Below are 72,089 nucleotides of genomic sequence, written 5' to 3'. Positions count from 1 at the left end.
ATAACACGAGTTCCGTTTTCGAGGGATTTAGTCCCAATCCGCGCGATTCTGTCCATTCGGACAATCGAGCAAGCTTTGCGGTCATTAGGTCGCATAGTTAGGTTAGGTTAGGATAACCCGGACGGCCCTCAGCGGGGCCGCGCATAGGCCAATATGGCCCTTAGTTATCCGGATGGGGGGGTGTATGAACCGCCGCGGGAGTGTTAATGTGGTTTTAAAAAGTCCCCGAGAATCGAGGTGTTTTTAGCATAGGCCAGCAGTTCCTGAGGCGTCCTTTTGGAGGCATCTTCCAGTGATGCCAACACTGGGGCGCCCAGGTATCTCCTCCTTGCCCTTGAGAGAGCCGGACAGTTGCAGATGAGATGTTCCAGGGTTTCGATAGCCCCAGGTTCCTCACATTTCCTGCAACTGTCTCTGTTGGTGATGCCTAGCTTTGCTGCATGTGCAGCAGCCAGACAGTGACCTGTTAGTATTCCCACCATCAGTCTGCAGTCCTTTCGTGGTAGGTGCAGTAGGTAGTGGATAAGTTTCTCGTTGCGCTCCTTGCACATTATCTTCGAGGTTCTGCAGGTGGTGGTACTCCTCCACCTGCTATCAGTCTGTGCTCTAGCCTGCTTCTCTAGATCGCCTTGCAGCGTTCTGAGGGAGACAGGCACGTTCTCGGTTCTCCTATTCTCCAGCCCGACGCCTTCCTTAGCTAGTACGTCCGCCGCTTCGTTTCCTTCGATGCCCTGGTGGCTGGGAACCCAATAGATCCGCACTGTCTTTGTCGTGCTTAGGATGTCTAATGCCTCCCTGCTCGCCAAGACACTTCTGGAACTGACCACGGACGACTGCATGGATCTTATCGCCGCTTGGCTGTCGACGAATAGGTTGACCGCATCGTGTGCTCGTTCTGTGAGGAGAGCGACCTCCGCTGCTTTCCCGATGGCAAAAACTTCTGCCTGGAATATGCTGCATGGGTCGGGTAGCTTATACGACAGCCTTATCTCGGGGTCTGTGCAGTATAGGCCCGCTCCTACTCCTCCGTCCATCTTGGAGCCGTCTGTGTATATATTGAGGTGCTCAGTTTGGTCCCTTCCAATCTTCCAGTCTTCAGGTCCCAGAGATGTGGTTGTTTTGACGTCAAGGCAAGTTTGGGGGGTCATGTAGTCAGTTGATCTGGTCATTTCCCTGCCGATTGAACTATGCCCGTATCCTTGTGGCGATAGATTTCCTGATGCTATGAGGCGTTGTGCTGCCTTTCCCGCAATCAGGCGAGCGTGAATGTCCAGGGGGTCGATTCCGAGTATGGTTTCGAGTGCTTTTGTTGGGGTTGACCTCAGCGCCCCTGTAATACAGAGCAGAGCCTGTCGCTGAGTCTTCTCCAAAAGCTTATGGTATGTCTTCTTTTCAGTAGCCTGCCACCACACTAAGGCTCCATACAGCAGAGTTGGTCGCACCACCGAGATGTAGATCCAGTGCATTAGAGCATCTTCTTGGATGCATAAAGCGCAATGGTAGCCTTCTTCACCCTTTCCACTACATTGGGCCTCCATGCCAGCTTGCTGTCCAGTACTGTGCCTAGGTATTTCACCTGTGATTTTGGGGTCAGCCTAGTTTGGTCAATTTTCGGGGGGGTCCATATCGGTACCTTGTACCTCTTGGTAAAGAGGATGAGGTCCGTCTTGTCCGCGTTGATACTGAGTCCTACCTCTTCCGCCCACTCACGTATCTCCCTGAGTGTACGTTCCATTAAGGAGCTGAGGGTCGATGGACATACACCCGTAATAAGTATGCTTATGTCATCTGCATAAGCTGTTATCTTTGGGGCCTTCCTTTCAAATCTCTTGATGAGGTCGTCGACCACCAGATTCCACAGTAGTGGCGACAGGACTCCACCCTGAGGTGTGCCTCTGTGTGCCCCCTTTACCATGGAAGCAGTGCCCCACTCCGATTGCACCCGTCTGCAACTTAGGAGGTTTTTGATCCAGACGTTGATTGCAGGGTGTATGTTATTCGCTTCTAGGCGACTTGTTATTGCGGTTGTGGCCACGTTGTTGAATGCCCCTGAGATGTCCACAAATGCTCCCAAAGCATACTTTTTGTTGTGAAGGGCGCTCTCGATGGTGGCTACTAGCGAGTGTAGTGCCGTCTCCACTGATTTCCCTTTAGTGTAGGCGTGTTGGTTTGTTGACATCAGTCCCTCTACCTCATTCCTGATGTGCAAATCCAACAGCTTTTCTAGTGTTTTTAGTATAAAGGAGGTAAGGCTTATCGGTCTGTAGTCCTTGGGACTCACGTGGCTGCACTTTCCTGCCTTAGGGAGGAAGACAACTCTCGATGTTCTCCATTGGATGGGGATATAGCCCGTACTTAGGCATGCTGAGTATATTGCGAGGAGCCATGGGGTGATAACCTCTTTGGTCAACTGCATCATGGCTGGGAATATCCCGTCCAGTCCTGGTGCTTTTATGCCCGCGAAGGAGTCTATGGCCCAGTGTATTCTCTTAGTGGTTAACAGACCTATTGGAGGGTGCTGTTCCTCGGTTGCTAGGTCCTGATGCTCCTTGGCGTCAGTGACCTCGGTGCATCCAGGGAAGTGCGCCTCCATTAGTGCTGTTAGGGCTTCTTTGCTGCCCTCTGTCCACTGTCCGTTGTCTAGTTTTAGTTGGCTCTGTACTGTGGGCTGCTTTGAAAGCAGCTTCCGAAGCCTGGCGGTTTCGGGCACTTTCTCGATGTTGGAGCAGAAGTTTCTCCACGAGTTCCTTTGTGCCTTACGTATTTCCTTCTTGTAGCTCCTAAGTAGGATTTTATATTCCTCATTGACAATCTCCTCGTTCGCTTGTTTGGCGATCTTGAAGAATTCCTTGAGGTTGTTCCTTTGGAGAGAGAGATCTCGGTTGCACCAGAGTGGCTTGGACCTCCTCTTCGTTCTCGAGGGTTTGCACGATGCATGGTAGGCGTTCAGTAGCTCGTTGGATAGGGTCTTTAGGGACTTCTCTATATCCTCCGCGGATTTCACTGAGCCCGGATTCGCGAGCTTCGAAGTAACTGTCTTTTTAAACTTTGCCCAGTTTGTGTTCCGGGGGTTTCTATAGACTGTTGTCTTCGAAGGGTATTTGAATTCGCACTTGAACTGAATGTACTTATGGTCTGAGAAGGATGGTCTATCGAGGACCCTCCAGCTAGATAGTTGCTAGTATAAAGTCTAGGAGTGACTCACCTCTGTCATTGATGTCGGTGCTTCCCCACACATTATGGTGGGCGTTGGCGTCCGTTCCGATGACGAGTTGATAGTTTTTGGTGCCGGCTTCTGTCACCAGGCTCCTGAGTTCGGCGGGTGGTGCGGGTCTGTAGCAGCTCACTGTAGCAGGAAGCCACCAGAAGGCGCTTTTCCTCACTTTCCAGCATCACAACCGTCAGGTCATCCGTGCTGTAATGAGACATAAGGTAAGCATGGATTCCCTTTCGTACGAGTACGACGGTTCTGCTCCTGCTTACCGATGTTGAGTAGAACAGGTTATGATTTGAGGACTTTAGTCCGGCCACTGAATTGCCTGTCGCAATCCAGGGCTCCTGGACTAGAGCTATGTCGGCGAGCCCTTGCTCCATGGCGATGAGGAGCTCCGCCGACGCTACCTTGCTTTTATGCAAGTTGAGCTGCAGCACACTCAGCATGGGTGGCTGGCTCGCTTGTACCTGACGGGTTGACTACCAGCGTCAGGTCACCGTCTTCCTCTTCTTCGTCTTCAAGCGCAAGACCCTGGGCGGCCTCCACGATGGACTCGAGACCTAGGTCCTTTTCCACCTCGCCTGCCTGCAGGGTATGCGCGTCCTTGTCCTCAGGGTGGCGCTTTTTGAGGCGCAGGTAGACGCTACCCATGCCCCACGACATTTCCCGAACTTGGGGTATAGCAGATCCTCTGCTTCCTTGTTTATTTGGAGGATCACACACTGGCCCCCCTCGTTGGGTAGTGGGCTACCAATGTGTAGGATCCTCCAATCGGCCGTTGGCACGTCCGCGTTTTGCCGCTGAAGGAGCTTCAGCGCTCGGTCCCCCTGGATTGTGATGGGGAAGAGTACCTTCGCCTTAGGCTTGGACGGGATAAGCTCCCGGTCCACAACCTCCAGCTTGGCCCCCTCCCACATCGCCTCCAGTTGGCAGACCGTACGCGTCAGCCACCTTAGGGTTGGGTCATCATTGCACTTCAGGATCTTAACCCCATTTAGCCACCCAGCACCATCGAACATGGGCATTGGGGCCGCGGGGTCTTCCTCCATCTGTGCAAAGAGTGCGTCGACAAGACGCGCGTGCACCAGCTTCCACTGTGCCGCTGACATCTTGCCGTTTTCTTCGCTGCGGTCAATGAGTGCCACGATCAGGTGTCGTTTGGTCACCTCGCTGACCTTCGCTTTCGGCTTCGTTGGCTTCTTGGCCGCTTTCGGTGGAGGGGCTGCACTCCTGGGCCCGCGTTGCCGCTTGCTCGCTGGAGTGTCCTTAATGGCACTCTCAGTCGAGCGTTGCCTCTTGGTGGCCATCATCTCCTCCACCTTATTGGCATATTCGCCATTCGACGCCCTCATCTGTGGCATCTGGGCATAGTGTAGCCGACCCTCCTCTACTCTCTGCTCGGCCCAGGCTAACTTGACCTTCTCCTCCTGGGAGATGTCTGCTTTGCCTTGCAGCCGGCTTTTTATGTTGAGGGCCGCTTTGTATTGCGCTTTGGCCTTCATCCCCTCCTTGGAACGCTTCGGCCCTTCCCTACGCAGGGAGCTGGTGCCTGGTTCCGGCGAGCGGAGAAGGCTCTCTTCGTCCGTCCTGCTTAGAGAGAGCACGCTCTCCAGATCCGTGTCTGTATCGACTACGGCATCTGTGCGGCTCAACTTGCAGGCCACGGAGTGAGTTGTTTTTGTTGTTGTTATTGTGGCAGTAGCTTTACAACTGACCTGGCCTGCTCCCGCCAAGTCTGAGGTGTGACCGCTGGCGACACGCAGAGAGGACTGCTCCTCCCCGTGCCCGCCGGTGGTAGCAGTCACGCTTTCCACCGACGTTTGGGTTGACATCCCAACCCGTGCTTGCTCCTTCTTCGACTCCATAGTTGGCCCGAGGGTCCATACTGGTTAATATTTTTCGGGGGGACCACCCCCTAGCGTTTTAGGCCTGACCGCCAGGCACCTCTAGCCATGGCCCTGGTTCGGTTCCCCCGACTTTGAATCGGGAAGACGCCGGACCATAGCCTTAGCTAGCACTGCATTACCCCGGACAGAGCAAGCGACAGTGCATTACCCTTGTCCGGGGTAATGCAGTGTCCATTGCCCAGCCGGCACCCTCGTGGAGGGTTCAGCTAGAGGATTTTCGCCAGCCAGGTCGCATAGTGTTTGGGGGTATTTCCCCGCAAAGATAATTGCAACGTCATCCGCTTATGCCACTACTTTACAGCCCCCCTCTTCCAGGTCGCAAAGAATCTTATTGACTGCAATGTTCCATAGAATAGGAGACGGAACTCCCCCTTGCGGGGTTCCTCTGTTGACATACCTTGACTGGGTGGACGATCCCATCGATGATGTCACCGTCCTGCGTATGAGCAATTGATCAATGAGCATCACCAAGTGACGGTCCACCCCCAGGTCAGTCAGGGCTTCTGTAATGGCGCCCGATATCGAGAAAAGCTATTAGTGAGTATTCTTTGAGATGCAGGGATTTTTCTACACTCGAGATCACTTCGTGAAGTGCCGTTTCCGTGGATTTTCCTTTCCGGTAGGCATGCTGCGCACTTGAGTACAGCTGGGGACTTATGGTAACCCGATAAGTCTCTCAAAGGTTTTGAGTAGGAAAGACGATAAACTGATTGGTCTAAAGTATTTCGGGGTTGAGTGTGAGGTTTTGCCCGCTTTAGGGATGAAAACTATCCTAGCCTTAAGCCACGCTTGCGGTATTGTACATACCGCCAGTATATTCCTGAAGATACTATGTAGCCAGTTGATGGCCGTCTCCCCGGCCTTCTGAAGTTGGGTCGGGATTACCTGGTCCGGGCCTGGCGATTTAAACGGGTTGAAGCTGTTTACTGCCCAACTTATGTTCCGTTTTGTAAGGATATGGTCCATCGATTCTACCGATCCCTCTCCTGGGAGGTGTGACGGCTCGGTGGATGTGCATGGACTCCTCACTAGAGTTGGTCCACGTGCCATCATTCTTTTTGAGGTAACCTACCGAGGGGGTAGTTTTTGAGAGAACTTTCCGGAGTCTTGCGGCCTCCGAAGTTTCCTCGATTTCGGAGCAAAATTTTTGCCAGGAGGCTCTTTTAGCCTTCCTCGTTTCCTTTTTGTATCGTGCTAGACTGGTTTTATAGTCTGCCCAGTGAGTATCCTCCTTAGTTCTTGTGGCTCTATTGAATAGAGTCCTACAAGTTCTACGAAGGGTGTCTAGTTGCTTAGACCACCAGGGGGGTTTCTTTTTCCCCCTTGGTCTGGTAGAAGGGCATGCTGCCTTGAAGGCTTTGTTGCACGCATCCGTAAACCTGTTCACAAGACGGTTTAGGTTGTCTTCAGTGTTCGGGCAATTAGGGGCGTTAGGAGGTACTAGCTCCTCCAGGGTTGTGTTATATTTTTCCCAGTTGGCTTTTCTGGGGTTGATATAGTCGGTTGGTTTGGGAATATCGAAGGATAATATCGTCTCGATATACCTGTGGTCCGAGAAGGAGTGGTCTCCTAGGACTCTCCAGCTCTTGATTGTGTCCAGCAGTTTGCTTGACACTTGCGTGAGGTCAATGACCTCCTGCCGATTTTTAATTATAAATGTGGGGTCGTTACCCCGATACAATGGGATACAATGATCTTGTATTCCCTCGTCCCCAATCCACAGACCTTGCCTCCTACCACCCAAGGCTCCTGGATCAGGACTACGTCGGCTCCGCTTGCGTCTAGGCGGAGTATGAGAGCAGCCGATACTCCTTTACAGTGGTGGAGATTTATTTGAAGGATCCTTAGGACCATCTTCAAGATTCTCCACCACCGTGATGTCCGCGTCCGAGTCATCTAAGACTCTCTCTCGGCACATTGACTCAAAGTCGAGCATCAGCTCTGTCTCTGAGGAGAAGCCTTCCTGGTCTGGCTCCAGCTCGTCGTCAGACGCTTCGATCTCCGCAACGACATCCTGCACGTCTGGGTTGACGACAGGAAGCGCCGCGGCCGCCGCGTCCGATTTGTACACCTTGATGGTGACCGAGCTGAAGCCGAAGTTTAGCTCTCCTTTTGCTGCCTCTATCGGGGCCAGCGACTCTTTATTGAGAACGAGCACTGCCTGGTTAGTCGGCCCTTGTGTCGTCTCAACCTTGGCTACCTTCCAATCTGAGGTTGGTAGTCCTGGGTTGCATCTCTGCAGCATCTTGAGGATGCGTTCTGGCTCCTTAAAGGTAGCCGGCACCCAAATTCTGGCCCTCGGTCTGCTGGGCACCTCGCTCCAGTCGACTGCGACGAGTTTCGCCCCAGCATAGACCTCGCCGACCTGCGCTACCGCCGCTTTATAAAGCTTTACAGAGCGCTCGTCTTCGCAGGCAATTATCTCAACATTGCCCTGGAACCACCCCATGTCCTTGCAGACTGGCGGAGGTCCAGGGTCTTTGTCGAGGAGTTCGAAGCAGCGGTCGGCCAGTGCCGCTTCCACCCACTTCCACTGACTCCTTGGGATTCTACCCTCTGCGCTGCCTTTGTCGAGGACACCAATTAGCGTCCTCTCCTTGGCAATCTGCGCAAAGGAGACATTTGGCAGCACTCTGGAGCGCTTTGCTACCGATCCCGGTGTCTCCTGCGAGCGCTGCCTCTTGGCTTGGGGAGCCACCTTTTTCTGTTCTAAGGTGAACTCCGGGAGCACGGCCGAAGCCCATTCCACCTTCTTCAGCCAGTCGGCTGATGGGCTGGCTTCACTGCTGGCGTGTTGTCGACGGAGTATGTGCCCTGCACTCCTCTTTTCGGCATACGTGTAGCGTCTGGCTTGGGCGCTTGTCGACGGCAAGTCAACCCCTCCGCTTTACCAGAAGGTCGGGCAGCCGCAATATTTCTTAGCTTTCCTTCCAAGGTGTCAGCTTCGGGAGTTACCTTGCCACCCACACCGGATTCGGGATGGGACCCCCTCGGGTTCGCACAGGCACCTTCCACCTTGCAGATATTCCCTACTATAGAGCCGGTTGGGCCAGGCCTTTGGGCCGCTGCCTTTCCGAGCTTGGGATTGCTCCCAGTTGGCATTTGAGGAGCGCCGCACTCATTTGTTTTTTTGTTAGTTTTTTGGTTTTTGTTCTTGTTATTATACATCCTGTTCCCACGAGATGCAGAGAAAGGGAAAGGTCAGCCCGTGCAGAGATCCACGTTGCCCGGGTAAGGCATCATTAGAACAGGGGGCTGCCAAGTCCCTGAGCCCTCCGTTAGCGACTGGGCTAGTTTTTATACCGGGCCCCCAGCCAGGCTGACTCTCGGCACGGGTCGAGTAACACACTTACTCCGGCCAGGTGTGAGGTGGATGTGGGTAGGTATTGTGTATGGATGGGAGTGTGTGAGCTACTTATTGAGGCAGCACCACAATCGCATCGTCAGTGCTGCTACCTAGCTAACACCCGCTGGCTGTCCGGGACTGCTTATTTCGGTACTCTCCCGTGAGGGATGCCCGCTTATTCGCAGCTGACCTACCGAGGTAGGCAGTTCGCTATCCGCAACCCGCGACCCGTCCGGTGGCCTCAGCTAGGCCCCCTTTGAGCTACCTCACGAAAAGTACAACCATAATATGTTCTAAGTTCAGGAGTCCGTCCTCAGAAAGGCATGATCAAGGTGGTGGGATGATAACTGTTTAACGTTATTCAAGGGTCTCTACGGTCAGGTTACCTGTATAGCATAGTTTGGAAGGGTGGAGAAGATAGGGATTCTCACTAACACTGGAGTTTCTCATCATTTGAGTAGAGTAATTGATAAGTATGTCCACACTTTCCACAACCAACTTGTTAGTCCCATAACCAATTCCTTGCTCCGGTTAAACTTGGATTCTGTTGTTAGTTTTATGTTAGGTTCTTCTTTTTTTTTTTAATGTTTAAATGTGCACCTAAAACATTATGCGAGTGTGTGTCAGTATGTGATAGGAGAGAGTAGAACGAACGCCGACAATCCGGCGAGCTTAGTCAGAGCATAGCTAGAGGTGCACATGAAATCTCTTCATACTAGTATGGGTAAACGACAGCTATCCCACACCAGCACGCTACAGCCTGCTGCTCTTTATACTGGGGGCTCCACACACATGAATAATACTCCAATATAAGACGTACTAACGAGATGTACAGTTGTTTCGTAACGTACGGGTCGTCAAACTCCTTGGACCAACGCTTGATGAACGCTAAAACACCTTTAGCTTTATTTACAGTTGCACCTATATGGGTATAGCATATCCGACTCCATGTCCAAGAACCACCCAGAACAGGGACATGCAGCGGATTCCATCAAGACAACTGATCACTTTCGGATTCGATTTGCTGTCGACAATGCGGAAGATGGCACGGGAACTTCCCCGCAACACCCAAATTTAAAACGAGGGGGAACGTTGTGAACTCCTGTCTATTGCCGCGCCGGGCAACGCCTCCAAATCTGGGGCCGTACGTTTGATAAGCCTCCCGTGTTCAATACGCCTCCCGTGGTTTTGTTCTTTAATTCGGTTTTATTCATTTGTTTGTTTCACTTATTTATTCATTTACAATGTCGGGCGGGTGTTAAACTTCGAGAGCTAGCGCTAAAAAACTTGTACCGCTTCAGTGCTTTTTCTGCTGCCTTTTGTTTTCGTTCTTCCTTCTTCCTGCCTTTGTCTGCCCTTCGCCCTAATTAACCCTTTGCTCAGCGCTGTTAATGTTTGTGCTGTTAACGCAGTGATATTCAGGGCTGTTAGGCGCAGTGATATTCAGGACTGTTAGGCGCAGTGATATTTAGAGCTGCCGCTGCGGTTTCTGCCGTAACATTCCCCCCTTCGCAAACTTCGTCGCTTGTCGTGATGTTTGCCAAACTTCTGGTTACGCCTTGATCCATTAGTGGGTTCGTTGTCCTCACGTCTAACTTGGCCAGTTTAACTATTGGCCGAGTTAGCAGTCCAGATGCAGTGCGGATCACCGCGCTTCGGGCGATCCCGTCCTTGGCTACTCGAAGGTCCATGATGACGCCTTTCCTCCACTGCACCTTGGGGCTTGTTTCGTCCGCTAGAACCACGACGTCTCCGAGTTGGATAGGGTTGGTTGGGGTTCCATGCCATTTGGTTCGTGTCGTCAGGCACGGTAGGTACTCCTTCAGCCATCGTTTTCTGAAGCTGTCCACGATCTGCCCTGCAATGCGAAAACTCTTACCAAGCATAGCTCCTATTGCGCTGCCGTCGCTCTTTGCTGCCATCGAGCTGGTCTCTGCTCTCAGAAAGTGATTCGGTGTAAGTACGTCGGCTTCCGGACACTCCAACGGCACGTAGGTCAGGGGTCGGGAATTTAGCATATTTTCTATCTTTGCTAGTGCTGTTCTCAGCACTGGTTCTTGTACGTGCGTGGATGGATTTCACCGATCTGATCATTCTTTCCCACGCACCTCCCATGTGGGGTGCTCCTGGGGGTATGAAGGACCATTCTATCTGCGGGTACTTGGTTTCCAGTTCGTTCGGTAGAATTCTTTCAATTTCTTCTCGTAGTAGGCGGCTGGCTCCTCGGAAGTTCGTCCCGTTGTCCGACACGATTCTCTTGGGGACTCCTCGACGGGCTACGAACATTTCCAATGTTAGCATGAAGGCGTCTGTTGACAGGGAGTTTGCCAGCTCGATGTGTACTGCTCGCACGGTGAGGCACGTGAATAGTACTCCCCATCGTTTCTCGCGTCGTCTTCCTACGTTTACCTCCAGTGGTCCGAAGTAGTCGATACCTGTGTTTGTGAATGGCAATTCGTTGATTGCTAGCCTCTCTGGTGGTAGGCTTCCCATCTCCGGTGCCTCTGGAAGCGCTCTTTTATTGTGGCATCTTTGGCAGGTTTTCGCTACGGCGCGAACTCTTGCTCGCAGTCCTGGTATGTGGTACAATTGTCGCATCTCGTTGACGACGATCTCAGTAAGCTGATGCTGAAACTTCCGATGGAAATAATCAATGAGAAGATTAGTGACGTTATGTCCTCCGGGTAGAATTACTGGCCGTTTCAGGTTCCTCGTTATGCCGATCGACTTATCTATGCGGCCGCGTATTCTCAGTACGCCTGTTTCATCGAGGTACGGCGATAATTTGTAGATCGAACTTTTCTTACTCACGATTCTTCCTTGTCGTAGAAGAGCCGTTTCTTCAGAGTAAGCCTCTTCTTGTACCATCCGGTATATAACAATGTTGACATCTTCCATGTTGCGAAAGCGTGCGGCTAAATTTGCCTCCTCTGATGCGAAATCTCTTTTGCGTATTTTGTCCAGAAATCTCATCACGCATCTCAGGGCTCCCGTGAACTTTTCCCATTTGCTAAAGCGACATACATTTGGGATTATGCTACTCAGCTTTGATGGTGGTTTCGGCGTATCTGTCCATTCGTGTACGTGTATCCGTTCCAGATTACTCGGGTTGAGCTGTGTAGTTGGCCAGTGTTCTTCCTCATCAAATAGGAACGGCGGACCGGAGAACCATCTCGCTTCCGGTTGGAAACTCGACTCTTTGGTCCACTTCGTTCCATCGTCTGCTACGTTCAGAGCGGATGGAACCCATTTCCATTCTGATATGTCCGAGGTTTCCAAGATCTCTCCAATTCGGAGCGCGACGAACTGATGGTACTTTCGGGCGTCTGAACATATCCAATACAACACGTTCTTGGAGTCGGTCCAAAAAACACGTCGCTTGACCTCGACGGAGAGCTCTTGTGTTATGAGTTTAGCTAGTCGTAGGCCGAGGATCGCTGCCATAAGCTCCATCCTGGGAATCGAAATTGGTTTCAATGGTGCCACTCTTGTCTTGGATGCGAGTAGTGTGCATCTGACTTCTCCTCTTTGTTCGATCCTTATGTAGGCGACGGCTGCAAAGGCGTTTATGCTCGCGTCTATAAAGATGTGCAATTGGATATTAGATGTTTCTTTCGTTAGACCGAGATATCGTGGAACCCTTAATTCTTCGATGTTTTGTAGTTGCCGTGCCCATATCATCCAACGTTGACGTTCGCTTTCTTCGACCTGTTCATCCCAGCCTACGGCCGACCTCCACACGTCCTGCAGTATTATCTTTGCCTGTATAATATAGAACCCCAGTAGTCCTAAGGGATCGAAGATGGTCATGACTGTACGTAGAATTGACCGCTTCGTCACAGTTTTCGCTTCGTCGTATATGTCATTCGGAAACTTATTGACGAAGGTGAAGTAATCATTCCTTGGATGCCACCACATGCCAAGCACTCGTTCTCGTCTTGTTGAGTCCGTCATCTCAATGGGTCGTTCTTGATGATCTCCGTCTCCTGAGAGCGCTCTCATCACAGTGCTCGAGTTAGATATCCATCCTCTCATCTCGAAGCCTCCTTCTTTGTGTATGTTCCTCACTGCCAGCGCTAGACGGACCATTTCGTCTTCTGAGTCACAGCTTTGGAGCCAGTCATCTACAAAGGTGTTGCGAAGTATGGCCTCTACTTCCTCTCTTTGTTCCTCGATGAACCTTTCAGCGTTCCTATCTCTCACGTAGGTCGCTGCTGCTGGGGAACAAGAAGCACCAAAGGTCATTACGCTCATTACGTACCTATCCGGTTCTCGACTGGTGTCACCATATCTCCAGAGAAACTGCTGTGAGCTTTGATCCTCTGAACGTATCCTAACCTGTTGAAACATTTCTCTAATATCTCCGCATATGCCAATAGACTTCTCTCGAAAGCGCGATATTACTCCTACCAGCGATGGCAATTGGTCGGGGCCCTTTAGTAGCATTGAATTAAGAGCGATGCCTTCCACTTTGGCTGCTGCATCCCATACGAGTCTTAATTTGCCTTTGTTCGGGTTCTTAGTCACGAATACGGGCAGATACCAGGAGCGTTTGCCTTCGACCATTTCATCTTTTTCCAGTTTTCGGACGTAGCCGATGTCTTCGTACCTCTTAATCTGTTCGTTTACGAACTCTCGTAGCACCTTATCGCGTGTCATACGAGATTCTAGGCACCGAAGTCGTCGCATTGCCATCTCTCTGGAGGAAGGAAGTTCCACGTTGTCGTACCGCCAGAGGAGTCCTGTCTCCCATCTCTTCATTTCGCTGCTAAACCTCGTGCAATTTTCCAGTATTGTTTTTGCTCTTTCGTCCTCTTTGGACCTGAGTGTGCTCTTCGCCATGTTTATGCCAACCGCGTCTAATGAGAAACTCTCCTTTACAAGAGTGTCCAGCTGTGGGTGTTTATTACATTCGCATACGTGCATTACCCGCGGACTCGCTGGCCTGTCGCCCTTTCTGCGGCCATAAACAGACCACCCCAACCTGGACTTGGCGGCGATAAATTCGGAATTCTCGCGTTCTTTGACGGTCAGTGGCACTCCAAGTTTCACGTTGTCCAATCCGATGATCAATGACGCTCTCACGTCCTTGTAGCTGAGTATCGGTAGCTTTTCCAGGTGCGAATGGGATTTTAGGATTGAGTCGTCCAGCGTCTGCTTCGGCAGATCCAGGTTTTTTACTGTTCTCACGTTTTGAAGCGTGAATCTGCGAGCCACATTGTCCCTTGGAGAGATCGCTAGGCTTATCCATTTGGATTGAGATTCTCTCTGCGTGATGTCTCCAGTCCAGCGTAGGCATAGCTCGTCCGAGGGGCCATCGATACCTAGTTTTTCCGTTATCTCCGTCTCGATTAGGGTACAGGCGGATCCTTCGTCTATCAGTGCGAACACTTGCGTTTGGCCGTTCGGTCCATACAATGTTAAGGGGACGTATCTAAACAGCGCAGCTTCGTTCTGCATCGTGTGCAGTACCGTAGTGCTTTCCTTCGGTCTATTCTCTACCCTAGAGCTTTGCTGGTTACTGTTGTGGAGGAGAAAATGGTGCTTTCTCGAGCAGCCGTCGACGGAACATACTCTTGTTGACTTACAGTGCCTTATAAAGTGTTTGCCAAGGCACCTCCAGCATAGCTTATTTTCTCTGACGAAGTTCCATCTACCTGGCCCTTCTAGCTCCAGGAACTGCTTACAGTCCTCCAATTTGTGGGCCCCATTGCACCTACGGCAGGGCGGTTGTGCGCTGCTATCATTGTGCACCATAAGCCGGATTCTTGGGTTCTTCTCCTTCGTGCAGACTTCTTTCTCGGGTGCTACTGGCATCACGGTGCTTGCGCACGATGCGACTCGGAATAGCCAATCGTCGAAAACAGCGATATTTATCCTCGGAAGTCCAGCGCTTTGTCTGGCCCAATCCAGTTTCAAGTCGAATGGGAGTTTCTCCACAAGGTCGCGAAGTAACATTGGGTCGTTCAGATAGGCGGACAGTCCTATCGCGTCAACAGTAGCGCGATAATTTTGCACCGACAGCGCCAGGCGCACTAAGCTTTCGATGCTGCTCGATTTCACGGACGGCTCCATTCTTAGCTTCGTCTGCAGGGTGTGATATATGGCCTCTGGTCGGCCGTATAGCATTCGAAGAGTCTCGATGGCTAGTCGAACTGTTGCGGGCATCATTAATTTTCCTCGTACTGCTTCCAAAGCAGCACCTTTCAGGCACCTTTGCAGCCTCATGAGATTCTCTTGATCGCTGAGTCCGCAGCGTTCTGTGGATTGCTCGAAGTTTACTATGAACATGGGCCATTCCTCGGGGTTTCCAGAAAAGCATGGTAGATCCTTGTTGATGACTTGTCTTGCGGCTATCTGGGATGCTGTCAAGCATCTCTCCGCCCCCGCTGGCGCGACCGCTTGATTACTCCCGTACGCGTACGGGTCCGAAATATTTCGACTCGTACTTGGGTAATACTGTGCAGTCGGGGTGCGAATGAAGGGGTTTTGCCCATGCAGGTTGGTACCCAGCGCCGGTGCGGCCATTGGATGCCACATAGCGCCGACTGGCATTGTCTCGTTCGGATTCAGCCCAGTAGGCATTCCAATCCGCGTGGCTTCCGTGGGTCCTGACATGTGGACTCCGGTCCAGTTGGGAACTGCTCTGTCCCTGCCTCCGTTGATTACCGTGGAGCTCATGAGCCCTCCTGCTTGAGGCAGTCTGGAATGCGTCGGGATGGAGCGCATTCCCTCGAAGGCCGTGGCGTACGTCGGCCTTCCTAATGCATCCGCTCTCTGCTGAGCGAACGTTTCCCAGCTATCTAAAAGGCTCGTTCTTGGTGAGAAGGCTTGATCCACCCCTCCTCCTTGGTTGGTATGCTCTGGTGCTTGATGGCTCGTTGGGGCTGTGGTGGACACGTTAGGTGTGGCCGTTGTTGCCGCCGAGATCACATCTATATATGTATCCCTAACGCGATGAGTTTCCCTTGCACCTCCCTCAGTCTCAGAACACGCACCAAGCATCTTTTCTGGCACATTTATGTAAAGGACAGTGTATCAAGCAGTTAACACTATCCCATCTAAATTAACATTTGAACTTAAGATACCATCGATAAGACCTAACCGATATAACCAGACTTAACCGATGTTTAAAAGACCTAGCCGATAAGGGGTTATCGATATGGGAGTCGGTTGTTGGAAGTAGAAGCAGAAAGTTGAACAAAAAGTCGGAAGAACAGAATCATTAATTGCACATCTTAAATCAAACACTTTGTACTCTTTTTCGATCAAAACATTATTAATAAACGATACTTTAATATTAATCTTACATTTGGGGGCTCGTCCGCGTCGAATAAAGAGCTCAGAGTGTGTGAAAAAGAAAAACAGAAGAAAGCAGAAGCTGATGCAAGAAGAGGATTGTTGAAAAGTTGTTAAAGTTGTTGTTTGTAGCTACATGAAGTTGTAAAGTTGTTGTTGGTGGCTATAAACATTAAGTTGAACAATCAAAATTCTGTGAGCATAACAGTAGACACGGATTTTAATAAAAGATCAGTCGTTTAATTCGGTTGAAAAATTGTGAAATTCATTGTCGCGTCGCAGCGTCGCCTTGTCCGTGCGCAGTACATACATAAGCAGAAAAAACACGCACAGACTCGTTGTGTGTGATACACACTTATAAACAGAAAAGACAAGCACTCGTCGGGTACACAGACACAAGTCGAAAAGAGCCGCAAAATGATGCAAACACCGCCGCCGTTGCACTGGAAAGAGAGAGAGAGAAGGAAGAAGCTGTACCAGGAACGTCGCGCCCGATTGCAAACGAGAGGGAAGATTTAGAAAATGCGGAAAAGAATACTGAGGACAACATTGATCAAATGATAAAGTTGCTAAGTTTGAAAGTGCTTTGCGATGAGCAACGAGAAATGAAGATCGCTCCAGATAATTTTACAAAAGTTGTGAGCGATTGTGATGGAAAATCGGTTCCCATAGAAAAATGGTTTGAGATTTTCGAAAAAAATGACGACGCATATGAGCTTACTGAAAAGCAAAAGTATGTGCAGGCCAGAGGAAAAATGACCGGTGCAGCTAAGCTTTTCCTTGAAGCAGAATGCGTGTGCACCTATGAGGAACTCAAGAACGTATTATTGGATGAATTCACATGTAGCTATAACAGTGCAGACATTCATAAGCTGCTGCAAGAAAGAAAGAGGAAGAGTAGTGAGTCGATGCACGAGTAATTGCTGCAGATGAGAAAAATAGCAGCAGTCGGACATGTTGAAGACGCTGCTGTTATAAGCCATATTGTGAACGGTCTGGACATAAGAAAAGAGTATAAGTATGCCATGTATCGCTGTAAGACCTTCAGGGCCTTGAAAGAAGAGTTCGATATCTATGATCGTTTGAACATATTGGAGAAGAAGGGCAATAACGAACAGCATAAGACGAGTTTCAAGCAGCAAAGTGGGCAAAGCGGTAAAAAAGAATATTGCTATATCTGTGGATCAGGAGAACACAAACGCAAAGACTGCAAAGCCGAAACGAAGTGTTTTAACTGCAATCAGAATGGTCACATTTCGCGTAACTGTCCTTATGAAGCTGATAAAGTTGATAAAGTTCGCGTCATTTTGGATCGCAGTCGCATGAAAGAAATTCAAATAAACGGCATTGTAGTTGACTGTCTTGTGGATACAGGGTCAGATGTAACCATAATCAAAGAGAGTATGTTGAAGACCATGAAAAACGTTAAACTTTTGAAGTGCACAACTATGTTGCGCGGTCTGGGTCAGATATCAACAAAGCCTGTTGGATACTTTAATGCAGAAGTTACCGTGGATAACTTGCAGACCACACAGAAGTTTTTAGTAGTCCCCAGTAGCCAGATTGATTTCGACGCACTTTTGGGGCATGATTTCATTAAAAAGTTCGGTTTCGTCGCTGATATGCAAGGATACACGTTCTTGAAGCATGACGCAGATCCTGTGCCAACAGATGAGCATGCTCTTATATATAATGTAACTGAAGATTCATCCTTTGTAGCTCCACCGCAATATCGAAAAGACGTTGAACAGATGATAAGAAACAGTTACCAAATGCCCACAGAAGTTGCAAAGCAGTCTCCAATTCAACTGAAGATAGTTCCCGACGGAGTAATCAAGCCGTTTCATCACTCACCGAGTCGTTTATCGACAGACGAAGCCAGTGCCGTAAAGAAGCAAGTCGAAGAATGGATCGAGCAAGGAATCGTACGCAAGTCGTCTTCAAATGTAGCGAGCAGAGTTGTCGTCGTGAAGAAAAAAGATGGTACACTTAGAGTTTGCGTAGACTACAGGAAGTTAAACAGCATGGTATTGCTGGACTGCTTCCCAGTCCCGATCATGGAGGAAGTCTTGGAAAAGCTGCAGTCGGCTAAGTGGTTTACCATAATGGACCTTGAAAACGGATTTTTCCATGTGCCTATGGAAGAGCAAAGCAAGTCGTATACGGCCTTCGTCACAAAGGAGGGATTATTCGAGTTTAATAAAGCGCCTTTCGGATTCAAGAACTCGCCAGCTGCGTTCATTCGGTTCGTAAGCTATATTTTTCAAGAATTAATCAACTCTGACATTATGCAGCTTTATATGGACGACATAATTGTTTACGCCGCGTCGCCCGAGGTGTGCATGAGGAAGACGAAGTTGGTTCTGGAGACAGCTGCGAAGTTTGGCCTAAAGATCAAGTGGAAGAAATGTAGCTTCATGCAGCCACGCATTAGCTTTCTGGGCCATATCATTGAGGACGGGAGAATCTGGCCCGGCAAAGAGAAGACAGCAGCTGTCAGTCGGTTTGCTACGCCCAAAGACATTAAAGCAGTTCAAGCATTTCTGGGACTCACAGGCTTTTTCAGAAAGTTCATCCCTGGCTATGCACAAGTTGCCCGGCCGCTCACGAATCTACTCAGGAAGGAAGCAGTTTTCAACATTGGCGAAGCAGAGCAACAGTCGCTACAAACCTTAAAGAATCTGCTTGTAATCGCACCTGTATTACATTTATACTCACGAGAAGCGCCAACGGAACTCCACACGGATGCATCCAAAGAAGGTTTCGGAGCAGTTTTGTTGCAGCAGTTTGATGGCAATTTCCACCCGATTTACTATTGGAGTAAAAAGACTACACAAGCTGAGTCCAAACGTCACAGTTACTATTTGGAGGTCAAAGCTGCGTACCTCGCACTCAAGAAGTTTCGTCACTACCTGTTGGGGATCAAATTTGATCTTGCCACTGACTGTGCGGCGTTTAAGCAGACAACAACGAAAGCAGATATACCCAGAGAAGTTTCCCAGTGGATTCTGTATATGGAGGACTTTACATTCAAAGTAGTACACCGCCCAGGGGACAGAATGAGACACGTGGACTGTCTCAGTCGTTTTCCGCAGACATGCATGTTCGTGACGACGGAGCTAACAGCTCGGATAAAGAAAGCACAGCAGGATGACGATTTCATCAAAGCCACAGTTGAGATCCTGAAGCAGCACCCATATCAAGACTACAAGCTAAAAGGAGGTCTTCTCTTCAAATCTGTAAATGGCAATGACGTATTGGTGGTTCGAAGGCTGATGGAAAGGGAAATCATTCAAGGATCGCATGAAGTTGGTCATTTCTCCACAGCGAAGACAATGCACTCAGTTCAGCAGCAATACTGGATTCCGCACCTTGAACGGAAAGTAAATAAGTTGATTACTAATTGTATCAGTTGTATAATTTTCAGCAAAAAATTGGGAAAACAAGAAGGCTATCTTCATTGCATTGACAAGGGTGACACACCACTATACACGCTGCACGTTGATCATTTGGGACCAATGGATGCGACAGCCAAGCAATACAAGTACATTTTTGCTGTGGTAGATGCATTCTCCAAGTTTGTGTCACTGTTCCCAACTAAGTCAACAGGTCACGAAGAAGTTGTGAAGAGGCTGAGAGATTGGTCATTTGTGTTTGGTTTTCCCAAGCGCATAGTCAGCGACAGAGGAGCAGCGTTTACATCCAACGCATTCAGCGAGTTTCTCAACGAGAACAAAGTCGAACATGTGTGTACAACGACAGGTGTGGCGCGAGGCAACGGTCAGATTGAGCGGGTGAACCGTTCAATTTTGGGTATCATCGCAAAGCTCTCAGCTCAGGAGTCAACGAAGTGGTACAAGCATGTGCCAAAGGTTCAGATGGCGATTAATTCGCATGTGCATTCTACGTTGAAGTCGTCGCCATTCGAGGTCATGTTTGGGACAAAGATGCACAGACAAGCTGAAAGTCGACTATTGGAGGTTCTCAACGAGGAGTTGGTTACGCAGTTTAACAACGAGCGCCAAGAACTGCGTGACCAAGCGAAACACAACATTGAGAAGGCGCAAGAGGTGTACAAGCGCAATTATGATAAAAAACGACGACCTGAGCACGGCTACAGACTAGGAGACATGGACGCGATCAAGAGGACGCAGTTCGTCGCAGGACGCAAGTTGGCCAGCGAGTATCTAGGCCCATATGAAGTCACCAAGGTAAAGCGGAACGGTCGCTACGACGTCAGAAAGGTTGCTCAAGTCGAGGGGCCAAACATCACCGCAACGAGCAGTGACAATATGAAGCTATGGCGTTTTTTCTCAGAGAACGAGGATATATTATCATCTGGGACAGATGAAGATGAGCAGGAGGGCCGAATGTAAAGGACAGTGTATTAAGCAGTTAACACTATCCCATCTAAATTAACATTTGAACTTAAGATACCATCGATAAGACCTAACCGATATAACCAGACTTAACCGATGTTTAAAAGACCTAGCCGATAAGGGGTTATCGATATGGGAGTCGGTTGTTGGAAGTAGAAGCAGAAAGTTGAACAAAAAGTCGGAAGAACAGAATCATTAATTGCACATCTTAAATCAAACACTTTGTACTCTTTTTCGATCAAAAAATTATTAATAAACGATACTTTAATATTAATCTTACATTTATTTCTCCTAATCCACACGGGGTCTCACCGCCAGATTCCGACTGCTGACCTTTGACGCCGTCCATTTTACTCCGGTGTCTTTTTTGTACAGTCCTGGTTTGAGGTTATACACGAACCACGTGTCGCTCGAATGTAAGAGATTAGCCTTTCTGTCCAACTGTATGAGGATATCTCACCTGCAAAGTCGAATCCCTCGTGACGCAGCTGACTGCGTCGCACGCCGATCTTCTTTCTGTCGGTCGTAATTATTCGATTTGCTCTCTGTTGCGCAGGAAAAGTTTTTTATAATATTGCCGCGCCGGGCAACGCCTCCAAATCTGGGGCCGTACGTTTGATAAGCCTCCCGTGTTCAATACGCCTCCCGTGGTTTTGTTGTTTAATTCGGTTTTATTCATTTGTTTGTTTCACTTATTTATTCATTTACAATGTCGGGCGGGTGTTAAACTACGAGAGCTAGCGCTAAAAAACTTGTACCGCTTCACTGCTTTTTCTGCTGCCTTTTGTTTTCGTTCTTCCTTCTTCCTGCCTTTGTCTGCCCTTCGCCCTAATTAACCCTTTGCTCAGCGCTGTTAATGTTTGTGCTGTTAACGCAGTGATATTCAGTGATATTAGGCGCAGTGATATTTAGAGATGCCGCTGCGGTTTCTGCCGTAACACCTGTCCTTGAACTCATATTTTGCAATTGCAAAACCGACCATAAAACCTGTGTGTTAGAGAGAGACAGAGCGAGAAAGAATGAAATTGTTTTCTTGATTCTGGCTATAATAATTATACGATCTGGTTGAGATTTTACATTCGAGAACATATAACCATCCTCTACGATTCTGCGTTTTTGGTTTTATCGTATCTTTAAAAATGTGGATGCCACAGATTTTCGTTCTTTGTGGGGCGGAAGTGGACGGGGGTTTTTAAGTTTTTAAATATTTTTGTGGCGTTGTGGGGTGGGATGGGGAGACCTGAAAAGAAGGGAGAATCTGTTAGGAACACAACATCGAAGTGGGCCCTGAACTATCACTCGGAGCGGTTCAGAACTGGCTCTGGGAATCATTCAGTACAAGGGTTTAGGATGGTTTAGGACGTTCCAGATGCAAGGCAAGCCATTGACCGAGTTCCGGAAGGAGTTCTTGAAGTTCTTTCTACCCCCCCGATACTTTCAGCGCTTGGAAGATACGATCCGCTCCCGTCACCAACGACCCCGAGAAGCCTTTCAGGACTTCTTGATCGACCTCCGACTCATGATGCAACGAGCTCAGTATACTCCAGACAGAGAGCTGGACAGGATCTACGAGAACCTTCGGCCGGAATACCAACTGTTCCCCGTAGACATGAGTTCGAGTCGTTGCGAGAACTGACCCAATTGATAGTAGCGTACGAGACAACGCGGGACCGCGAACAAACCCACCCAGCTAACGACCGCCCAAATACGAAAGCCAGAACGCCATCATACCAAGCACCAGGATTATCCACCCCACAGCATGCTCCTCCAGACGACACCGGGCCCTCCCGGAGCGCCGAGACGGTAAGCCGCGTAGTGACCCAGGATGCAGACCGGCCGGTGAACACACGCCGGGCCTGCAGGAATTGCGGGGAGGAAGGTCATTTCAGCAGTTCATGCAGGAATCGGCGAGTGCTATTCTGTTGGGAGTGTGGCCGCCGCGGCATCCGGACGATTGACTGCTGTAGGCTATCCGAGTCGGGAAACGGGCCGAGTCTCCGCTCGTCAGGGAACCGATCGGAGACATACCTCCAGGGCCCCCAGGAGTAACTCATCCCTTAAGTTTGGAAGGAGGCAGGATCGCCGAGCTAGTAACCATCGAAGGAGTACCGCTCACAGCTACCCTCGGCATGGGAGCAACGCGGTCGTTCGTCAGTCAACGCATCGCCCATGAAGTAAGTACCGGAGGGAACGCACGGAACATAAGGGCTCCCGTCCGCCTGGCGGATGGTACAGCCAAGGAGGTGACGCAAGCAGTTTCGGTCAAGGTACGTCTGGATCAACAGGAAACGCTGGTGATTCTATTAGTCCTACCCTTGGTAGTGGACGACGTCATACTGGGGCTCGATTTCCTTTGCGGCGTCCAGGCCATAATACAATGCGGACGAGCGTACTTGCAGTTGACCCAGCGGGCGATCCGGGAAACTAACCCGATCTCCAGATCATCCTCGACTCGGCCCCGCGTGGTCACTTTTAGTGACGAAAGTCCCGCGACTGCATACGCTGCTCCTACCCGCTCGACCAATCCAACGGCGACCCACCGGACGAAGACAACTCACCAGAATCCCGACCACGCCAGACCCGGCAATGGACCAGTGAGAACGCACCAGAATCCCAACCACGCCAGACCCAGCAATGTACCGATATTTGTATCGAAAGTACAGGGAACATAAAGTAAATAAAAATACAAATACAAAACAAAGCCCATGAACGAATATTTCCTCACAGGTGCTGGAATGAGATGAATCCAACTATTAACAATCCACGTTCCCCATTCACCCGTTCGCGGGGTATTTTCGGATCCATGGGATCCTTCGACTTTACCGACCAGCAGCAGCAGCAGCAGCCGGAGCTGCAGCTCCCCCCCGAAGGTTCCGTCGACAAGAATGGACTCAATGCGATGCCCTTCCTAGGCCAAATCCTCACCAGTCCTCTGCTGTCCCGCCCAATGGGTCCAATAGGTCGCGCACACCCCCCACCTTCCCTCCGATGTGGGATTCAGATGGGTGAGCGGCAGCAGCCCAGACTCCCCTTCGCCCCAGGACATAACTTACACCCGGCTCCCCTGCAGATTCAATGCTGTGCCACAGATGTCATCGATGGGACCACCGCCCCTGTTGAGCTCCCTCTGGACAGGCGGCGCTTCTCCGGACAGCCGCGGAGACTACTACGACGGCCCGCACGAAGAGTACTCCGACGGCCGCTACGATGGCGACTACGAGGGCGACTACTCGATGCCCACCGAGGAGGACCAAGAGGAGGAGTCGTGCTCCTGTCAGAGCCAGACCTGTCAGAGCCAGAGCGAGTTCAGCTCGATAGAGCGCACCAAGTCGGACTCGGAGTGGGAGGAGCTCTCCGACGGCCCTTCCCCCAGGGTCTCACCGCTGGAGTCCCTCGGCGCAGTCGTGCTCTCCACAATGCAGCCGGAGCACCGTCAGCGCATGGTGGGCATGTGGTCAAGGTCGTGCTGCTGGTGCTGCAGATGCTGCAGATGCTGTGCTGTGCGGTGTTCTGGCTGGTCGAGAAGACCGTGGGCGTCCAACGAAACCGTCGGCTCGACGCGCCTCCGATTGTGGAACCAAGCTGCGCACCATCCAGCGCCAGTTGCTGTGGCGCATGGCCAATTCACGGGGCGACGAGACGCTCGTTTTCTTTGCCGTGCTCATGACCACGCCCTGGCTGTTCTCCCTCAGCCTCCTGGGATTCTTCCTGTCCCTGGCGGCGCTCCTGAAGAAGACCGTCAAGGAGCTGGTGTTCCAGATACGCCTGCACCTCGTGCTCTAGGGGGCAGCCATCGAGCAGAAAGCAGCAAGCAGTCCAATCACACACTGACAGAAGATAAACGTCCACACGCCCGACACTCCACCCCTCCCCTCAGAGATGTTTGCACTTCCATTTGGGCATCTATTTTCGTTGATGCCAGAATCGCAATGCACGGAATCGCCTCTCCGTTTTTGCCCGCAATGAAAATATATGCCGAAATATTCGAAATTTAAAGTCAAATTCAAACACAAGAGTTTCCAGTCGATCAGATATATCGTTTATGCATATTACGATCCGTTCCGTTTGGACGGGAGGCCACTTGCTCATCCCTCATCCCCGTGATTGCATTTATTATTATTTTTATTTTCAATTTATTCAATGATAAACGGAGGAGGAGAGCAGCAGCAAAACATTTACGCTGCAGCAGGCCGTGGGGCCTTTGTTGCCCCCAATTGCAGGCCCCCGCTTACGCACTTCGGAGGCACGGAATCCACCAGAAGCGGCAGCAAATGAATCATTAAATATTCACTGTACTCGTGTTGATTCAGTGATCAGTGATCAAAACAACACAACAAAAGCGTCATCATCCACGATCCACGACCCATGATCCCTGATCCAGAATCCGTAGAAGCATCCATTTTCTGGGCTCTCTTGGGCGCTGGTTGGGGTACGCCTCCGATTTCAATCCCTTGCCACACGGGCAATCCGAGCAAGCCCCGATATGTAAACAGGGTCAAGACTACCTGTGCGAAGGGGACCAAGGGCTCTTCTTGGGATCCGATTACCGAACCGATTGCATAAGACTCGGCCCGGAATTGGACATACTCGTGTGCAGCCCTTTCGCCCGTCTATGGACGGACGGACGGACGGACGAACGGACGGACGGACAGACGGACAGACAGACAGGGCTCAATCGACTCGGCTATTGATGCTGATCAAGAATATATATACATTATGGCGTCGGAAACGATTCCTTCTGGACGTTACACACATCCACTTTTACCACAAATCTAATATACCCCAATACTCATTTTGAGTATCGGGTATAAAAATTGCAAACAGAGATGCAAAAAAAACAAAACGGAGAAAATCCCCCCTGTAGTCATCGACTGCGATACAAACTCTGGCGCTTACGTATAATTACGTATAAAATATGTTCTATGTACATAAATAATCAACCAATTTCTTTTCGGTTTTATTTGCCGATCGTTTTCTGACATGATAATTATAGTACAAGAACGAAGAATACAATAAGTATAGACAATGGAAGAGATTACTTGGAAGAGCTAATATCTCAAGTGGCTTCAAAGTCTTAACTTAATAGCAAACTTAAACATGTCTGGTCGGCGAAAAGTCATTGAATACAAGAAAACCATACTGGATCTAAATATGGGAAAGACCAAACACGACTATTAGCATCTTACATTTAACTATTCTGAAACAGTCGTTGTGGCTTCTTCCTTAGGCATCTGCAAAGCATAAAATATTATACATTTGTTATAATCCACTAGTTTCTATCAACTATCCAAAACAACACTTACAAAGTTGTAGTTCGAAAAATATGTATTGGTCCGTAGAATTCTGCTGTTTACTTCCAGAGTGAACATATGCCAGATGTACACGGAATAGGAGACTCTCGAGAGAGGCTGCCACAATGGCGAGGATAGGAAACTGTCTGCCAGACCGCCATGGCCCTGCATTTTATTTATTTATTTATTAAATTAACAAATTATCTGTTAATAATGGTACTTAGTTACTAAAGGCGGAAAAAGATAAGTTAAAAGTAAGCTAAATTTAAGTGATTATAAATATTGCATGCAATTAGTTTTAGAGACAGTTCAGGGGATAGGGTTTGACAGAGGGAGTTATAATTATGGCATAAAACCTTAAAAGGTTCATGATCAGCATAGCTAGACCTACATATGGGTAGACGGATAGGCCTAAAAGTACGGGTAGGTCTAGATGGAACGGCCAAGTTAATCTGACCCAAAAGAGTTTGGGAGTCAACAGTCCAGAGAAGGAGCTTGTGCACGAACATTACGCCATTGCATATTCTGCGATGCTGCAACGACGGCAGGTCAATAAGATTTAGCCTATACCGGTAGGGTGGCAAGATTTTACCCGAGTCCCAGTTAAAGTTCCGAAGGGCAAAAATTAAAAATTGCTTTTGCACGGATTCAATAACAGCCTGCTGCTCTTTATACTGCGGGCTCCACACACAAGAACAATACTCCAATATAGGACGTACTAACGAGATGTACTGTTGTTTCGTAACGTACGGGTCGCCAAACTCCTTGGACCAACGCTTGATGAACGCTAAAACACCCTTAGCTTTATTTACAGTTGCAGCTATATGGGTGTTAAAACACATCTTATGATCAAAAAGGACTCCGAGGTCATTTGAACTCGAAATTCGCGCAAAGACATGATTTCCTAGAACATATGGAACAAAATGAGGAGCGCGACGGTAAAATGTCATAAGTTTGCATTTGGAAAGGTTCAGAAAAAGAAGATTAGTTGAACACCACAATAGTAGTTCACTTAGATCAAGTTGAAGGCGTGTTTGCAAATACCAATCAGAGTAAGAAAGACAGATTTTGACATCATCAGCATACATTAGTGTAGTAGAGTATGTTATAACTTGAGGAAGGTCATTCACAAATAAAATAAACAGAAGCGGGCCCAGATGACTTCCCTGTGGCACACCTGAAGTAACATTAACAGTATTTGACAACACGTTAGAAAACAAAACACGTTGAGTACGGTTAGAGAGATAGGACAAAATCCAATCTAGAAGATTCGTTGGGAACCCTAATAAAGAGAGCTTGTGAATAAGCAGAGCATGGTTCACAGAATCGAATGCTTTGCTGAAGTCAGTAAAAACTACATCCGTCTGCAAACCAATTTGAAAACCACGGTGGATTAGGTTAGAAAACTCAAGAAGGTTAGTCGATGTTGAACGATGTCTGAAAAAACCGTGTTGCGACGGAGATATCAAGCTGCAACAAAGATGTTGCAGTTGCCTGGTGACCAGGAACTCAAGAAGCTTCGGGATGGCTGAAAGCTTTGCGATACCACGATAGTTTTCAATGTTTGATCTTGAACCTTTTTTGTGAAGCGGAATGATATAGGACTCATTCCAAATTACTGGGAGACAAGACTGTTCCAAGGAGAGGTTGAAGAGAAAGGTCAAGGGTTTGCAAAGGGACTGGGCACAGTGTTTTAAGATGCAACTTGGTACCTTATCTGGACCCGCAGAAAACGATATGTCCATAGATGACAAACCTTCCAGAACAACGCTTTCCACGAAAAAGGGCAGAAAAATGCTGTTAGCTTGAGGTAGCTGGTACGGATACGGAGTGGATGCGTTGTAAATATGAGACGAGTACGTTGTTTGGAAAAAGTTAGCGAATAAATTTGCAATACCAACAGCAGAAGCTTCTGTTTTGTTCTGGTAATGAAGGGACGGAGGAAAAACGTTTGACTTGCGCTTAGAGTTAACGAAAGAATAGAATTTTTTAGGATCACTACGAAAGTTTCTACTACATTGTGAAAGGTAATGATTATAACACTGACTATTGACGGCAAGGAACAGAGAGCGAGCGGAGGAGTATAGAGCTAAAGCCAACGTGGAGCCCGACTTCTGGTACTTTTTATAGAGCCGGGATTTATTATTTTTTAAGTATGATAAATACTTGGAGAGCCAAGGAGGCTTGGACGATACAGGTACAGTGATATCTGGAACAAACGTATTTAGGGCGGAGTAAATAGAACTATAAAACGAGTTAACAGTTGCATCTATGTTCGGTAATGAATAAAGAAACGACCAATCAACACGCGAGAGATGTAGATCTAAATCGATAAAGTTTGTTTTGCGAAAACACTTTATGTGACAAGGAGCCATGGAACTGTCAACACATCCAGATTGTGTACACTCCAGTGATATCAACAAAGTTGGATGGTAAGGATCTTCAGGGAGAGATATTGGGCTTGCTCTAGATACCGTAGCAAGAGAACCATCGTTACCAAAAACGAGGTCAAGAAGTCCCTAATGTTTTTAACGGCATTAATTTGGACAAGGGAAATATCCGTTAGCCCATTGATAAAGTCATTATGGCAATTGGGAAACAACAGGTTAGCGTCATCACAAGGCAGCCAAGAAAGAAATGGGAGGTTAAAGTCCCCCATGACAATAATTCGATCATTGCACCCTAATGCAGAAACAACAGTATTAATTGCTGAGAGGTGGTGTAAGTAAAGCTCAGCATCAGACCTGGGAGAAATGTAAGACCAGGTTAAATAGAAAAATGCGGAGCCAACACGAACTTTGACTGCAACAAATTCAATTCCATGAATGTTATTGAATGGGAATAACTCAGATGAGAAAACAGATTTAACTGCAATCAGAACCCCACCTGCAAAAGATGGGCGGTCCATTCTATAAATAGTGTAACTATCAATGAAAATTTCATGATCATTGACAGAGGAGTTAAGCCAGGTTTCGGTAAACGCGATGGCATCAAAATCAAAGGACGCGCTATTAGTATGAATTTGACGCAATTTTCCCAGCAAACTGCGAACGTTCTGATAGTGCATGGAGCATCAGTTTTTTGGAGCATGTTCGGTAATTCTTGGATTCGAGTTCGAATCTTTGAGAAAGAACTCATGCACAATTGTATGCTCAGGCAATATTGACGGTTCTAGAGAACTGGATAGTAAAGAATCAGGGAGAAGAAGTTTAAAGGATGATATGTTGCGCTTATGTTTAAATGTAAATTTAGTCACAACTATATCAACAGGCGAAGTGTTAAGTTTAGAGGAAAGATGTTGTTTAACATCCTCCGTTGTAGCCTCAGGAATAAGACGAGAAACAAATATTGCTTTCCGAGGGACCACTGCTCTAAGTTGATGTCCCGAGCGAGATCGAGATGGTGGAGCCACTCCTAAAAGAGATCTCGGTCCAAGGGCAGAGGAATTGGCAGCAATGGCTGTAGCAGGAATTGGAGTAGGAATTGGAGCAGGAATTGGAGTAGGAATTGGCAAGACGTCGTCAGCAACCAGCACACCCGCACTAGGAGCACTCACCGCGTCAGAAGTGGCGGCCACAGAAACTGCAGGGATGGGATTGATGCTGTTGGGAAGTTGGGAGCTCGAAGGAGGCACATTGCTCGGTGTAAAGAACTCCGGAGCCACCGTTGGCGGATTTACAGACAACGGCGTAGCATGACTACACGGAAATGCTTCCGATGGATGAAGGTGGGAGGCAGGCGTACCAATCGGATTAGGTTGCAATAGATTAGTATCATTATGCGGAATTTTCCGTCTAGGCGATTCGCTCAAGAGTTTGAGCCCAAGAAACTGTGATTCAAGGGCAAGAAAATTCTCGTTGATAGCCACAAATTGTTTCCCGACATCCAGAAACCCAGTTCGAGCACATTTTATGTGGGAAAAATTGTCGCACAGCCAGCAGCTAAGAAATGAATCACCAATGATAACACCACCGAATTAACATTTCTTTGCACTACAAACGATTGCCATTATTGACAGCAGTAGAATCACTGTGCACGAATAATAAAAGAACGGAGTGAAATCGCAGGTAAAGTAGGAGAGCAGACAGCAGAGCGAGCCAGACAATCAGCTGCAGCAGCAATAATTCAAAGCAGATGATCCAACGAAGTGCAGAAAACGAGCAGTAAACTCACCAAAGCAGAGACACAAAAAAAAAGTCCACAGAGAGGGAGAGTATAGGCAATCCAGAGAGAGTGAGAGCAACAATGCGAGCAGACCGCTTATGCTCACGAGAGAGTGTGGGCGATGCAAACGCTGATGCGCGAGAACAGTGCACACCGAAGAAGCGATAACGAAAAGCAGACTGGGCAAAAAACAATAACAAATTGCCTGCTCGAGTCCGATGCGTTACGTTGCAATATTGAATTTATATTAAACACTTGTTTGCAAACAAAACACTGGTGATTAACACAAAGTAGAATCAAATTAAAGAGATGCGATAATATATCAAAACAAAGTCACATTATGTTGTATGATATTTAGGCAAAGGGCAAAGAGCAAAAAAAACGAGGGGGAACGTTGTGAGTTGCTGCGGACACCGCAACTCTACGGTTATACCCGATACTAAGTCAGTATGGCTCTCCTCCGGCAGACGCCGCTAATATTTAACGACACGACAAAGAGTGCGTGCGAGAGAGACAGAAAATCAGTCTGAGCGTGACGTCGGGCGCTGCGTAGCCACTGCAAATTGATTTGTTCCTTTTGGCTATAAAAATGATCTGATCTGATCCAGATTCAGCAATCTAATAGATATGGTCATTATCTATGATTCTGCGTTTTTAGTTTTCTCAAATCTGCAATATTGTGGATGCAACAGATTTTCGTCCTTTGTGGGGGCGGATGGGGGTGGGGCGAAATTCTGAGATATACGTTTTATAGTGACATCTTAAAGGAGTGTGTGTACCAAATTTGGTTACTCTAGCCTTAATAGTCTCTGAGATTTGTGGTTGCCTCAGATTTTCGTCCTTTGGGCGGAAGGGGGTGTGGCGAAATTTGAACACGAAACGGTCAAGGTCCGATATCACAGGAGTGTGGATACCAAATTTGGTTGCTCTGGCTCTTATAGGTTCTGAGATCCTTGAACTCATATTTTGCAATTGGCAAAACCGACCATGAAACCTGTGTGTTAGAGTGAGACAGAGCGAGAAAGAGTGAAATTGTTTTCGTGATTCTGGCTGTAATAATTATACGATCTGGTTCAGATTTTGCACTCTAGAAGATATAGTCATCTTCTACGATTCTGCGTTTTTAGTTTTCTCGTATCGTCGAAATTGTGGATGCCACAGATTTTCGCCCTTTGTGGGGGCGGAAGTGGGCGGGGCAAAGTTTTGAAATATTTTTGTAGCAGTGACATATCACAGAAGTCTGGATCCAAAACATCGTTGCTCTAGCTCTTATAGTCTTTGAGCATTAGGCGCTGAAGGGGACGGACAGACGGACAGACGGACGGACGGACAGACGGACAGACAGACAGGGCTCAATCGACTCGGCTATTGATGCTGATCAAGAACATATATACTTTATAGGGTCGGAAACGATTCCTTCTGGACGTTACACACATCCACTTTTACCACAAATCTAATATACCCCAATACTCATTTAGAGTATCGGGTATAAAAAACACAACCGGCTTAAGCAAGAGCTCGAAGCGAATTGGATGTACTAACGAGATGTACAGTTGTTTCGTAACGTACGGGTCGTCAAACTCCTTGGACCAACGCTTGATGAACGCTAAAACACCCTTAGCTTTATTTACAGTTGCAGCTATATGGGTATAGTATATCCGACTCCATGTCCAAGAACCACCCAGAACAGGGACATGCAGCGGATTCCATCAAGACAACTGATCACGTTCGGATTCGATTTGCTGTCCACAATGCGGAAGACGGCACGGGAACTTGACCGTGCCGAGCAAATCTTCACAGTCACAGGGATACTACCTGGTAGGCAAAATACGAGTTAAATCATTTTGTAAATCATTCCGTTCTCTCCGTTACTCACTCTGATCCTGGCACAGAAAGTAGTCGTAGAGCGTGCATAGACCCACGATAGTACCCATCAAGCCAAGAAGTACACTTCAATCCATAGTATGAGTCACAGAATTTGATTATGATACGGTCTAACTTACACTGACAGCTGGCCTCGCTGAATTTTATATTTGTGCTGCTTGAGTTCAACAAATTCTGCATTAACTGCTCCAGAAACGTATCCATATGCGCCGCAGAGCAGGAAGCCGGAAGGCAAGATGCGATCTTGATCGAAATGGATACGGCGGGTACAATTAGAAAACAGTACTTTCCATGTATGCTGTGACTACTGGAGATCTCCTCGCTGATCTTGACACACTCATCGAAGTTACCCAGATGGTAGGCATTGCCGGACAGCACTCCAGAGGGAATGGAGCCCCAAGCATCGATCACTGCTCACAAAATTCGTCAACTTCAGTTCTCATTCACTTGAATATAATTTTCATTATTTACTTACTCTTAAGGGCCCATAATTTTCCAGCAGTGAGCGCCTGCATGAACTGCACCATGTCCGCGAAACACAACAGATCCTCCTGACTGGGTATTCGGGGGTGGAATAGATCCAAGTCCGGGAGCGATGCATTACGGAAGTGTTCGGCAAACTCGACTCCCAGCGGGCGGAGCCTTTTTAAACGCTGGTAATCTTGCAGGACATCTCCGTCTTTCAGTTGTGCGGAACTGACAAGTACCAGTCCGCAGACAAGTAGACTGCTTAAAACGTTCACCATGCTAATACTTTTTCGATTGAAGGCATTGCACCTTTTGACTGTGATTTTATAGGAATGTTTTGAGGGAAATCTGGCGATAACATTAGCTCTCGAGTCGAGTATATCAGCCGAAATGCTTAATTCAGTCGAACATCACCGATAAGAAGCAATCCGTCTAAATTCTAAGTAGTCACAGGTAATCGTTTTACTTATTGACTTTTGATGGATTAAATTTGGTTTTAATATGAGTGAGTAAGAAAAAAACGGAGAAAACAAAAGTTTAGCTAAACATAGATGTAGATGTTCTATAATTCTGATCATTGCGTGAAAAGATTATAGCCGGGGAGCAATTATTACCATTAGTGGTGGCAGATCCTTTCTTTGTTTCAATGTTTTTTCCAATTCTCATGACAAGTAGCAGCAAAATGGCGAGAGTTCGTGAAGAGATTCCGCCTCCCCGCAACAACCAAATTTAAAACGAGGGGAACGTTGTGAGTTGCTGCGGACACCGCAACTCTACATTTATATCCGATACTTAGTCAGTATGGCTCTCCTCCGGCAGAGGCCGCTAATATTAAACGACACGACAAAGAGTGCGTGCGAGAGAGACAGAAAATCAGTCTGAGCGTGACGTCAGGCGCTGCGTAGACACTGCAAATTGATTTCTTGCTTTTGGCTACAAAAATGATCCGATATGGTCATTATCTATGATTATGCGTTTTTAGTTTTCTCGAATGTGCAATATTGTGAATGCAACAGATTTTCGTCCTTTGTGGGGGCGGGAGGGGGTGGGGCGAAATTCTGAGATATACGTTTTATAGTGAGATCTAACGGAAGTGCGGATACCAAATTTGGTTACTCTAGCGATAACAGTCTCTGAGATTTGTGGATTTTCGTCCTTTGCGGGGGCGGAAGGGGGTGCGCCGAAATTTGGACACGAAACGGTCAAGGTCCGATATCACAGAAGTGTGGATACCAAATTTGGTTGCTCTGGCTCTTATAGGTTCTGAGATCCTTGAACTCATATTTTGCAATTGGCAAAACCGACCATAAAACCTGTGTGTTAGAGAGAGACAGAGCGAGAAAGAATGAAATTGTTTTCTTGATTCTGGCTATAATAATTATACGATCTGGTTGAGATTTTACATTCTAGAACATATAACCATCCTCTACGATTCTGCGTTTTTGGTTTTATCGTATCTTTAAAAATGTGGATGCCACAGATTTTCGTTCTTTGTGGGGCAGAAGTGGACGGGGCGAAGTTTTTAAATATTTTTGTGGGTTGTGGGGTGGGGTGGGGAGACCTGAAGAGAAGGGAGAACACAACATCGAGCGGTTCAGAACTGGCTCTGGGAATCATTCACTACAAAGGTTTATGGTGACGTTCCAGATGCAAGGCAAGCCATTGACCGAGTTCCGGAAGGAGTTCTTGGAGTTCTTCCTACCCCCCCGATACTTTCAGCGCTTGGAAGATACGATCCGCTCCCGTCACCAACGACCCCGAGAAGCCTTTCAGGACCACTTGATCGACCTCCGACTCATGATGCAACGAGCTCAGTATACTCCAGACAGAGAGCTGGACAGGATCTACGAGAACCTTCGGCTCGAGACGTTGCGAGAACTGACCCAATTGATAGTAGCGTACGAGACAACGCGGGACCGCGAACAAACCCACCCAGCTAACGACCGCCCAAATACGAAAGCCAGAACGCCATCATACCAAGCACCAGGATTATCCACCCCACAGCATGCTCCTCCAGACGACACCGGGCCCTCCCGGAGCGCCGAGACGGCAAGCCGCGTAGTGACCCAGGATGGAGACCGGCCGGTGAACACACGCCGGGCCTGCCGGAATTGCGGGGAGGAAGGTCATTTCAGCAGTTCATGCAGGAATCGGCTAGTGCTATTCTATTGGGAGTGTGTGTGCCGCCGCGGCATCCGGACGATCGACTGCTGTAGGCTATCCGAGTCGGGAAACGGGCCGAGTCTCCGCTCGTCAGGGAACCGATCGGAGACATACCTCCAGGGCCCCCAGGAGTAACTCATCCCTTAAGTTTGGAAGGAGGCAGGATCGCCGCGCTAGTAACCATCGAAGGAGTACCGCTCACAGCTACCCTCGACACGGGAGCAACGCGGTCGTTCGTCAGTCATCGCATCGCCCATGAAGTAAGAACCGGAGGGAACGCACGGAACATAAGGACTCCCGTCCGCCTGGCGGATGGTACAGCCAAGGAGGTGACGCAAGCAGTTTCGGTCAAGGTACGTCTGGATCAACAGGAAACGCTGGTGATTCTATTAGTCCTACCCCTGGTAGTGGACGACATCATACTGGGGCTCGATTTCCTTTGCGGCGTCCAGGCCATAATACAATGCGGACGAGCGTACTTGCAGTTGACCCAGCGGGCGATCCGGGAAACCAACCCGATCTCCACATCATCCTCGACTCGGCCTCGCGTGGTCACTATTAGTGACGAAAGTCCCGCGACTGCATACGCTGCTCCTACCCGCTCGACCAATCCAACGGCGACCGACCGGACGAAGACAACGCACCAGAATCCCGACCACGCCAGACCCGGCAATGTACCAGTGCCAACGCACCAGAATCCCGACCACGCCAGATCCGGCAATGTTCCAGTGACAACGCAACAGAATCCCAATCACGCCAGACCCTGCAATGTACTAGTGACAACGCACCAGAATCCCAACCACGCCAGACCCAGCAATGTACCGATATTTGTATCGAAAGTACAGGGAACATAAAGTAAATAAAAATACAAATACAAAACAAAGCCCATGAACGAATATTTCCTCACAGGTGCTGGAATGAGATGAATCCAACTATTAACAATCCACGTTCCCCATTCACCCGTTCGCGGGGTATTTTCGGATCCATGGGATCCTTCGACTTTACCGACCAGCAGCAGCAGCAGCAGCAGCCGGAGCTGCAGGTCCCCCCCGAAGGTTCCGGCGACAAGAATGGACTCAATGCGATGCCCTTCCTAGGCCAAATCCACACCAGTCCTCTGCTGTCCCGCCCAATGGGTCCAATAGGTCGCGCACACCCCCCACCTTCCCTCCGATGTGGGATTCAGATGGGTGAGCGGCAGCAGCCCAGACTCCCCTTCGCCACAGGACATAACTTACCCCCGGCTCCCCTGCTGATTCAATGCTGTGCCACAGATGTCATCGATGGGACCACCGCCCGTGTTGAGCTCCCTCTGGACAGGCGGCGCTTCTCCGGACAGCCGCGGAGACTACTACGACGGCCCGCACGAAGAGTACTCCGACGGCCGCTACGATGGCGACTACGAGGGCGACTACTCGATGCCCACCGAGGAGGACCAAGAGGAGGAGTCGTGCTCCTGTCAGAGCCAGACCTGTCAGAGCCAGAGCGAGTTCAGCTCGATAGAGCGCACCAAGTCGGACTCGGAGTGGGAGGAGCTCTCCGACGGCCCTTCCCCCAGGGTCTCACCGCTGGAGTCCCTCGGCGCAGTCGTGCTCTCCACAATGCAGCCGGAGCACCGTCAGCGCATGGTGGGCATGTGGTCAAGGTCGTGCTGCTGGTGCTGCAGATGCTGCAGATGCTGTGCTGTGCGGTGTTCTGGCTGGTCGAGAAGACCGTGGGCGTCAACGAAACCGTCGGCTCGACGCGCCTCCGATTGTGGAACAGCAAGTTCAAGCTGCGCACCATCCAGCGCCAGTTGCTGTGGCGCATGGCCAATTCACGGGGCGACGAGACGCTCGTTTTCTTTGCCGTGCTCATGACCACGCCCTGGCTGTTCTCCCTCAGCCTCCTGGGATTCTTCCTGTCCCTGGCGGCGCTCCTGAAGAAGACCGTCAAGGAGCTGGTGTTCCAGATACGCCTGCACCTCGTGCTCTAGGGGGCAGCCATCGAGCAGAAAGCAGCAAGCAGTCCAATCACACACTGACAGAAGATAAACGTCCACACGCCCGACACTCCACCCCTCCCCTCAGAGATGTTTGCACTTCCATTTGGGCATCTATTTTCGTTGATGCCAGAATCGCAATGCACGGAATCGCCTCTCCGTTTTTGCCCGCAATGAAAATATATGCCGAAATATTCGAAATTTAAAGTCAAATTCAAACACAAGAGTTTCCAGTCGATCAGATATATCGTTTATGCATATTACGATCCGTTCCGTTTGGACGGGAGGCCACTTGCTCATCCCTCATCCCCGTGATTGCATTTATTATTATTATTTTTATTTCGCTGCATATTTGTTCTGCAATTTATTCAATGATAAACGGAGGAGGAGAGCATGCAGCAGCAGCAAAACATTTCCGCCGCAGCAGCGATTGTGGCAGCCGTGGGGCCTTTGTTGCCCCCAATTGCAGGCCCCCGCATACGCACTTCGGAGGCACGGAATCCACCAGAAGCGGCAGCAAATGAATCATTAAATATTCACTGTACTCGTGTTGATTCAGTGATCAGTGATCAAAACAACACAACAAAAGCGTCATCATCCACGATCCACGATCCACGACCCATGATCCCTGATCCAGAATCCGTAGAAGCATCCATTTTCAGGGCTCTCTTGGGCGCTGGTTGGGGTACGCCTCCGATTTCAATCCCTTGCCACACGGGCAATCCGAGCTAGCCCCGATATGTAAACAGGGTCAAGACTACCTTTGCGAAGGCGGCCAAGGGAGGCGCCGGCTCTTCTTGGGATCCGATTACCGAACCGATTGCATAAGACTCGGCCCGGAAGTGGACATACTCGTGTGCAGCCCTTTCGCCCGTCTATGGACGGACGGACGGACGGACGGACGAACGGACAGACGGACAGACAGACAGGGCTCAATCGACTCGGCTATTGATGCTGATCAAGAATATATATACATTATGGCGTCGGAAACGATTCCTTCTGGACGTTACACACATCCACTTTTACCACAATCTAATATACCCCAATACTCATTTTGAGTATCGGGTATAAAAATTGCAAACAGAGATGCAAAAAAACAAAACATGGAGAAAATCCCCCCTGTAGTCATCGACTGCGATACAAACTCTGGCGCTTACGTATAATTACGTATAAAATATGTTCTATGTACATAAATAATCAACCAATTTCTTTTCGGTTTTATTTGCCGATCGTTTTCTGACATGATAATTATAGTACAAGAACGAAGAATACAATAAGTATAGACAATGGAAGAGATTACTTGGAAGAGTACAATTTTTTATTAGTTGAATTTGCGAGTAAAGCGCTTGTCGAATAGTTATTTGTAAGAGCTAATATCTCAAGTGGCTTCAAAGTCTTAACTTAATAGCAAACTTAAACATGTCTGGTCGGCGAAAAGTCATTGAATACAAGAAAACCATACTGGATCTAAATATGGGAAAGACAAAACACGACTATTAGCATCTTACATTTAACTATTCTGAAACAGTCGTTGTGGCTTCTTCCTTAGGCTCTTCAGGTTCATCCAGATTCCTTCCGTCATTCAACTGATTCAACTGATGGACATCTACTGACGACTGCTCAATGATAACATAAAGTACATACGACATCAAAATAGTGATCCCAATGACAGTCCAGAAATTAAGCATCTGCAAAGCATAAAATATTATACATTTGTTATAATCCACTAGTTTCTATCAACTATCCAAAACAACACTTACAAAGTGTGATGGACCTATTTCAGGCTGAGGTAAGCTCAGTCACGTCCAGGGGTCTGTTCACAAGAAATTTGTAGAAATGTGTTGGAACCTTAAGGGCGGCGTCAGAGGGCGGCCTGTCGTAGAGAGGCGGATCGGGGCTCGGGCGGGCGTTGCTAGCGTTGTGTATATGAAAGGACCGTGTGGACTCGGGGTGGGGCGACGTCGGTGCCTCGGCTGATTGGGGTGAACTTACGCAATCGGGTGTTTTTACTTTGCAAATTTGACACTTTATTGTATTTCTTAGCGGTTTAACTGACTTATTTTTAATTGGGCGCCGATGTCTTCTGGTGGGTTCCGGGTACCGCGTCTGTACTCCGGGCTGGGTCTCTGCGTAAGTTGCTTTCTGGTTTCCAGTCGGCGTCTATTTATACGCCAATGGGCGCTGTGTCAGCGGGTTCGGAAGTGCACTTCCGTGTCGGGGTGCACTTCGCTGTTCTGGCGATCGCGGGTTGACCTAGTTCTGCCTCTTCGTGTTTTTGGCGAGCTGGCGGGTTTGCCGTTGGGGGCTCGTCGTGGGCTTCCGCGGTGTCATCGTTTTGTAGCCGATGAACCCGGAAGACTGCGCCTGGCCGGTTGCTTGGTCTGGAGTCACGCTGACTTCCAGCGTGACCTGGTGTTGGGTCAGCGTTACGAAGACGGCGCCTGTCAATCGGTGGCTATGTGTGGAGGGGGGGTGTTCGCGTAGTAAATCACTTTGGGCGAGGTGTTGTAATTTAGTAGCCGGATCTTTATTGGGTGTTGGGGGAGGCGTTGTAGCGAACCCTTTTGGGTTCGTTACACCCTCCCCTTTCTTCCCCGACGAGAGTCACGAAGACCCGTGCGTGGGGCGCGCGGCGGTGTGTCCGATACCGTTGCTCGAACCACCAGCTGTCGAATGGGGTTCGACCTTGCGGCTCCAGTCGCCGCAGTACTTCCTGGACCAACGGTGTCGGTAGGGTGTTCATGATTTGGATGTTTTCTTCGTTGGGTGATATTCGGATGGGACGGAGTGTCTCAGTGCGGCTGTTGGTTCGGGTGCGTTGGGCGAGTCTTTGGCTGTGGGTTGTCGGCTCGGGTGGCTTCGCTTTCTTCTGGTGAGAGTGCACTGATTGATGGGATCCAGAGTTGCGGCTATTTAAGCCGTTTCTGCGGGGTCCGAATTTGCGGAGCAAGCTTTTCTTCTCTCTTCCGTGTTGCACCGGGGGTACGTTTTGGGGTCGCCGCTGACTTGCGATCATCTCGTCCCTTGCCTCGTTCGCGGGTCTGTTTACTTCGTTGTCAAGGGGTTTGTTGCGCTCGCGTTGTTGTTGGCGTGGCGCCGCCGGTCGGTGTTTCGCTGACGTTGTTTCTCTTGACCAGGTGCCCCGGGTTCTGCCGACTCTGCGGTGCCGCGGTCGGGGCGTCGGGTTGCTGTTTCATTGGTTTCTTTCGCGGTGTCAGCATTCCTGTGTAGGCCAGTGGGCTTGTCGGGCTTGTGGTTGTGGAACACTCTCAGGTCGTTGATGTTCGCGGTCTTCTGTTTCCGGCTTTCGCAATGTTGTAATTTGGCGATGTGTGGCGAGGAAAACTGTTGACTCGGTAGGGGCCGTCGAACTTCGGAGCTAACTTTGCCGCGAAGCCCTCGGCGGCGTTTGAGAGGTGGTGTTGGCGTAGTAGTACCAATGATCCGATGGCGGGGCGCCATAGTCGCCGGCGGAGGTTGTAATGTCTCCCTTGCTCTTGGCTGGCTCTCTGGATGTTGTTTCGGACAATGGCGAATACTTCTTTTAGTCTCGTCGCTTTGCTGCTGGTGACCAGGGCGTGACTTCGTCGTAAAGGGTGCCGGGGACTCGGGGTTCTCTTCCTTGCAGGAGGAAAGCGGGGCTGAATCCGGTCGTCTCGGAGACGCTGGAGTTCATCGCCAATGTCATCTCGGGTAGGAGTTCGTCCCACGTTTTCTGGTGGTCGTCGACGAACTGTGCGATCATCGTTTTCACAGTCCGATTGGCTCTCTCCGTCGGGTTTTCTTGGGGGCAATACGGGGCTGTGTGTTGTAGGTCCACGCCTGCGGTTCGCAGGAATGTTTTAAACGATCGGCTGGTGAACTGGGTTCCGTTGTCGCACACGAATAGTTTCGGCACGCCGAAGCTGCTCAGTATTCGTTCTCTGAAGGCTCGTTCGAGGTTCGCTGTTGCCGCTTTCTTGAGGGGTACCAGTTCGACCCACTTGGAGAAAGTGTCGAAAAAAACCAGTAAGATGGTGTTCCCGTGCTTGGACCGGGGTAATGGTCCGACGAAATCGGCACACAGGGTGGCGAATGGTTCTTCGGCTTTGCGCGTGAGCATCCTGCCCACGGCCTTGCGCTGTGTGGCCTTGAACTTCTGGCAGCTTACGCAGCCCTGCACGTACCGTCGTACGTCTCGGTGTAGTCCTGGCCAGTAATATCGTTGCGTTGTCCTCAGGATGGTTTTCCGGACGCCGAGGTGTCCTGCCGTTGGTTCGTCATGGCATTCGCGGATTACTCTCGTTCGGCCGTTTTTAGGCACGCATAGTATCCACGGTATGTGGTCGTAGTCGTCGGCTCCGTGTCCTAGATAGCGGTATAGCTGCCCGTTTTCGTGCGTGTAGTCCGGGTATTTCTGGGGTTCGTCTTGGACTTGCTGGATCCTTTGTTTAAGCCAGGTGCATGCTGTGTTGTCTTCCTCCACAATGCGGGAGAGGGTCTCCAATGGTTGTCTTGACAGTGCGTCTGCGACGTTGGGGCGTTGGGAGCCCTGGAGATGGAGGCGTGTGTTGCCACATTGTATTGTGGTTTCGATGGCACACAGGAAATCCATCCCTATGATGGCTTGCTCTAGCATGTTGGGCAGCACCAAGAGCGGCATCTGTACCTCTTGCTCGTCTAGTTTGACGCGCGCTAGCAAGATCTGAGTTATCTCGCGTGCTGAGCCGTCGGCTAGGCGTATCGGTATGCAAGCGTCGCGCAGGTCGTTGTCGTGGTCGAGTTGGCGGGCGAGGTCAGCGTTGATGAAACTTCGGGATGCCCCGGTGTCGACCGTGGCTTCCGTGCGCCGTCCTCCAATGGTCACTCTCGCCACTATCCGGCCGTCGTGTACTTGTAGCGGGTTTCTTAGTTGGTTTTCTGAGGGAGCGTCGTGCCCGGCTGTTCCCGTGTCAGCTGGGGACGCGAGTCGCATTCCCAACAGAAGAGGATCGATGGGTTGGTGCAGTCGCGAGATACATGCCCCGCCTCCCCGCAGCGTCGACAGGCTGCGTGCGGGTTGGCGATGGTGGTGGTGATCATTCGATGTGCCGCTTCCTGTGCTGAAGCGCCGGCTTGGTGCGGCTTCCTTGCGGGTTCCGAGGTGTTCCAGTGGGGCTTTCGGAATTGGGCCCGATTCGTCCCGTTTTCGTTTTGTTGTGCCGTTGGCCGCGTGTACTTGGGTGGTTGTTGAGGGGGGCTGAGGATCGCTGGTATGCTCCGCTCCTGGATACTCTCGAATTCGGTGGCCAACATTGTCAGTTGCGTCAGACTTCTCAGTTCGTGCCTTCGCACATACAGCTGGTACGCCGGGAGGGTGTTGTCATAGATCCGGCTTAGTTCTTTGGCTTCGTCGTACCCGGCGTGGTGCATGAGCAACCGGAGCTCGATGACGAAGTCCTTGAACGGTTCGCCCGCCGCTTGTTTGCGGTCCCTGATCTGGTCTTCCAATTGCTCGAAGTACCGGGGAGGCAGGAAAAAGGCTAGGAATTCCTGACGGAAATCGGCCCATGAGGCGCTCTGGAGTCGGCTGGTGCGGAACTAACGGTTGGCTCGGTCGGTGAGGAGCTCTGCCATGGCTCGCGGCACGTAGTTCATGTCTACCCCGTACGAGAGGGCACGCTCTTCCAGTAGTTCGACGAACGACAGTGGGTCGTCCTGCCCGTCGAACTGGATTCCCCACTTTCGGATCCGTTCCGCCATCTGCGCGGCGTGACTGTAGTAGTGGCCGTCTGTGGGGCCATTTCCTCCTGCTGTCGGCAAGATCCTTCTCATGGGCGAAGGCCTTGGCTCCGGGGGCGGGGGCTTCGGTAGATCTTCGGCGGTTATCGATGTCGGTGAGGTGCTGGCTTTGCCTTCCATGATTCCTGGAACTTGTAGGCTGAGTTTGGGGTCCGTCCTCCGCTTCTCTGTTGGTGCTGAGGTGTCGGGCTGGGGCGATCTGGCTCGTCCTGGCGATCTGGCGTACTGCCGCTCGAGCTCCGCCAACCTGACCCAGGCATCGTGTTCGAGGGGCCCGGCGACTAGTTCGGCGAAACTCCTCCGCAAATCTTCCACGTTCCCTTCGCGGCTGAATCCGAATTCCTCCGCGAAGGACTCCAGCTCCTCTCGGCGACGTTTGTGTATCCAGCCGGTACTCACCCCTGGGTTGGCGACGAATTCTCCAGGGTAATACCCGCTGGCCTGTTCCTCTGTGTGGGATTCCATCGCTCCGATCGTTACTTGAGTTGGCTGTTTCGCTGGGCTTGCGCTTTTCCTTCACTAGGGCACTGTGTCGAGCTTCGCGGCTGACGCTTCGAATTTCTTCTCGGCGTGACGGCACTGTTCGCGTTTCTCTGTCGCTGTGTCGCGCTTTCGCCTGCTCGTTGCGCAACTCTCGCCGTTGATATTGCGCTAGGTCGGGGTTTTCTTTGGGTTGTTCTCTTGTGTTCTTGCTCTAGTGGCCGTGGGGTTTTATTCCACAAACCCTCGCTGACGTTCCCTCGGGTCCCTGCTCGGGCGCCACTTGTGATGATCCTATTTCAGGCTGAGGTAAGCTCAGTCACGTCCAGGGGTCTGTTCACAAGAAATTTGTAGAAATGTGTTGGAACCTTAAGGGCGGCGTCAGAGGGCGGCCTGTCGTAGAGAGGCGGATCGGGGCTCGGGCGGGCGTTGCTAGCGTTGTGTATATGAAACGACCGTGTGGACTCGGGATGGGGCGACGTCGGTGCCTCGGCTGATTGGGGTGAACTTACGCAATCGGGTGTTTTTACTTTGCAAATTTGACACTTTATTGTATTTCTTAGCGGTTTAACTGACTTCTTTTTAATTGGGCGCCGATGTCTTCTGGTGGGTTCCGGGTACCGCGTCTGTACTCCGGGCTGGGTCTCTGCGTAAGTTGCTTTCTGGTTTCCAGTCGGCGTCTATTTATACGCCAATGGGCGCTGTGTCAGCGGGTTCGGAAGTGCACTTCCGTGTCGGGGTGCACTTCGCTGTTCTGGCGATCGCGGGTTGACCTAGTTCTGCCTCTTCGTGTTTTTGGCGAACTGGCAGGTTTGCCGTTGGGGGCTCGTCGTGGGCTTCCGCGGTGTCATCGTTTTGTAGCCGATGAACCCGGAAGACTGCGCCTGGCCGGTTGCTTGGTCTGGAGTGGTGGAAGTCAGCGTGACCTGGTGTTGGGTCAGCGTTACGAAGACGGCGCCTGTCAATCGGTGGCTATGTGTGGAGGGGGGGTGTTCGCGTAGTAAATCACTTTGGGCGAGGTGTTGTAATTTAGTAGCCGGATCTTTATTGGGTGTTGGGGGAGGCGTTGTAGCGAACCCTTTTGGGTTCGTTACAAAAGTTGTAGTTCGAAAAATATATATTGGTCCGTAGAATTCTGTTGTTTACTTCCAGAGTGAACATATGCCAGATGTACACGGAATAGGAGAGTCTCGAGAGAGGCTGCCACAATGGCGAGGATAGGAATCTGTCTGCCAGACCGCCATGGCCCTGCATTTTATTTATTTATTTATTAAATTAACGAATTATCTGTTAATAATGGTACTTTGTTACTAAAGGCGGAAAAAGATAAGTTAAAAGTTAGCTAAATTTAAGTGATTATAAATATTGCATGTAATTAGTTTTAGAGACAGTTCAGGGGATAGGGTTTGACAGAGGGAGTTATAATTATGGCATAAAACCCTAAAAGGTTCATGATCAGCATAACTAGACCTACATATGGGTAGACGGATAGGCCTAAAAGTACGGGTAGGTCTAGATGGAACGGCCAAGTTAATCTGACCCAAAAGAGTTTGGGAGTCAATAGTCCCGAGAAGGAGCTTGAGCACGAACATTACTTCATTGCATATTCTACGATGCTGCAACGACGGCAGGTCAATAAGATTTAGCCTAGACCGGTAGGGTGGCAAGATTCTACCCGAGTCCCAGTTAAAGTTCCGAAGGGCAAAAATTAAAAATTGCTTTTGCACGGATTCAATAACAGCCTGCTGCTCTTTATACTGGGGGCTCCACACACAAGAATAATACTCCAATATAGGACGTACTAACGAGATGTACAGTTGTTTCGTAACGTACGGGTCGTCAAACTCCTTGGACCAACGCTTGATGAACGCTAAAACACCCTTAGCTTTATTTACAGTTGCACCTATATGGGTATAGTATATCCGACTCCATGTCCAAGAACCACCCAGAACAGGGACATGCAGCGGATTCCATCAAGACAACTGATCACGTTCGGATTCGATTTGCTGTCCACAATGCGGAAGATGGCACGGGAACTTGACCGTGCCGAGCAAATCTTCACAGTCACAGGGATACTACCTGGTAGGCAAAATACGAGTTAAATCATTTTGTAAATCATTCCGTTCTCTCCGTTACTCACTCTGATCCTGGCACAGAAAGTAGTCGTAGAGCGTGCATAGACCCACGATAGTACCCATCAAGCCAAGAAGTACACTTCAATCCATAGTATGAGTCACAGAATTTGATTATGATACGGTCTAACTTACACTGACAGCTGGCCTCGCTGAATTTTATATTTGTGCTGCTTGAGTTCAACAAATTCTGCATTAACTGCTCCAGAAACGTATCCATATGTGCCGCAGAGCAGGAAGCCGGAAGGCAAGATGCGATCTTGATCGAAATGGATACGGCGGGTACAATTAGAAAACAGTACTTACCATGTATGCTGTGACTACTGGTGATCTCCTCGCTGATCTTGACACACTCATCGAAGTTACCCAGATGGTAGGCATTGCCGAACAGCACACCTGAGGGAATGGAGCCCCAAGCATCGATCACTGCTCACAAAATTCGTCAACTTCAGTTCTCATTCACTTGAATATAATTTTCATTATTTACTTACTCTTAAGGGCCCATAATTTTCCAGCAGTGAGCGCCTGCATGAACTGCGCCATGTCCGCGAAACACAACAGATCCTCCTGACTGGGTATTCGGGGGTGGAATAGATCCAAGTCCGGGAGCGATGCATTACGGAAGTGTTCGGCAAACTCGACTCCCAGCGGGCGGAGCCTTTTTAAACGCTGGTAATCTTGCAGGACATCTCCGTCTTTCAGTTGTGCGGCACTGACAAGTACCACTCCGCAGACAAGTAGACTGCTTAAAACGTTCACCATGCTAATACTTTTTCGATTGAAGGCATTGCACCTTTGGGTGAGTTTATAGGAATGTGACTGTGATTTTAAAGGAATGTTTTGAGGGAAATCTGGCGATAACATTATCAGTGTGTCAGCTCTCGAGTCAAGTATATCAGCCAAAATGCTTAATTCAGTCGAACATCACTGATAAGGACCAATCCGTCTAAATTCTAAGTAGTCACAAGCTCATTTATTTATAATCTTTTCCCAGGTAATCGTTTTACTTATTGACTTTTGATGGATTAAATTTGGTTTTAATATGAGTGAGTAAGAAAAAAACGGAGAAAACAAAAGTTTAGCTAAACATAGATGTAGATGTTCTATAATTCTGATCATTGCGTGAAAAGATTATAGCCGGGGAGCAATTATTACCATTAGTGGTGGCAGATCCTTTCTTTGTTTCAATGTTTTTTCCAATTCTCATGACAAGTAGCAGCAAAATGGCGAGAGTTCGTGAAGAGATTCCGCCTCCCCGCAACAACCAAATTTAAAACGAGGGGAACGTTGTGAGTTGCTGCGGACACCGCAACTCTACATTTATATCCGATACTTAGTCAGTATGGCTCTCCTCCGGCAGAGGCCGCTAATATTAAACGACACGACAAAGAGTGCGTGCGAGAGAGACAGAAAATCAGTCTGAGCGTGACGTTGGGCGCTGCGTAGCCACTGCAAATTGATTTCTTGCTTTTGCAAAAATGATCCGATATGGTCATTATCTATGATTATGCGTTGTTAGTTTTCTCGAATGTGCAATATTGTGAATGCAACAGATTTTCGTCCTTTGTGGGGGCGGAAGGGGGTGGGGCGAAATTCTGAGATATACGCTTTATAGTGAGATCTAACGGAAGTGCGGATACCAAATTTGGTTACTCTAGCGATAATAGTCTCTGAGATTTGTGGATTTTCGTCCTTTGCGGGGGCGGAAGGGGGTGTGCCGAAATTTGGACACGAAACGGTCAAGGTCCGATATCACAGGAGTGTGGATACCAAATTTGGTTGCTCTGGCTCTTATAGGTTCTGAGATCCTTGAACTCATATTTTGCAATTGCCAAAACCGACCATGAAGTCGTGTTAGAGAGAGAGACAGAGCGAGAAAGAAGAAATTGTTTTCTTGATTCTGGCTATAATAATTATACGATCTGGTTGAGATTTTACATTCTAGAACATATAAACATCCTCTACGATTCTGCGTTTTTGGTTTTATCGTATCTTTAAAAATGTGGATGCCACAGATTTTCGTTCTTTGTGGGGCGTTTGTGGGCGGGGCGAAGTTTTGAAATATTTTTGTGGCGTTGTGGGGTGGGGCTAGGAGACCTGAAAAGAAGGGAGAATCTGTTAGGAACACAACATCGAAGTGGGCCCTGAACTATCACTTGGAGCCGTTCAGAACTGGCTCTGGGAATCATTCAGTACAAATATCGAAAGTACAGGGAACATAAAGTAAATAAAAATACAAATACAAAACAAAGCCCATGAACGAATATTTCCTCCCAGGTGCTGGAATAAGATGAATCCAACTATTAACAATCCACGTTCCCCATTCACCCGTACGCGGGGTATTTTCGGATCCATGGGATCCTTCGACTTTACCGACCAGCAGCAGCAGCAGCCGGAGCTGCAGGTCCCCCCCGAAGGTTCCGGCGACAAGAATGGACTCAATGCGATGCCCTTCCTAGGCCAAATCCACACCAGTCCTCTGCTGTCCCGCCCAATGGGTCCAATAGGTCGCGCACACCCTCCACCTTCCCTCCGATGTGGGATTCAGATGGGTGAGCGGCAGCAGCCCAGACTCCCCTTCGCCCCAGGACATAACTTACCCCCGGCTCTCCTGCAGATTCAATGCTGTGCCACAGATGTCATCGATGGGACCACCGCCCGTGTTGAGCTCCCTCTGAACAGGCGGCGCTTCTCCGGACAGCCGCGGAGACTACTACGACGCACCAAGTCGGACTCGGAGTGGGAGGAGCTCTCCGACGGCCCTTCCCCCAGGGTCTCCCCGCTGGAGTCCCTCGGCGCAGTCGTGCTCTCCACAATGCAGCCGGAGCCACAATGTGGCCTTGTACCACCTCGTCTTGGAGACCGCTGTGGTCAAGGTCGTGCTGCTGGTGCTACAGATGCTGTGCTGCGCGGTGTTCTGGCTGGTCGAGAAGACCGTGGGCGTCAACGAAACCGTCGGCTCCACGCGCCTCCGATTGTGGAACCAAGCTGCGCACCATCCAGCGCCAGTTGCTGTGGCGCATGGCCAATTCACGGGGCGACGAGACGCTCGTTTTCTTTGCCGTGCTCACGACCACGCCCTGGCTGTTCTCCCTCAGCCTCCTGGGATTCTTCCTGTCCCTGGCGGCGCTCCTGAAGAAGACCGTCAAGGAGCTGGTGTTCCAGATACGCCTGCACCTCGTGCTCTAGGGGGCAGCCATCGAGCAGAAAGCAGCAAGCAGTCCAATCACACACTGACAGAAGATAAAAAGATAAAAAGTCCACACGCCCGACACTCCACCCCTCCCCTCAGAGATGTTTGCACTTCCATTTGGGCATCTATTTTCGTTGATGCCAGAATCGCAATGCACGGAATCGGCTCTCCGTTTTTGCCCGCAATGAAAATATATGCCGAAATATTCGAAATTTAAAGTCAAATTCAAACACAAGAGTTTCCAGTCGATCAGATATATCGTTTATGCATATTACGATCCGTTCCGTTTGGACGGGAGGCCACTTGCTCATCCCTCATCCCCGTGATTGCATTTATTATTATTATTTTTATTTCGCTGCATATTTGTTCTGCAATTTATTCAATGATAAACGGAGGAGGAGAGCATGCAGCAGCAGCAAAACATTTCCGCTGCAGCAGGCTGTGGGGCCTTTGTTGCCCCCAATTGCAGGCCCCCGCTTACGCACTTCGGAGGCACGGAATCCACCAGAAGCGGCAGCAAATGATACATTAAATATTCACTGTACTCGTGTTGATTCAGTGATCAGTGATCAAAACAACACAACAAAAGCGTCATCATCCACGATCCACGACCCATGATCCCTGATCCAGAATCCGTAGAAGCATCCATTTTCAGGGCTCTCTTGGGCGCTGGTTAAGGTACGCCTCCGATGTCAATCCCTTGCCACACGGGCAATCCGAGCTAGCCCCGATATGTAAACAGTGTCAAGACTACCTTTTCGAAGGGGCCAAGGGAGGCGCCGGCTCTTCTTGGGATCCGATTACCGAACCGATTGCATAAGACTCGGCCCGGAAGTGGACATACTCGTGTGCAGCCCTTTCGCCCGGCTATGGCTATTCCCATTTGTGATTACAGTCTGTAGCGCCACAGCAGCTCGTATAGTCTTTGAGCACTAGGCGCTGAAGGGGACGGACAGACGGACGGACGGACGGACGGACGGACGAACGGACGGACGGACAGACGGACAGACAGACAGGGCTCAATCAACTCGGCTATTGATGCTGATCAAGAATATATATACTTTATGGCGTCGGAAACGATTCCTTCTGGAAGTTACACACATCCACTTTTACCACAAATCTAATATACCCCAATACTCATTTTGAGTATCGGGTATAAAAATTGCCAAGGTTCATCCAGATTCCTTCCGTCATTCAACTGATCCTGCTATAGAATAGAAAGCAGAAGAAGACCATAGAAAGTGTGGAAAAAACGTGGGTTGCTGTACTTAGTAATCCCAGCCTCTTTCTTTTTCTCCTCGTGACCGTCAGAGTGACCGGCAGTGGAAAAAGAAGTCTTGTAGAGCTGACCCAGTTCTCTAAACCAAGGTCAAGCCAAAGTCAAAGCCTAGTGCAAGTGCCAAGTGCGGCTCAAAGTGGTCATTTAATTTGAGTGGACGCGCCAGTTATATATTGCCAAGGCTGGGGCAGCCGTTCGACCATTTGGGAAAACGAGCGCACACAGTGTACTAAAATTTTTCGAAACGGTGCAATTCAGTTGAGGTAATTATCCACCCAGCTACAGCGACCCGTTGAAAAATGTTCTGTTCTTTCCGCATTACCTGCGCCCGGTACAATCGTGTGCCACTTTCTAACCTCGAGTAGGAACTCGGTCTCCAGCCGGGAAGCATCAACCACGCCTCGGATTTAGTTATATTTTCTACCTTTCTTTCGAATTTAGACCCGATATGCGAAACCCTGTTTTTTTATCCGCTTTCTGTTTAACTACGTTCTTTTGATACGGCAAAAATTTGCAACAGCCAATTAAATCCGGTATAAACAAAAAGGGAATTCCTGTCCATGGGCTAAGTCGACCTTGAACAAATGAGTAGTGTATTAATACCGATTATTTTTACAGTTTTTGATTTTGGTTGCTACGCATTCATCTCATCATCTATGCAGATAATCATCACAATCACACACATCATCATACTCCTCCACCAATCAAATCATCTTATCCAACACACAACGAAAGATCTTTCTGCGTGGGAGTCAAAGCTATTAATCGTATCGTAAGTGATTATCCTGAACCAGTTTTCGGATGGCCAGGGCGTTTCCAACCAGTGTTTTTGTTCAAAACGAGCAACACAAGGAGACGGAAAAATTACGGTTCTATAGAAAAGGTGAGAAACCAGGAATTTCTCTCTCTGCAAAGAAAAAAAAACAAATTATGACATAACCTTTCCTTAAAACAATCAGATCAGTTTTCCTCAAGGGCAGGAAAACCCTAGGAAAAGTGGCTAGGCTCCCCGACGCAACATTCTTTGGCAGACCAGCAGCCGCAGCAACGCGAATTTTGCGCAGTCTGGGTCTGTTTGATTGTCAGGAGCGGGTGAGCGGGGTCAACGACCGGAGCAGAACGTCGGGAGAAAGAAACTCTGGAGGCAACAATTGTTCAACATAGTCCCAGAATGGCTCGGGAGAAGTCTAACGACAGCATTATGATTTTCGAAGCGGAACATCGCTGCAACATTTGTAAGGAAGCAATATTGTCAAAGGAAGAGTGCTGTGTCACACCCTGTGATCACTTCTTTCATCAGCATTGCATAGTCCCGCATATTGAAATGCATAAGGAATGTCAAGTTTGTAAGAAGTTGGTTAGTGTTAAAGACATTAAATCAGTCCATGTGGGTTCGGGTGAAGAAGGGGCTATGGGTACGTTAAGAAATCCACAACCGCAAACAGGAACAATTCCAAAAGGATATAATACAAGAAGTACAGGCCATAGGACCGTCGAAAAATAAGTAGGAAAAGAACCGAGTACAAAATATTCAGCGAAAAAGGAACGACGAACGGCAAAAAATGCAAAGGCACAGGCCGCAGTTAGGCAAAAGTATCCCTCAGTAAATACTCGAGGTTTAGAAATACCAATTATACAAGGAACGGATAGTGTGAATCAGTCACTGACGAATTCTAGTAGCATAGGGGAGACAGATTAGACTTCACTACTAGAGAGTCTGGAAGCGATAATCGAGGCAAAGTTAGCAGGCAGGTTCATACCAAATTCTCCCTCGGCAGCTAATAATACCACTGTAGGACGAGATAATCTCCCTAGAAACCCATCTGTTCGAGAATTTAACGTGAATAACCGTGAAAACAATCGATCAATCTGTACGTTGAGTCCAGAAAAGATAACGCACTTAATTCAGAATTGGGGTTTACGATTTGATGGAGCATCAAAAGGGTTACCGGTTGAAGAATTTCTGTATCGTCTTCGAGCCATCTGCAAAAATCTACACATTCTGCTTGCCAGAAAAGCGAGAGATTGGTTTTGACAATATCGAAAAGAAGTCGTCGTGATCGTGGCAATATGTGGATTTGCGTACTGACGATGAGACAAAAGAGGAAATGAGGGCTAGAAAGCAGGAAGTAGGAGAAAGCTTTGATGACTACTATGATGACGTTATGAGTATTGCAACACGGTTTACAGAACCTCTGGAAGAAGCGCGCCTCATAAAGATTCTCATCCGAAATCTTCATATGGAAACGACATCACATTTTATTCGAAGAAATTTCATCCGTGGGACAGTTAAGAAAAATGTGTCATATGAGAGAAAATTTGATAGCAGAACAAGCAGAATTAAAGTCGCAGAACAAGATTTTTGATAGATTTGGAAAGCAAAAGAAAGTAGCAGAACTGGAAAGCGATCAAGAACATTTTGAAAGTGTCTCAGGCGAAATAGAAGCGGTGCAGGTGGCGAAGCGAATTTTGAAATGTTGGAATTGTGAGCAAGAAGGACATTGTTGGGATATGTGTACTCAAGTAAGAACAATTTTTTGCTATGGATGTGGTGAGAAAAATGATTATAAGCAGTGTGCAGTCTGTCTGTAGCGCCATTTGGCTAATAATAATTGTTATTAGGATAGTATTTCATGAAGTCTAGTGTAAGTTAGGCTAGGGCAAAGCGGGAGCGCAATAAAAGCTCGCTCTCTCGCTCTTGGCGAATTCGCCCCGCTTTGCCACCGTAGGTAAGGTAGGCACAGAAGAAATTGTTTTAATATATGAAGAAAAGTCGAGAAAAATCCATGAAAACGAACGCACGCACTCCCTTTTTTTCGTCGTATTAAAATACAAAATTGCAGTCACCCAAGTTATTTCGGTATCTTTATTTAGAAAAACTATTCTAAAATTTCATGGCGCCCCCGGGTGGACTTGCAATTTAAACATATTAATTCAAGTGGAAGGCAAAAGTGACAGTGACACAGTGGAAAAAAGATAAATAGCCAAAATCTATTATACCTACATGTACATGCATATGTGCTGCAGCAAAATTGCCAAATTGACCGCGACGTGTGTGCAATAATTCAACAAACAAAACTAAAAATCACCGCGTCGGTCGTGCAATACCCTGTTTGCAGCTATATACAAAAGGAGATATATACATATACCATCTACCAAAGAAGATCCAAGTGGAGCATCCAGTATAAGAAGAGGAGAGTACAGCACCTGGAATTTCCAATCTTCTCAAGAGGTATTTGTGCAAAAAATTGGAAGCTCGAATGAAGACGAAAAGATAAAAAAAAAAACTCGCAATTATTGTCTTGTGCTGAAACAATTGCACCTCGCTTTCAATTCTTGGCACATACGTATGACATAGTAGAGCTCGATTGCATGCTGTAGTTAGAGTTGAGCATATATATTAAAAAATATATACATACATATGTACATCTAACCCTCTTGGACGCAATAACTACACATATAACTCATTTTAACTGCAATCGCTGTCACCCCTTTCCGGTTTTCGTTGTGTCAAATATATGTATAGTTGGGTCGTTGGCCAAGCACGCATACCAATACGCAGCTGCAGCGGTGAATTTTTTCGTCTCGCTTTCGCTCTTCACCGTTGCTTATCGTTGTTCTTTTGTTTGGCGCGCTTGATCCAAACCAAACACCAAGTGACGCGCTACCCTGTTTTCGTCGGGTATATTCGGGTATATGTCAGTAGGATCCAACTATCAATTAAGACAAAGTCGTGCCTCGCAAATCAATTTAGCGTCGATCGTTGTCGGTGTATACGTATACACAACATCCATTCTTCAGAACTACAGCGGTGAAATTTTTCGTTTTCGCTTGTCACCATTTCTGTTCGTTGATATTCTTGTGTGGTTTTCGTGTACGCGCCAGCCAAGCGACGCTCTACCCTAAATTTGTCGGGTATATTGGATTTTCACCTCGTTTGGGTACAATTACCCATTATTTCATTGAGTGCCTCGGCATTAAATACGATTATTAGAAACGATCTTTCGCCTTCAGTTGCTTGTATTGAGAATCAATATGACCTAAAAAAAGCAAACAATATTGCCCTTGAAGAGCTGAAGAAAAAGCGCAGTTGCCGTGTCAAAGGCATTCGTTTATTAGCGGACCGTTTAGAAGCGGGGGATATTCCGCTTGTATTGACGGAGCTCGAGTGCAGACTCGAAACGCTGATGCGCAGCATTGACACGGCACGCGAACTTCAAGAGAAGATTGAAGATATAGACATTGACGATGAATTTGGAGTCGAGTTGGAAAACTCTCAATTGTCACAAAGTCAAAATTAATGTCTCTCATTTGCGCATTAAAGACAGCTGATGAGACAATACCGGCAGTACCAGCTTATGGTGGCCCAACTCGTGCTCGCCTTCCGAAGTTAGCTCTGCCGCAGTTCAGCGGCAACTTTTCGGACTTTAAAAACTTCATAGGTTTATTTGAGACTCTAGTTCACAATGACCAAAGCATTCCAATTATCGAAAAGTTCAACCATTTGCTTTCGTGTCTCGTTGGGAACAGTTAGGGCTTTCCAAGTAACCGAGACCAACTACGAGAAAGCAATGGCTAGCTTAAAACGGGTCTACGATAATGATTGTCTGATCTTTAAAAATGACATTGATGCCCTATTTAGTCTTCCCAAAATGACCCAGCAAACAGCATCGTCCTTAAGGAACCTGATCGATACCGCCTCATCCATATATGGTTCGTTGTTGTCGATAGGCGATGATAAAAAGATCTCGAATGCGATGATTATTCATCTCGTCTTGAGCAGAGTCGATCCGGTGACTAAAGAGAAATGGGAAGAACAGCTCGATTATGACAAACTGCCACTTTGGACGGACTGTGAAAAGTTGCTTAATCGCAGACATCAGCATCTTTCGGCCGAAAATTCGGACAAACCAAAGCAAGAGCAGAAAGCTGTGCCAAGCAAGCCGCATAATCGGAGCTCATTCGCGTGTTCCACCGCGAATACCAAAAATCAACAATGCAGCTACTGCAATGCGAAAGGCCATTTGTTGACAGATTGCAGTCCATTTGGTCGGCTGGCAGTAATGCAAAGGTTCGAATTCGCAAAAACTGCATCCTTGTGCATCAATTGTCTGCAGCCAGGCCACTCTGTAGTACGATGCAAAGCTAAGAAGTGTCGAGTGTGTGGCTGCTCACACCATACCTTATTGCATAGGTACACAGTGGCGAATAAAAGTCTAGCGTTACCATCACCCCCAGAGAATTCTTCTCCTCAGAATCAACCTTCCACTTCGCATGCTCTCCATGCGACAGCTATGGATAGAGTTATTCTGGCTACGTCGATCGTAAGCGTCCGAACAAATAATGGTGAACATGTTTTGGCCCGAGCTCTGCTTGACTCGGGGTCTCAAACCAATTTTATAACTGAGGACTTAGCACAGCGCTTACAGATCCGTAGGGAGGAGTCGTGTATCAACTTGCTTGGTATTGGTGAATCCAATTCACAAGTCAAGAAAAAGATACACACGTTGGTGAAGTCGCGAATTACTGGTAGTGAGTTTTCGGTTGATTTCTGGATTCTAAAGTCCATTTCGGGGTATCACCCTGATCAAACACTTAACGTGAGTGACTGGAAAATCCCGAAGAACTTACCACTTGCAGACCCATATTTCTTCAAGCCACAGAAGATAGATATGTTGATAGGTGCAGAAACATTTTTCGAACTTTTATCTGTTGGTCAGATTCGACAAGGTCCTGACTATCCAACTCTGCAGAAAACGCTTCTCGGCTGGATTGTGTCGGGCAGATACACTCCAAAGGTGACTGCCACCCAAGAAGCTAGGAATTGTTTGAGTTGTCGAGAAGAGTCAGTGATCCACATCGACAATATATTACAAAAGTTTTGGTCACTGGAAGAATTACCGTCTTCAAAAATGTCTTTATCTCCTGAACACAAGTTATGTGAAAAGCATTATAGAAGGACTACTCAGGTTGTGCCTTCAGGTCGGTTTGAAGTAAGACTGCCGTTCAAATCAGATCCCAGTATCTTAGGCAACTCCTTTGAAGTGGCTTTGAAGTGAAAAAAAAGGGTCGTGTATCAACTTGCTTGGTATTGGTAAATCCAATTCACAAGTCAAGAAAAAGATACACACGGTGGTGAAGTCGCGAATTACTGGTAGTGAGTTTTCGGTTGATTTCTGGATTCTAAGGTCCATTTCGGGGTATCACCCTGATCAGACACTTAACGTGAGTGACTGGAAAATCCCGAAGAACTTACCACTTGCAGACCCATATTTCTTCAAGCCACAGAAGATAGATATGTTGATAGGTGCAGAAACATTTTTCGAACTTCTATCTGTTGGTCAGATTCGACAAGGTCCTGACTATCCAACTCTGCAGAAAACGCTTCTCGGCTGGATTGTGTCGGGCAGATACACTCCAAAGGTGACTGCCACCCAAGAAGCTATGAATTGTTTGAGTTGTCGAGAAGAGTCAGTGATCCACATCGACAATACATTACAAAAGTTTTGGTCAATGGAAGAATTGACGTCAGATCCCAGTATCTTAGGCAACTCCTTTGAAGTGGCTAAACGGCGGTTTGTATCGCTTGAAAAAAGATTGTCTCGTGACCCCGAGTTACAGAAAATGTACTTGGAGTTCATGGAAGAGTACCTCTCCTTGGGTCACATGTCTACCACAGACAACACAATCCCCAAAACTCCACATTATTTCATTCCACATCAGTGTGTGTTGAGGCCCCAAAGCACGTCGACCAAGCTCCGCGTTGTTTTCGATGCGTCTTGTAAAACGTCCTCTCAGGTGGCCTTGAACGACATATTGATGGTCGGTCCTACGATACAGGATGAGCTGTATTCGACATTGCTCCGATTCAGACTACACAGGTACGCCTTGACAGCCGATGTCAAGAAGATGTATCGCCAAGTCTGGGTCGCTGATGCGGATAGACAATTCCAGCTCATAGTGTGGAGAAGAGACCCGTCTGAGTCCTTGAGAATATACCAGCTCAACAACGTAACATATGGGACTGGACCAGCCCCATTTTTGGCTATTCGGTGTTTGAAGAGGTTGAGTAAGTCTGCAAAGCTCTCATTCCCTAAAGCTGCTGAAGTTATTGACTCCGACTTCTATGTCGATGACATGTTGACTGGTGCTGGTTGCGTAGAGGAGTTAAAGACAATTAAGTCTGATGTGGCTCAGCTCGCCTCTACCTCTCTTGCTCCCCAAGGTCTTCACTCTGATGTCATGCTTCTGGCTGCAGCCGTGGTTCTCGTGAAGAATCGGTCTGGCGTTTTATTTCCTTGTCGTGCCATCTTAGATTCAGGATCGCAGCTGCATCTCGTCACATCCAGGTTCGCCCAGCAGCTTCAGCTTAGGAGAACTCAATCGTCTGCACTTGTGTCTGGGCTGGGCGATCCAGCGTTTCTACTGAGGGATCCACCATAAGCATTTGTATGCATTCTCGCACCTCTGCTTACACAACTACGCTTACTGCTCTCATCGCCCCCACGATTACCGATTCTCACCCAAGTATGACAGTAAATGTATCCGAGTATTCCATGGAGTATTCCATCTAACATTCAGCTCGCTGATCCTGCATTTTTCAATCCTCAACGGGTTGATCTTCTCATTGGTGCGAGCGTTTTCAGCAGAAAACCCGGCTTGGGTGGATCGTATCTGGCGGTGGACAGAAGGTATCAAGCTCGGCACTTTTGGCCACGCCCAATTGTCTAGATTCGATAGCTGAGATGGAAGCAATGTTGGATAAAACTCTTCGTATATTTTGGGAAGTCGAGAATTGTGTGGAGGCTGGGTTGAATACCAAAGAAGAAGACGATTGTGAAGCACATTTCGTAAGCCACCTTTCACGGTTGCCATCCGGGGAGTATGCAGTTCGTCTGCCGCTAAATAACAATACTGATCGTTTAGGAGAATCTTATGCTCAGGCTTATCGACGGTTCATCATTCTGGAGCGAGAACTGGAGCGTAATCCTATACTCAAGGAGCGGTATTCCGCCTTTATGAGGGAGTACATTGATTTGCATCATATGCACCAAGTCAACCTTGATTCCCGTAGCTTCTGCAAATATTTCTTGCCTCATCACTGTGTCCTAAAGGAGGACAGTACGACGACAAAACTCCGTGTCGTTTTCGATGGATCCGCAGCTACATCAACTGGATATTCTCTAAATGATGTGATGATGACAGGCGCTGTTATTCAGCCTGCATTGTTTAACATATTGATTCGCTTTCGAACATATCAAGTCGCTCTCACTGGGGACATTTGTAAAATGTACCGCTGCGTACGAGTGTCTCCACCCGACAATTTGTATCAGTGCATCCTATGGCGAGATTCCATCGAGTCCGAGGTTCAAGTCTACACATTAGACACCGTCACATACGGGACGAGGGCTGCATCATTTTTAGCGGTCCGCGCAATGCACCAGCTGGCCATCGACGAGGGTGAGTCCTACCCTCTTGGCTCAGCTGCTCTGTGGCAGGAGTTTTACGTGGATTTATTTCGGGCGGTAATTCGGTCGCACAAGTCATGGACAAGATGCACCAAACATCAGCTTTACTATCCCGTGGTATAGCTGGTTCTTCAAACCGCTGGGTTTGAATTGACTAAATGGTTTTCGAACTCACCTGAGGTCACCGCATCCGAGAGCACAGTTAAACCGATAACGATCTCGGACTCAGAGTCAACTAAGGCGTTAGGAATATCGTGGCTGCCACACGAAGACGTCTTTAAGTTCCAAATTGACACGTCAGTTATGGGTCTCCGAGCGACAAAACGGAACATATTATCGGTGACATCAAAGCTGTTTGACCCCCTTGGCTTGTTAAGTACTTTAAGGGAAAGATCCTACTGCAGGAGCTTTGGCTCAACAAGCTAGATTGGGATGAGTCAATTCCAATGAACTTGGAAACAGCATGGAACTTATTAAAAGAATCCTTGGGTCAGTTGGAGAAGATTACCATACCTCGATTTGTGCATACTGATCCCATGTCACCGATTCAAGTACATGCCTTTGCCGACGCATCCATGAGAGCTTATGGAGCCTGCGTCTATATCCGTAGAAAGACTGCAGAAGGTTTCAAGGTCTCCTTGTTGACTGCAAAGTCGAAAGTAGCGCCACTCAAGACGAAAACGCTCCCAAGGCTTGAGTTATGTGCCTCTCACCTTCTAGCAGACCTTTGTCACCGAATCAAATCACTGCTCAAGGTTCCAATTGAGAAAATGATATTCTGGTCAGATTCAGAAGTGACTCTTCATTGGATCAGATCCCACCCTTCGTCGTTGTCAACATTCGTTGCGAACCGAGTAGCGGAGATTCAAGAGTGGTCAAGTGAAGCTACGTGGCGGCATATGCCAACAAAACAGAACCCAGCAGACATAGTTTCGAGAGGTTGTGACGTAGAGGAAATCGTGCAGTCGATCTGGTTTGGTGGACCAGAGTTCTTAAAGTTTGAAGAAGAGAGCTGGCCCAGAAATCCACACTTCGAGCTTTCCGAAGAAGAGATACAGATGGAAAGTCGGAAGAAATCGGTCGGACTGACCGTCGCGGCCAAGCCAAATTATTTAGTGGATGTAATCGAGGGATACTCGTCACACCTCAAACTGCTAAGAGTGTTCGTTTTCGTGTTCCGCTTCATCCGAAAATGCAAAGACAAAAGTCTCAACTTTGGAAAAATTCCGTCATCCGTAGAATACGACGAGGCGTTTCTAAAAATAGTCGAAATAACACAAAAAAATGAGTCTCAAGAAGATATTGAAAGGGTTCGTAAAGGCACCAAATTAGGCCCCAGTCTTCAGCGCTTGAATCCCTTCATCCATGAAGAGGCTGGGACATGGTGCTCTTTTTCGTTGTTGCGAGTTGGGGGGCGACTAGTTAACGCTCCTATGTCATATAATGCCAAGTTTCCCTTGTTATTGACAAAACGCTCGCAGTTTGTGCAGACATATGTACGTTCGCTATCTGCATCAAACGAATTTTCATGCCGGCCCACGAGCACTCGTGAGTATCCTTAGACAGCGCATTTGGATAGTGAATGCTCAGGCGGTCTGCAGGGCGACAGTTAGGTAATGTATTCGTTGCTTTAAATGCAAGCCGCTACTCCAGACCCAAATGATGGGCAACTTACCCGCAGACCGGCTCCGTGCTCTCCGCCCATTTTCAGTATGTGGCGTTGATTTTTGTGGCCCAGTCTATACGACTCTGAAAATTCGTGGAAGGCCCCCTTATAAGTCCTACATAGCGTTATTTGTCTGTTTTGCGTCCAAGGCGGTTCATTTAGAAATTGTCACCGATTTGACGACTAATTCCTTCTTGTTGGCATTCCAAAGGTTCGTCGGTCGTCGAGGATGTCCGCAACGCGTGAACTCGACAACGCGACAAATTTCGTCGGAGCAAGTCGCCACTTCAGCGAACTGCGGAGGAAGATAGAGGCGGAAGCGGACGCGATACGCGAATTTGCGTCAAGAAGTGGGTGCGAGTTTCCCTTCATACCGCCTCGAGCACCGCACATGAGCGGACTGCCCGACTCCTACGGGCAGTCGGAAGCGCTCTCCTCACCGCAGAGGAGCTGGAGACCGTGCTGGTCGGGATCGAGGCGGTACTCAACTCGCGCCCGCTAGGACCCCTAAGCCCAGACCCAAGCGACGGAGACGCGCTGACTCCCGGGCACCTGCTGACAGGCGGGCCGCTCATCGCACCCCCAGCACCCAGGGACCAGGAGGGTCTGAGCTGCTTAAAGCGATGGCGGCTTGTCTCGTCAGCCAGGCAAATGTTCTGGCAGCGATGGTCCCGGGAGTATGTGCTGGGATTGCAAATAGATGCAAGTGGCACCAGGAGGAGCCAAACATAAAGGAAGGCGACCTCGTAATCGTCGCCGAGGACAACCTGCCCCCTCAACACTGGCTCCTCGGAAGGGTGGTCGGAACAACCGCCGGGCAGGACGGAAGGGTGAGAGTGGTCGACCTAAGGACGAGCAGCGGAGCCACGTTCAGGAGGCCAATCCACAAGTTGGCGCTTCTGCCTCTGGTTTGAAGCCTTCCAGGCCTTCAACGGGGCCGGTGTAGCGCCATTTGGCTAATAATAATTGTTATTAGGATAGTATTTCATGAAGTCTAGAGTAAGTTAGGCTAGGGCAAAGCGGGAGCCCAATAAAAGCTCGCTCTCTCGCTCTTGGCGAATTCGCCCCGCTTTGCCACCGTAGGTAAGGTAGGCACAGAAGAAATTGTTTTAATATATGAAGAAAAGTCGAGAAAAATCCCTGAAAACGAACGCACGCACTCCTTTTTTTTGTTGTATTAAAATACAAAATTGCAGTCACCCAAGTTGTTTCGGTATCTTTATTTAGAAAAACTATTCTAAAATTTCACTGTCTTAATAGGAAGTCGGAAAACCAGAAGAAGGGTCCATTTGATCACGATCGTCGTTTGGTCCCAAAGTAGATCAGGAAAGTACTCAATTGGAGCAGGTGGTTATTCCAAATGAGACCGAAATAATACCACAACCGAAAGAACAACAAAATTTACCGGATATGACAATTTTGATACCAGATAGAGATAATTTTGGAAAGGCTAATGTAAGAAATCGTATTCCGGAAAGTTCACGTCACAAGAAAACATATCAGGAACGAATGGAAGATTACAAAGTTACGCGAGAACAACTATTTAACAATTCAGCGAACAAGAAACTATCTACTCAAAGAGCACGAAAGTATTGGAACGAGGTGAAAAATACAAGAAAATTGCTAGTATCGTCAATTGTGGATTGCGAAGAAGATACGCGACTTTACGCTAACGTCTCATTTCTAGATTATCAAGAACTCGGTTTATTAGACACCGGAGCAAACATTAGTTGTGTCGGAGCAGATCTTGCAACCCAAGATTGGTCCAATATACAGCAGACGGAAAAGGACATACAATCATAGGACATATTATAGTTACCATGACGTATAACAAACTTAGCAGAGATTTGAAATTATTCGTCATTCCATCATTGCATAAAAGGATAATATTGGGAATCGATTTTTGGAAAATATTTAAATTGGCTCCAAAATTAATCGAGGGCGTCGAAGCAGACACGCTCATAACCGAAGACGCGAGTCAAGAACATAAGTATCCATTGACCGTGCAGCAACAGCATCAGCTAAGGGCGGTAATAAAAATGTTTCCAAATTTTTGAAATCCAAGGTCTAGGACGAACACGAGATTGATATCGGGATAGGTAAACCAGTCAAACTGAGATTTTATCCAGTATCACCTGCTGTGGAAAAAATGTTATACCAAGAAGTTGATCGCATGTTAGATATGGACGTCATTGAAGTTTCTTCAAGTCCGTGGAGCTCTCCAATGCGCATGGTCATTAAACCAGGCAAAGTCAGACTGTGTTTGGATGCGAGAAAAATCAATGCCGTTACTGAAAAGGGCGCATACCCATTGCCTAACATTGAGGGAATATTTTCGAGAATACCGAAATCAAATATATAAAAACCAAATTGGACCTAAAAGATGCCTTTTGGCAGATTGAGTTGGCTAAAGCAGCACGTCCGATTACGGCTTTTACTATTCAGGGACGGCCTCTTTATCAGTTTAAGGTCATGCCTTTTGGATTGTGCAACGCACCACAGACGATGTGCAGATTAATGGACAAACTAATCCCACCAGATCTAAAACATTGCGTTTTTGGTTATCTGGATGATTTAGTCGTAGTATCAGATACATTTGAGTCGCATTTAGAAGTACTGAAGCGGATCTCAGAGCAATTTCGTCAAGCGAATTTGACGTTAAACGTTGCAAAAAGTAAATTTTGTGTTACGCAAACAAGATACTTGGGATACGTGATTGCAGGTGGAGGCATAGCTACAGATTTAGGGAAAATCGAATCGATCAGGTCATGGCCAGTGCCAAAAACATTACGACAAGTTAGAGGATTTCTAGGACTTGCGGGGTGGTATCGACGATTTATACCGAATTTCTCAGATTTGACTTTCCCAATCACGCAATTAATTTCCAACAAATGGAAATTTCAATGGACAGAGGAAGCTCAAAAGGCTTTTGAAAAAGTGAAGATTGTACTGACTTCATCAGAGGTCTTGCAGAACCCAGACTTTTCTAAAAAATTTTATTTACATTGTGATGCCAGTGATTTCGGAGTAGGAGCTGTGTTAACGCAACGAGGTGATGATGGGGAAGAAAGGCCTATAGCGTATATGAGTAAGAAATTGAATACCGCACAAAAAAACTACAGTGTAACGGAACGGGAATGTCTCGCTGCATTGCTGGCAATTGAAAAGTTTAGATGTTATCTGGAGCTTCAGAGCTTTGAAGTGAGTACAGATCATGCTAGTCTGATATGGCTAATGAGACAAGCGAACTTGAAGGGTAGAGTTGCTAGATGGCCGATGCAATTGCAAGGGTATAGATTTTCTATAAGCCATCGGAAAGGAAAGGATCACGTCGTACGAGATGCATTGTCACGAGTGTATGAAAATGGATTTTCGGTAGTGGAAGGCATAGGACCGCTAATCGATTTGACCGCAGAGAATTTTAAGGAGACAGAGTATCTATCGCTACAAGCTCGTGTATCCGAAGATCAAGGTAAATACCCAGACATAAGAGTGGAAGGTGGATTTCTTTATCTACGTATGAACCAGGACGAAGGAACAGAAGGTATACAAGATCCTATATGGAAACTTTGGATACCGCAGAGTCTGACCAAGGAGGTAATCTCAAGGGCTCATGATTGTGTAGTAGCAGCTCATGGAGGGATGGGAAAAACTGTGGAATTGGTTAGGAGACAATTTTATTGGCCAGGAATGATTCAACAAATTCGAGAATATGTTCGGAACTGTGAGGTGTGCAAAACAACAAAAGCACCCAACATCATTTTACGACCACCGATGGGGAAGCAGGCAGAATCTTCCAGACCATTTCAGAGACTCTATATAGATTTGTTAGGACCATATCCCAGAAGCAAAAGTGGATTTATCGGCTTACTTATAGTATTGGATCACTTTTCAAAGTTCCACTGGCTATGTGTTATTTCGTACGTGCAAAAAGATATTTTCTTTGCATATGGCGTAGCGGAAATCATCATAAGTGACAATTGTAGGCCGTCTAACCCGGGAATTGTAGTGACCAATATCGGTGCGTGGGTGAACTGTCTAGGTATAAAAACACAAGCCCGGCGATTTGATATAACTCTTTTTTATTAGCTGCGCGTCTGTCTCCCACAATCGCCATTTACAAAGTGAACTTACTCTATTACCGATTCTTCTTATTTGATATCTCACTATTGGTATTTCCCGCCGAGTGTATCGATGGTGCGGTAAATACCAATGCGCGCTGTATGCTATTTTAAATACTAGTTGAATGCCTCACTAATTATTACCTTGCTACAATTCGGCCATCCTGACCGGAGTGCTCCTGAACTCCTTACATTTAAGTTAGTTTCTAGATAGGTTGATTTATTACAGTTGGGTGTGGTTTACTCTTAACATTCTAAGTTTACGTATTACAATCATTTTCTTCATTTTGATTCCCTGTGACATTTGCATTATTACCATTTTCAATCCACGGCTTCATATTTGCCACCGCCCAAACTCCTTTATACGGGATCCTTGATTGTTGAAACCCCTCTACATCTTCTAGCAAATACCTATCATTTTTTAACACCTTTGATATCTTATAAGGTCCTTTGAACTTCGGGATAAGCTTTTTAGACACCCCTATATGAGTGTCGAAATTTCTCACCATAACTAGATCATTATCTACGTACACGTGTGGCTCCCTTCGCTTTGAATCTGCTGCTTGTTTGTTATAAGACTGTATTTTTTCCTGATGAGTGCCTGCTACTGCTCTAATCTTTTCTAGATCCCTTGTTGCCCGTTGTTCGGTTAGTTCGTCTAGATGATCTTTTAGTAAATCTGAAACCTTTCCTTTTTGTACGACCCCAAACAACATTCTACTCGGGTGTTGTTCATCGCGTGTTCTACTGTTTCTACTACCATATCCCAATGTAATCCTTTTTCCGGGTCAACAAGCTTTGCAATCATGGGTCCCAAACTTCTGTTCACCCTTTCTACCTGCCCGTTGGCCTGTGGCGACCCTGTTGCTATCTTTACGTGTTTAACATTGCTCTGTTCTAAGAATTCTTCAAACTCTTTTGACGTGAAACAGCTTCCTCTGTCTGACACAATGCATCTGAGTCTACTGTAAGCTCGGAAATAATCTTTCATTGCAATTACTGCTTCCTTTGTGCTAGTGGTTTTGGTCGTATAAAGTCTTACGAATTTGGTGAACGCGTCTATTACTACTAAAACATGTTTGTTGGCCCTGCCTTTGTCGACTGGCCCGAAATGGTCCATATGTACTACCTCGAATGGTCCTGACCCTTTTGGTATGTTGTGTAAAAACCCTTCCTCTTTTCCGTGTTTTGCTGAGTACGCTATGCATTTTAGACAGTTTTCAATGTGTCGCTTGGCTTTATACCTTACGTTTGAGATCCAGTAGCTCTTCGATATAGCGTCGGTCTTCTTGTCTATATCGACGTGCCCTAGTTCATCGTGGTACTTATAGAGTACGTGGCCTTCCATTTCCTCGGGTACGCAGAATAGGATAGTATTGTTATCTTTTTTCCTGTATATTATTCCGTTTCTCATCTCATAATGTTTGTGTTCTGATTTCTGTAACGTTTCTCTCAGCTCCATCAGTTTGTTATCTCTGTTTTGGCATATAATTAAATTTTCTTCAAAGGTGTTTGTGTCTACCGTGAGTATCTGAATGGCTCTGCTTAGCGCATCTACGTGTTGCATTCTGCTTCCTGACCTGTGTTCTAACTTGTAGTCATAATTTTGTAACTCTAACGCCCAGCGGGCAATGCGTGGATTGAGTTCTTTTTTGTTTAGAGTCATAGTTAGCGCGTTGCAGTCTGTCACTATTTTGAAGGGTATGCCTTGCACGTATACTCTAAACCGTTGTAGTGCATAAATGCGAGAAAAATCAATGCCGTTACTGAAAAGGGCGCATACCCATTGCCTAACATTGAGGGAATATTTTCGAGAATACCGAAATCAAATATATAAAAACCAAATTGGACCTAAAAGATGCCTTTTGGCAGATTGAGTTGGCTAAAGCAGCACGTCCGATTACGGCTTTTACTATTCAGGGACGGCCTCTTTATCAGTTTAAGGTCATGCCTTTTGGATTGTGCAACGCACCACAGACGATGTGCAGATTAATGGACAAACTAATCCCACCAGATCTAAAACATTGCGTTTTTGGTTATCTGGATGATTTAGTCGTAGTATCAGATACATTTGAGTCGCATTTAGAAGTACTGAAGCGGATCTCAGAGCAATTTCGTCAAGCGAATTTGACGTTAAACGTTGCAAAAAGTAAATTTTGTGTTACGCAAACAAGATACTTGGGATACGTGATTGCAGGTGGAGGCATAGCTACAGATTTAGGGAAAATCGAATCGATCAGGTCATGGCCAGTGCCAAAAACATTACGACAAGTTAGAGGATTTCTAGGACTTGCGGGGTGGTATCGACGATTTATACCGAATTTCTCAGATTTGACTTTCCCAATCACGCAATTAATTTCCAACAAATGGAAATTTCAATGGACAGAGGAAGCTCAAAAGGCTTTTGAAAAAGTGAAGATTGTACTGACTTCAGCAGCGGTCTTGCAGAACCCAGACTTTTCTAAAAAATTTTATTTACATTGTGATGCCAGTGATTTCGGGGTAGGAGCTGTGTTAACGCAACGAGGTGATGATGGGGAAGAAAGGCCTATAGCGTATGAGTAAGAAATTGAATACCGCACAAAAAAACTACAGTGTAACGGAACGGGAATGTCTCGCTGCATTGCTGGCAATTGAAAAGTTTAGATGTTATCTGGAGCTTCAGAGCTTTGAAGTGAGTACAGATCATGCTAGTCTGATATGGCTAATGAGACAAGCGAACTTGAAAGGTAGAGTTGCTAGATGGGCGATGCAATTGCAAGGGTATAGATTTTCTATAAGCCATCGGAAAGGAAAGGATCACGTCGTACGAGATGCATTGTCACGAGTGTATGAAAATGGATTTTCGGTAGTGGAAGGCATAGGACCGCTAATCGATTTGACCGCAGAGAATTTTAAGGAGACAGAGTATCTATCGCTACAAGCTCGTGTATCCGGAGATCAAGGTAAATACCCAGACATAAGAGTGGAAGGTGGATTTCTTTATCTACGTATGAACCAGGACGAAGGAACAGAAGGTATACAAGATCCTATATGGAAACTTTGGATACCGCAGAGTCTGACCAAGGAGGTAATCTCAAGGGCTCATGATTGTGTAGTAGCAGCTCATGGAGGGATGGGAAAAACTGTGGAATTGGTTAGGAGACAATTTTATTGGCTGTGAGGACTGTGAGGTGTGCAAAACAACAAAAGCACCCAACATCATTTTACGACCACCGATGGGGAAGCAGGCAGAATCTTCCAGACCATTTCAGAGACTCTATATAGATTTGTTAGGACCATATCCCAGAAGCAAAAGTGGATTTATCGGCTTACTTATAGTATTGGATCACTTTTCAAAGTTCCACTCGCTATGTGTTATTTCGTACCTGCAAAAAGATATTTTCTTTGCATATGGCGTAGCGGAAATCATCATAAGTGACAATTGTAGGCCGTCTAACCCGGGAATTGTAGTGACCAATATCGGTGCGTGGGTGAACTGTCTAGGTATAAAAACACAAGCCCGGCGATTTGATATAACTCTTTTTTATTAGCTGCGCGTCTGTCTCCCACAATCGCCATTTACAAAGTGAACTTACTCTATTATCGATGTTTCTTATCCGATATCTCACTATTGGTATTTCCCGCCGAGTGTATCGATGGTGCGGTAAATACCAATGCGCGCTGTATGCTATTTTAAATACTAGTTGAATGCCTCACTAATTATTACCTTGCTACAATTCGGCCATCCTGACCGGAGTGCTCCTGAACTCCTTACATTTAAGTTAGTTTCTAGATAGGTTGATTTATTACAGTTGGGTGTGGTTTACTCTTAACATTCTAAGTTTACGTATTACAATCATTTTCTTCATTTTGATTCCCTGTGACATTTGCATTATTACCATTTTCAATCCACGGCTTCATATTTGCCACCGCCCAAACTCCTTTATACGGGATCCTTGATTGTTGAAACCCCTCTACATCTTCTAGCAAATACCTATCATTTTTTAACACCTTTGATATCTTATAAGGTCCTTTGAACTTCGGGATAAGCTTTTTAGACACCCCTATATGAGTGTCGAAATTTCTCACCATAACTAGATCATTATCTACGTACACGTGTGGCTCCCTTCGCTTTGAATCTGCTGCTTGTTTGTTATAAGACTGTATTTTTTCCTGATGAGTGCCTGCTACTGCTCTAATCTTTTCTAGATCCCTTGTTGCCCGTTGTTCGGTTAGTTCGTCTAGATGATCTTTTAGTAAATCTGAAACCTTTCCTTTTTGTACGACCCCAAACAACATTCTACTCGGGTGTTGTTCATCGCGTGTTCTACTGTTTCTACTACCATATCCCAATGTAATCCTTTTTCCGGGTCAACAAGCTTTGCAATCATGGGTCCCAAACTTCTGTTCACCCTTTCTACCTGCCCGTTGGCCTGTGGCGACCCTGTTGCTATCTTTACGTGTTTAACATTGCTCTGTTCTAAGAATTCTTCAAACTCTTTTGACGTGAAACAGCTTCCTCTGTCTGACACAATGCATCTGGGTCTACTGTAAGCTCGGAAATAATCTTTCATTGCAATTACTGCTTCCTTTGTGCTAGTGGTTTTGGTCGTATAAAGTCTTACGAATTTGGTGAACGCGTCTATTACTACTAAAACATGTTTGTTGGCCCTGCCTTTGTCGACTGGCCCGAAATGGTCCATATGTACTACCTCGAATGGTCCTGACCCTTTTGGTATGTTGTGTAAAAACCCTTCCTCTTTTCCGTGTTTTGCTGAGTACGCTATGCATTTTAGACAGTTTTCAATGTGTCGCTTGGCTTTATAACTTACGTTTGAGATCCAGTAGCTTTTCGATATAGCGTCGGTCTTCTTGTCTATATCGACGTGCCCTAGTTCATCGTGGTACTTATAGAGTACGTGGCCTTCCATTTCCTCGGGTACGCAGAATAGGATAGTATTGTTATCTTTTTTCCTGTATATTATTCCGTTTCTCATCTCATAATGTTTGTGTTCTGATTTCTGTAACGTTTCTCTCAGCTCCATCAGTTTGTTATCTCTGTTTTGGCATATAATTAAATTTTCTTCAAAGGTGTTTGTGTCTACCGTGAGTATCTGAATGGCTCTGCTTAGCGCATCTACGTGTTGCATTCTGCTTCCTGACCTGTGTTCTAACTTGTAGTCATAATTTTGTAACTCTAACGCCCAGCGGGCAATGCGTGGATTGAGTTCTTTTTTGTTTAGAGTCATAGTTAGCGCGTTGCAGTCTGTCACTATTTTGAAGGGTATGCCTTGCACGTATACTCTAAACCGTTGTAGTGCATAAATTATCGCTAGTGTCTCCAGTTCAAAGCTGTGGTATTTTGCTTCGGTAATTGTTGTCCGCTTGGAGAAATAGAACACCGTGTGCATTCTGCCATCACCCTTCTTCTGCATTAGAATTGACCCGAAACCTAACGAACTTGCATCGCAATGTAATTCTGTCGGATCTCTGGGATTGTAAAGTGCCAAGATCGGTGCTTCCAACAAATTACTTTTGAGTTGTTCGAAACATTCTAGTTCTATGATACCGAATTCAAACTTCCTGTCTTTTTGACCAAATTACGAACCGTCTAAAGTAAGAACATAACCCTAAGAAACTCTGCACTTCGTTCGTTTTCGTGGGGACTGGGAACCCTTTTATTGCCTGTAATCCCTTCGTATCTAGTTTAATCCCGTTACCCGATATGGAATAGCCCAGGTACTTAACTTCTGACTGTAAGAATTCGCATTTATCAATCCTTAATTCAAGTTTATTCTCTACCAATCGTCTCATCACTTCTTGTAAAATTTCCATGTGACTATCACTATCTTTTGTTGCTACCATAATATCGTCCATGTATATTATAATTTTGTCTTCCTTTACCATGTCTGCAAAAATTTTGTTTGTGAATCTTTGAAACACCGCCGATGCATTTCGTAACCCGAACGGCATCCTCAACCATTCGTATTGTCCCATGGGGGTCGTGAACGATGTGTATTTAACTGAATCTTTATGCATAAATACGTGGAAGTATCCATTCTTCAGGTCTAACTTGGTGAAAAGTCTTTTCCCTGACAGTTTATCTAGTAGGTCTTCTATAAGAGGTGTTGGGTAATTGTCCTTTATCATTCCTTTATTAAGTGTGCGATAATCGACGCACAGTCTCAACTCTCCCGAATTCTTTTTTACCAGTACTATAGGCGAAACGTATTCTGACTCACTGGTTCTGATGTAACCTTTTTCTGTGTAATCGTCTATCATTTTCTGTACTTGGGCTTTTTCGCTATACGACAGTCTTCTAGGTGGGCAATGAAACGGTTTTTCGTGTTCGAAATTCAACTTCATTTCCCACTTGGTTTGTGGTAAGTTTGGTCTTTCTGCGTTAAGTCGTCCTTCGAGTTCTTGGCTACAATCTGTCCCTACTTTCAACTCCCAATCGTTTTCTTTGTCTGGATACTGGCTTGGTAGTTCGTTGAAATTGGCTTTTACGCTCTCGCAGGTATCGCTGTCTTCCAGACACTCAACCATTGCAGAACACTCAGTTTCTACCTTGCCTTCACTTTCTACTTCATGCTCGTTCTCTTTACCACCCTCATCTTTTACTTCACACTCATATTCTCCTAAACGCTCATTCTTTATTCCACACTCATTTTTTTCTAAACACTCATTTTTTATGTCACACTCACTTTCTTCTAAACGCTCATTTTCTCCTAAACACTCATTTTTTATTTCACACTCATTTTCTTCTAAACACTCATTTTTTCCTAAACACTCATTTTTTATTTCACACTCATTTTCTTCTAAACACTCATTTTCTCCTAAACACTCATTTTTTATCTGCCACTACTAGTAATTCAAAAATTCGTGAGCGCTCTTCCGCTTTATTTAGATAGTTTTCCGACTGGTGCTCTAGACATGATAACTTTATAAAACTTATTGGGCTCCCTGAGTCGATGAGGCAATCTAAGGACAAGCATTTGTTATTGTAATTGCTAATGTATATATTAAATTTGTATATGTAATCGTTATGTACCTTGTACTTCTTTTCGTCACAGTGTGACACCTGGTGACTCATGCTGCCGCATCCGTAGCACGCTCCTCTTTCGCGCTTGGGCTTGCACTCCCCTGCCACGTGGCCCAAAGAGTTGCAGTTGTAGCAGCGAATGGGTGTTGGCGAGGCTCCAGTGTTTGCCCCTTCAGTTGAACCGTACTTCTTTGGCAGCATGATCTTCTCGAACGCCTTGAGTAGTTGATATGGAGCACCAAAGCACTGCATGTGGGCTTGCCTACGCAGGCCTACATCTGGGATACCTTCGATGACTCCGTCAATAAACTCCTCGTCGTCGATGACTATGCGGGATGCCAGCGACACTTTGGCGTTGAAGTACATCGAGAACTCCTCGTCACGTGCCCATGAACGGGACTCGAACTTGCGACGGAGCAACAGTTTGCTTTCCTTGGGATGGAAAGTGTCTTCCATGACGTTCAACAACTAATCGATTGGCAGCGACATGTGCTCCGGACTCGAATGCAGCCACACCAATGCTTTGTCCTTAAGCTTCGACATTAGCAGCATTAGTAGCTTCTCATCCTTCAGTTTGTTCACTTTTGCGATGGCCTTAAACTGCGCGATCCAAGTTGTGACGTCATCGTTGTTTCCAGAAATGTTGCCATGATATGTTGGCAACATGTCTTTGGCGGCATTTAGCAACATGACGCCAGCGTCATTGTTGGAGGCTGGTGTTGTGTTCTCTCCTCTCCCTTCCTTCTCCCTCTCGCTCTGCAGCTTCAGCAGCTCGATTTGCAATTTTAACATTTCAACCTCTGCTCGATATTCGCCGTGGTTGTTGTTGTGCTCAGGCGCTTGCGGTGCTTTTTCGTTCTTCTCTTTGCGTTCGCTCTTCGTCGAGTCTTGATCTGCGGCTGCCTCATTTTCCCTCTCGTTCTCGCATGTTTCGGCTGCCGGTGGTCCCTGTCCCCGCAGCTCTACTGGTATTTCGTTAGGTCTCGCTGCCATGGCAGCTTTGCTTCCACCTTTTGGTAGATTGAGGGACTCCAGCCATCAGCTGGGCGGCCGAGAACTCCTCCGTGCCGACCAAGTCCGACATGTTTTTTTCAGCGATGGCGTCTTTGACGGACGAGAAAAGAAAAATTTTCGCTATTTTTCACTGGCGGCGGTTGATCCTATCCCACTTCTGAAATTGTAGGCCGTCTAACCCGGGAATTGTAGTGACCAATATCGGTGCGTGGGTGAACTGTCTAGGTATAAAAACACAAGCCCGGCGATTTGATATAACTCTTTTTTATTAGCTGCGCGTCTGTCTCCCACAATCGCCATTTACAAAGTGAACTTACTCTATTATCGATGTTTCTTATCCGATATCTCACTATTGGTATTTCCCGCCGAGTGTATCGATGGTGCGGTAAATACCAATGCAGACAGAGGAGACAGAGGATCTATCGCTACAAGCTCGTGTATCCGGAGATCAAGGTAAATACCCAGACATAAGAGTGGAAGGTGGATTTCTTTATCTACGTATGAACCAGGACGAAGGAACAGAAGGTATACAAGATCCTATATGGAAACTTTGGATACCGCAGAGTCTGACCAAGGAGGTAATCTCAAGGGCTCATGATTGTGTAGTAGCAGCTCATGGAGGGATGGGAAAAACTGTGGAATTGGTTAGGAGACAATTTTATTGGCCAGGAATGATTCAACAAATTCGAGAATATGTTCGGAACTGTGAGGTGTGCAAAACAACAAAAGCACCCAACATCATTTTACGACCACCGTTGGGGAAACAGGCAGAATCTTCCAGACCATTTCAGAGACTCTATATAGATTTGTTAGGACCATATCCCAGAAGCAAAAGTGGATTTATCGGCTTACT

At 47.5% G+C, this 72,089-nt stretch overlaps 1 protein-coding gene across 1 annotated transcript; it reads left to right on the top strand.

Moving 5' to 3' along the window:
- The first annotated feature begins 21,497 nt into the window (after positions 1-21,497).
- LOC113567053 lies at positions 21,498-47,657 on the top strand. Its single transcript, XM_026994251.1, has 5 exons — positions 21,498-22,818; positions 22,873-23,150; positions 23,216-23,588; positions 47,303-47,404; positions 47,472-47,657. Exons 2-5 carry the CDS (start codon positions 23,134-23,136, stop codon positions 47,655-47,657), a joined length of 678 nt encoding a protein of 225 aa, XP_026850052.1. The 5' UTR covers positions 21,498-22,818; positions 22,873-23,133.
- Positions 47,658-72,089: the final 24,432 nt, after the last annotated feature.

Source organism: Drosophila persimilis, unplaced genomic scaffold (genome assembly GCF_003286085.1).
Source record: "Drosophila persimilis strain 14011-0111.01,24,50 unplaced genomic scaffold, DperRS2 tig00001581-arrow-arrow-pilon, whole genome shotgun sequence".
NCBI lineage: Eukaryota > Metazoa > Arthropoda > Insecta > Diptera > Drosophilidae > Drosophila > Drosophila persimilis.
This window is presented reverse-complemented; position numbering and strand designations above follow the sequence as displayed.

Bases quoted from the DNA above. Each gene is read 5' to 3' on its own strand.
- LOC113567053 (XM_026994251.1), top strand. The intron at 23,589-47,302 runs GTGGGCATGTGG...CGGAGCCACAAT, and splicing joins CGGAGCACCGTCAGCGCATG to GTGGCCTTGTACCACCTCGT. The intron at 47,405-47,471 runs GTGGGCGTCAAC...CGCACCATCCAG, and splicing joins TCTGGCTGGTCGAGAAGACC to CGCCAGTTGCTGTGGCGCAT.